At 38.5% G+C, this 72,089-nt stretch overlaps 2 protein-coding genes across 2 annotated transcripts; one reads left to right on the top strand and one right to left on the bottom strand.

Annotated features, from left to right (window-relative positions):
• The first annotated feature begins 23,228 nt into the window (after positions 1-23,228).
• On the top strand, positions 23,229-47,665 carry LOC140264560 (uncharacterized). Its single transcript, XM_072360415.1, has 3 exons — positions 23,229-24,016; positions 24,086-24,313; positions 47,405-47,665. Exons 1-3 carry the CDS (start codon positions 23,549-23,551, stop codon positions 47,663-47,665), a joined length of 957 nt encoding a protein of 318 aa, XP_072216516.1. The 5' UTR covers positions 23,229-23,548.
• Positions 47,666-48,496: 831 nt separating this feature from the next.
• LOC140263764 (PHD finger protein 7-like) lies at positions 48,497-51,448 on the bottom strand. Its single transcript, XM_072358926.1, has 10 exons — positions 51,397-51,448; positions 51,053-51,144; positions 50,864-50,965; positions 50,515-50,639; positions 50,171-50,333; positions 49,967-50,073; positions 49,652-49,765; positions 49,382-49,500; positions 49,179-49,242; positions 48,497-48,905 (listed from the first exon to the last, which is right to left on the bottom strand). The coding sequence occupies exons 1-10, from the start codon at positions 51,446-51,448 to the stop codon at positions 48,497-48,499; spliced, it is 1,347 nt and encodes a 448-aa protein (XP_072215027.1).
• Positions 51,449-72,089: the final 20,641 nt, after the last annotated feature.

The raw sequence follows: 72,089 nt of genomic DNA, 5'->3' as shown, positions 1-72,089 counted from the left end.
AACCAGCCAGATCAACCAGCCAAACATTCCAAAAGCAGTGGAAGACTTAAGGAAAGAAAAGAAAAGAACAAAGAAAAGAATGAAGAAAGAATGAACAGTGGTCTTTGTATAAGTGACAGCATGGCCAGGCTGGAAAAATTCAAAAATTTCAGACATATTCCAAGGTACAAAAGCAGTTCAGCAGACTTGAAGGTTCTAAATGCCAAACATTAATTGCCTGTAGTACTAATAGTTTTCTACTAGGACTGTTACAAGGTCACTTTTACTGTGTGTTTCTACAGTCACAAGCACTTTGATTGATTTTAATTTTTCTTGGTGAAATTCTTTTTGAGTATTATATAACAGTAAAAAGAAGGGATATACAGTAATTATAGGAATATAGTAACAGTCTGCTATACTAATACACAACAGCAGTAAAACAAACAAAAAAAAAATTGAAAGTGAAATATGGTAATCCATCAGTCTAATATATTTGCTGAATTACTGAGCAAATAACTTTCAGAAATAGTTTCTTTGCATCTTTTCCTTGTTTAGAAGAATGTATCCCCCACCTGTCTCCACATTTTTACATGGACAGAGCACATTAGAAATATTTTATTTTCTACATTTCCCCTTCTTCTCTCATGTTTTGGATCAAAACAGTTAAAATGTTGCTGTGTATCAACTGTGCATGTAATTTATTCATCAATAATAACAATAATAATAATAACTGTTCACTGGCCCTATATTTATACCTATAATTTTCTACTTGCTAAATTTACCAGTACAGACTTCATGCAGGGTGCTATGCAGTCTTATGTATCTACTTTTCAAAGCAGCTATATATAGACTGCTAAGCTAAAATTTAGCTGTTATCCATTTTTATAAATATAGAATCAGTGAAAAACAGCATCAGATTATATGAAGCTAGAGAACAATTCTATTAATTATAGCAATCAATAGGTCTTGCCATTATAGTTTGTTTCCAATTACAAAGGGATGACAAATTATAGTTTTCCATCCTGGAGCTTAAGTGATTTATTCATAGTACATTAACATTCCCAACACACTATCATTTTTCAGTACTTTTTGTTCTCAATATGAGCTTTATAAAATCTAAAACTACGTTGTATAGACATCAGACTTGAATTTTTCAGTAAGATATTGTCAGTGATTTATGGGTGGTTCGTTAGGAATGAAAGTGGAACTATGTAACATTTCCACCACAACATATTCTCTCAAAAAATGGATGCCTTTTTCCATATCAGACAATTTCTTTTTCTCTGGGACCAGATCATCTTTGAAGGGGTATCTTTCTTTTACTGCTAGCAGCATCTGCTTCCAGAGGGTGAAGGCCCTGTTCTGGCATATACTAATATCTCTGTCAATGGCAACAGGGAGAAGAGCCAAGGGAAAAAAAGGACATTGGTTTACTTTGCCAGGGGTTATATCTCCTCTCTGAACTCAATGCCCCCTGGGGTATGCAGTTCTTCTTCTCTTTTGGACAGATACCCAGAACTGGAGCATGAACAGTTTAATTCCCAGTGCACTACATGATGTTATGATGTGGAATATCAGTAACCAGAAATCATAAACCCATAACAGATAATAAATGAAATGACACTAACATCTCAAAGCAGAGGTGGTGATATCATTATAAATGCAGTGATTATTAATGCATCCAATAAAAAAAAATATATATATATTTCTATAGCTTTTATATATTCTACAGGAATATATATATATATATATTAAAATTCACCCAGTAAGAAAATCTCCCTCAGTTTCTAGAGAAGTAATTTCTAATGCCGTATTTGTTATCTTTTTAAATAGTATATTTGTTAAATTATTTAACGTCCAGATGTTTCTATTGTCTAGCACCCATCAAATCCCACTGACATACTCTGAATGGTAATTGTAAATAGAGCTCTGGATTGAGATTAGCTCAGAATACAAAACCTTTTTATAGTCTGGACTGGGGATCTGAACTAGAAATACTATCCATAAATTAGGTTACAACTTTTTTTCTTATGTCCATTCCTGTGTGTTGTATTACATAACTAGAATTGCAAATACTAATTAAAACAGAAAACATTATCAATATATATGAGTCACATTTTGTAATTAATTTCTCAAAAACAATACTTCTTGCTTGCAGATCCCTTCCTGATTTATGACAGTGTAAGTTTACATGTAGAACATATTACATTAATAAAATGTAAGATGTAAAAGAGATTAGTTAACAAAAAATAAAATTATATATATATAAGAAAATATGATGAGATAGCATAATGTTGTAAAATTTATTATTTTCAAGCACATGAGTGCTGTGTGACTTTTTTTTTTTTTAAAGAACCATAATGAAAGTCTGAAATTTATAAAAAGACATTAAGATCTATTTGAAAATTGATACGAAAGTCCTGCTTGCACTACATCCTAAAGATTTTTAAGCTGCCATTTGTAGCCTTTCATTGTCTGAAATGATTAGTAGCAACTTCTAGGAAATAGCAAATAACACACAAATTATTTCCAAACCACCTAGCCTTAAAGGATAAAGTCATGAACTTGTTTGAATCTTTGAAAAAAAAATAAAATCTTGTGATTAGGTCACTAAGCTGTTAAAATTTAGTTCTGTGCTGTTATGCAACTTAGTTGACATAGTCTTTCCACTTTTAGTGAGCTAGGAAGGAGACAACAGAACACAAACACTGAATTTCAAATATTAAATATGCAGTAGCACTCAAGATAGAAATAACTAAGTAGTCAGACTTTACTATTTATTCACTACAGATTAGGAATTTTTGTTTATTTGTATGCATCAGTTATGGGACAGAAACTGCCACAAGCATGCTCACATTCTTTCACTGATATATCAGTGCACTGGTTGCATTCTTTCAAGCAAGAGATAATTCACAAATTATAGTTAACCAAGCGGTGTAGAACAGAAGAGTTTGAAAGTCCTTATTCAATAGTATTTTTTCTATTGAGTCCCAATTTATTCTGATTTGGAAGACTTCAAAATACAGCATTCAAGATTTTAAGTTAGGAAGCTTTCCCTATTGAATTTATTTTGTAAAGTTGGCTATGGTGAGATTGCCTTATTCATTTATTTTATTTTGCCTTCACAAATTAAGTTGTCTAATGAACAAAAGCCTTAGAAGACAGCAAGAGATTTACTGTTCATTCAGCTCTGTCTGGCATCATTAAGAAACTAAACATTTGTGCATATATCAGAAATAAGAACATGAATTACTGTACTGTACTGCATCATGATGTTTGCATTTTTATTTGTCTTGTTTTGTGGCAACTTAGTGTAACTGTGTTACTAGCAGACTAAAGAAGCCCTTATCAATCTAGCTAGCTACCATCATCTATTTATTTATTCCAGTTCAGCCAAAGAAAATTGCCTCCAAAGTAAATTCATATTTAGGTAACCAGCATTTACTTACTAAAAATGCATAAAGTAACCTTGAACCCAGCTTGTCAGATTCCTAACAGACTGTGTAATGTAGCTTCTACTTGTTAACCTTAAGCCCCATGACTGCATATTTGACCATTTTTAATTGGACAAATTAGCATAGTAATGCCAATTCAGTCAATTTTTTAAGCTACTTTATTTTATTTATTTTTGCACTGCCAATTAACATTTAGCATCAAAGGAAGTGCTATTTCAGAAGTAGACTATTTTTTCATTAACATATATTTTCTTGTGGGTATTTTTTAGTAGTACCAATATGTCTCATACTTCTTGGCTGCTTTTGTAGCCACGAAGAAAAAATAATGTAACAATATAGAAGGAAGAAACCTTAACATAAGAATAGAATATACCCATCAGTAGCAAGTCAGATATGTCTTAAGGGCCTTTTGACATATTGAAAACATCCTAAAAAGCTCTGAGTAGAGATAATTAGCAAGTAAAGTAATAGGCAATATTAATTTTAGTTGTCTCAGCATATTTTTAAATAGTTATTCTAACAGAAGTGCATGTTTGAATTAAAATTGTCACTTCTCATTTATATAAACTCTTTACATTGCAGCTGAGAAAGGTGCGAAGTGATGCATGTGATGTAATATATGTAGACTGTGTAACCTGCAAAGCAAATAATAGTCCAGAATTTAACCTTTTGCAAGACTGACTTGATAAAAATGTTTCTGCTTTTCTTGTGTGCATAGTCACCACATTTCTGCTTACTGTTGGTGGTCTCCTTGTGACACCATACAGTTCAGTGTCTTCCAAGAGTCCACTAAGGCACAGCATCCTAAGTGCCATTCTTAATTTGCCTTTACAAAGATGTAATGGCTTTCATTTTTTTTCTTATTAATGCCTGAAGCAGACTACTTCCCTCACATCCACAGTAAGCTACATGAAGTGCTTTTGTTACAGCTATGCTTGTTAAGTTTTCTCTCTGCCACTGCTTCATGCCTGAGGTACGAAGATCTTCAGATACCATTTTGGTGCCTCTGGGTGCCATCTGCAGGAAGGCTCCCATTAGAGATGTCAGTGAATTAATGACGGGAACTGATCATAAGCAGCTTCTTCTTCAAGGTCAAGCTCTTTGTCAAACATACCTTGCTGCTCAGTGTTTTCTTAGACTCCTACTCGAGGCACAATGGCAACCAGATATTGGATTATTTCAAAGTAGTTGCATCTACATATAGATTTGCCTAAGGTAAAATAAAGAAAGAAGACTCAGCTCAATGCCCATACATATGTATATTTCTATCCTATGTGTCAAGATGCTGAAGAAATATTATTAATCTATAATATATAATTTCTTACAAAATCTTGTAGGGATCTATGTCAATTAATCTCCTAAGCATTCAGAACTTCACAGTACATTTCATGTGGTGTACTTTTCTCCATTTCACTCTCCGTCCCCACCACCTGCTGTATAATTTAAAAATGAAGAGAACAAAACTCTATGCTGATATTTAATCATCCATCCTAAATCATCCAGAAGTAATGTCTTATGGTAAAACGTTCTAAAAATTATTAAATTGACATAGTCTCTTTGGATACATAATTTCATCTGGGTAATTTTTTCTCCTCGGTTAATTTTTGAGTCAGTGAGATTGCAGCTCTGGCATATAAAAAGATTATTTGTTTTTCCCCAGACTGGCATGTCTCTTTAATTATTCTTATGTAAAATTGCTTACAAATTTTAAAAAAACCCAAACAACTAGAAGGAACAGAGAATGTTTGTGGCAGCAGTAGAAGCCAAGAAACTAGGAAGAATGCCTGCTTGTAAAGTAAAACGAATATAATACAGATGTGGAAAACCATAAGAAGTGTATGAGAAGTATGTAAAAACTGATACATTCATTCTTTTTCTTACTTTTTTTTTTTTTTTTTTTTTTTAAGTAAGAATAACACTGAAAGTTTTGGTACAGTTTCTGGAATAAATAAAATCAAAACTACACTGATGAGTAAAGATAGGAGGCTTGGTAGAGCAAAAATTCAGAGATATATGTTAGACAAAATAAACCATAAAGTATTTATACATAAAATGCATCATAACAATAAGAAAAACCTTCAGTTGTGTTTTCACATTAGACATTCAAATATACAAAATCTGATGGAGGATTAAACTAACCTAAATCTTTACATCGTCATAACAATTGCTCCTGCTTCTAATGGTGTTTATCCAACTGCATGGCTAAAAGTCATGATCCTTCCTATGGACAACTCTAGACTCATACAGTGAGCTTCTTATAACTTGCTTTTCAAACACAGAGATATTGATATTCATCTAACAAAGTTCCTCTTCCAGGAACTTATCCTCCAGCCCACTTTACTAAGAATGTGTCTCCCCGAGAATGTAGTACCTTGTTGGTGTGTTTTGGTGTAACTACCCAGCCTCACAGGCAGTAAAATCATTCTGAGAGAGTAAAGTATTTGCTATGCATTTTTATTGAATGATTAATTGACTGATTGATTGACTGTTTTGTGGCTTTCAGTTTCACTGAGAAGCTTTTCCAATGTGCTGATGCCCAGCCTTCTTGAACATTCACTGGAGAGTTCCATGATGAGTACAGTCAATGGAGCTCACTAGTGTGGCATCCTTGTTTCAGAATCTTTTGTAGAGTCTACACACTGGTAGCCATGATATTCTATGTGTGACAATGGCAGACGATCATCAAGATGCTGACTGATTTCTCTATAGGCAATTCCTCAAAAGACAGGGCTTGGGGGAGAAAGTGAAGTGCAGAGTGATGAAACTTAGCTCCAAAGGATGCAAAAAACATATTCTAAAGCCAGTCTAACAGGATCCTAGAAGACATGAGAAGGATTGAGCTGCTGGACAGAGATACACCTTAGTGCCCGTGAGCAGATAACATGACAGTCTGAGTGAAAATGGGTGAAAACAATTTCCTGTCAAAGCAAAAATCACCTTCCTCCTCTGCAAGATATCAAATGCGGTATGCTGCTGTTATATTATTTTCTACAAATAGGAAATGGAATGGTAACCTTTTATCCAGTTTAGCTCAATTTATCACCTAGCAGTCAGGAAAGTCACAGAAGATCACAGAATAGATACTCACATAGCTACGTGAGAGAAGAAGATATTATTATCACTGAACCCAGGCTGTTCCTACAGCAAGATATTTGGTGCAACCTACTAAGTAAATCTCAATAATGTCTAGATTATATTGAAACATAATAAAAGATAATAAAGGCATAGGGTGTTTTTGTTTGTTTGTTTCTGTGTTTTGTGTTTTGTTTTTGTGTTTTTGTGGATTTTGCAAACAAACTTGTATCTATTCATTTTTATTTATGTTCAGTTGCCCCTGGATTTCGATAAATAGAAACTGATACAAAAAGGTACAAAATGCACAAGAAGATGCAACAGTTTTTTGTGTAAGTACAATAGAATCATTTATTAGTTTTATTTATTTATTTATTTATGGAATTATTGAATTATTTATCTCTATATTGTTTGCAATATTGATAACAAAAAATTGTACGTTATTGTTTTTTGTAATATTCTGAGCAGTTTTCTATGTTCTCTCAATAAATCTTAATGTTAGACTGAACTAAAGGGTGAAACAATGATGTAGTTTTAGGCAAAGCACATTTCCCTTTCAAAGGTGCTTTTTACCACTGTCATTAAAACTTGAATTCATTCACACATAATTCACTGTTTCTCAGAGAAACTGTACAGTGAGGCCAATCTTTAAATTTGTTTCCCAGAAATAAAGTAAAAAAATATAGAGAAAAATGGAAAAAAGCAGCACAAACTAACTTGTTTTCCCTTCTGTTACCTCCTTTTCACTAACTGATACAAGATTGCTGCTTTGTGTTGTCCAAAAATCATTTATTGTGTTTACTTTTCAGTGTCACTTTTTCAAAGCTTATTGAAGCATGCTGTCAGTTCTCTAATGCAATTTTAAGGAATGAAACACATAGAATTCAGGTTTTATTCCTTTAGGATAGGCTTCCAGGATTTTAACTTTTGCTCAGGATATACTTTGTTAAAGAAAAATAATTCTCCACTGTTAGAACTCGAGCTAAGGGATTGAGGGTATATTTGAAAAACATCGTTTTGGTGAAGCAATTCTGCTTATTAAATAGGAAATAGGGTATAGATGGAAGAAAATCCATTCCACAATACAGATAGTGCTCATAACCAAGTTATGAACCCTTTCTTCTCTCTTACCACTATTAATTCATGGCCCACATGTAGCACTTTAAATTGAAAGATCTTATTTTTCTATTACCTTTCTGTGACAGCTGAAGTTTCTGGCAGAAAAGTGGTCATCTCCCTGACTCACAGTTCTGTAGGTTGTATTATTTGTATTCCCAAGCACACTACACAGCTTGAAAACCGCTGTTTCAGTATTCACCTAACAAAATTAAATGTTATGGAGCTGCATGTAATTGTATGAGGCAAAACATCCTAGCTGATACTGAATAGTGAAGAGGACTTTAAAAGGAAAGCTACATTGGATGTCTTGTATATATATACATATTTGCTTTATACTGAAGTTTCTGTTGCAGATTTGTTTAGTTTTTCTCCATGTTTCAGTATTCACTGAATCTTTTTTTACCTGTGAGGGCAGGTTCCAAGATGAAACCTGGCATCCAAGCAGTTCTGTATGGCATGAGATATAACCATGTCAGGGTGGAAGGTAGGAGGAGTTGTATTGCATGTGCAGTGTCAGTGCTTGACTAAGTCTGTGCCTTGCATAGCTTAGTTGTGCTCATTTGCACGTTTCTATAGTAGAACAGCGTAAATTAGTTCTGTGTTAATGCAAAGCTCTAATGTTCAGATATTGTCTGAACAGGTATCAGGTATCTACATACAAGACCATCCTTCATTTTGCTACTGTGAAATTGTGAAATATTTATAAACATGTAGTGCTCTGCTCTCATTTTATTGCAGGATTCTAAACCCTTATTTTGTCTCTATGACTGCAACACACTTCTTAAGAGAGAGAATAGATTTTACTGACGGAGAAATAGGAAAGTATTGATTTCAACTTGGTCTTACATATAATCTTATTTGCAAAAGAATAGTGTCAGAATTTTTCATTATATTGTTGCCAGTCCCAATTACTGCATTAAGTTTCTCAGTTCTTCCACAAGTTGGCATTTGAAATTTGGAGAAAATGAAGAGGAAGGCAGATCAAGTTTGGTAATGGACCACTACATTTAACAAGTTATTTACCAGAAGCAGTTCTGGACAATTTTACACATGGAGGTCAATTAAAATTAAGTTTGTGCAGTCTGTAGAGTAAGGGTAAATACGATGTATTCAAGTGTTACATCTTGTTGTTTCTTATTTTAGAGCAATACCTCCATGACGCATGCTCGTAATATACTAGTGATAATTTTGATGAGTGTATTCCTTCTTTTTCTGATCACTACATAAAAAAATAGAGAAGAATTCCTCTAGAATTCCTCATCTATGAGTCAGTTATACAACCTATTTAATTCTTCAATGTTCCTCATAGATTACTATAAAAATATAGTATTACAATTCATTTATTTCACTAGTTATTAATTTTAAGTGGTTTGGATTATATCAATGAAATACTTCCCTCCTTTCTAGTCTGATGCGTGTGAAATAACTTAATTATCTACAAAAAGTCTACTCCAATTATTGAGGCCATCTGAATTCCATTTTACAGGTTAAATTATTAGGAAAAAAAAATAAAAAGAAGAAAAAAAAATCATTATAATATAAGCCACTGTTATGCATGGTAAAGAAATCCATAGCTATCAAAAAATGTCTCACAAGCTTCTATTTTTAAATGAAATATCTTCTATAGATCTTTGTCACACTGTTGTTTGCAATTATTTTTTAATAACTTCAGAGAAAAAGAATATTAAGCAACACATTCAAAAAATTTATAAAAATCAATTTGCAGTCACCTCTATTTGCACTGCAAACTCGAATCTGAGATAACTGCTGGAAATAATGAAAGGCAAATACTCTCTGCAACCCATGTTGCTGACGTGAATAGCTTCACCTTGAGAGTGCATGGAAATGATGAGATGAACAGTGAAGAAAAATGAATATATTTGAATATGGCTCTCTACAGTTATCAAAAGAATTGCAATAGGAATAATTACAAAACCTAAAGCACTGATTTTACATTTGTAATATTTTTTTTTTCTTGTATCTTCTCTGACCTGAGTGGTATCTATCATCATTGGAATAGAGGGAAATTATGTGGTTTCCATGTTTTCCACTTCAATCCAAAATTCAGTCCTAGAAGAATTTACATTAGAGGATTTTTGCCATTATAGGAACAGAACAGTTACTATATTGAAATACCAGCACTTCCCCTTCCCTGGTTTCTGGCAAAGAACATGTCTGTATGGTACCTATCTTAAGATCTCACTGAGCCATCTTGCACAGTGGATGTGGAATATCCAAATTATTATTTTCTTCCAGATTAGTTAAACTTCATAAAAGATGAAATGTTTCTTATAAAAGATAAAACATTAGTTAAATAGAAAAAAATTCCATGTATCCACAAAATAATTACTGCAGGTTTAGTTTATAAAGACACATTTCCTTCACTTGTGTTTAAAAACTAGCAGTCCAATACTCCTTCTTATGTACAGAAAATTTCAAAAGAAATACGGATTGTGTCCAGATATTTTCTAAAAAGACTAACTTGTTTCTGTGGGAGGTAGATGTAACTGTGAGCAAGTCACCAAAGAGCTTATCAGATTATTTGGTAGACCTTATCACTGTGAAACCCTGGAAGCCCAGAGTATGAGACCAAGAGCAAGCAGTGTCTGCTTGCTTGTAAGGGTGGACAGGAGGTTCCATTGATATGCATTGTTAATCCTGTTATTCTTAAGAAACTGATCATCCTTTATCACTGTTGTTTGGGAGAAGCTGGGACCAATTAACTGATAAGAGGAACTGTTAGAAGAACAGGAATGTCATGCTTGTGAGTGAATGGTATATAAGATGTATGTTGAACACAATAAAGACACACCATTCTGATGCTACAAGAAACTAAGAGCTAATTCGACTGAGAACCGACAGTTTCTCTGTAGAATAATTCATAATGAAGTTCTTTGTGGCATTAGCTCCATGATTAAATAAAATTAAAAAATCAAAATCACCAAAGTTGAATGCAGTATATGTATGCAATACTTTTTAGTGATGTTTTATTCTGGTGACTATAAATAAAATAACCTGAAATGTTTAAAAAAAATTCCCAAAGAAAAGTTGTGTACAACTTCTGTCTTTATTTACATCTACAAAGATATGTGCACTGTGTTGAAAAAAAAATAGCCTTTCAAGGGAAGTAAAGCTGTATACAAAAATTAAACTGAACATACTGCTATGTTGAATGCCCTGAGATGAAATAACCAGGACTCTGAAACAATATTGTGTCTTGTGATTTAACTCTATTCATCTTAGCTGTTAGTAACCTTTTCTTGACAGAAAAATGAAAAGGATGAGAGAAGTTCCTTCTAGAGTTGGTGCTGATTTAATTATAAGAACTGCTCAGCTCCTTTGTAGCATCAAAAAACAAACAAACAAAAAAAACCAACAACCGAATGTTGTTCAGCACAGTGGAAGAACAACATTTTTATTGTTGTTCAGAGAACAAGTTTTTTTTTTTTTTTCATCCAGCATCCCACCTCAAAATCTTGTCTGCAGTCTGTGCAAACAGTGTTTCCAGTCTAATTTGGCTGCCATTGAATGGCATACTAACTCTTTTCTGAACAGCATGAAAAATGTCTGTGTGCAAAGCAAGATGCTTCAATACAACAGGTTTTTTCTTTTTTTCTTTTTTTCCTCGCAGTTTATCATTTCTTCAACTTGAAAAATGTAGTTTTATTTTTATAGTTTTTATTTCATGCAAAAATATATGAACTACGCATTACTATTACTGCGTATTACTATTACTACAAAGAAGTAGATTTAAATTTTAAATGATTAGTTATTACAGTACTCATGCGGTGCAAAGGAATACCATAGCATTTATACTCAGTAGAATTGCATGGCCAATCTGAATGTTCTCTAGCTGCTCATATATTTAAATAACACAAAGCTTCCTTTTGTTTATTTGCTGATGTTAAACTCTTGAGCTATTTGAACTTCACAGTATTAGTTAGTTTTGACTATGACAAAATGCAGTCCTATTTTTAAATATTACTATATTATTCTGATCCTCTTTCAGATTGATTTTTAAGCAACATAATTACATGGAACACAAGAGTGATGCAAGTTAGACGTGAGAATTTGAATAGCAAAGTGATATCTGTAATTAAATGTGTGCAAGAAACTGTCTTCCATACTATTGATATATAGGACAACAAAAGTATATTCTTATTATTTGCTGCAGGCATCAGAATATCTTCATACATTTCTGCTGCCAATTATGCGTATAAATTGCAGTGAGCTACATGTCACATGAAAGCATGCTAGTGATTTTGGTCATTCATTCAGTGGGGAGGATGGACAAAGGATCCATTTAGAAGATAAACTGTTCTGTGAGAGAAGAGAAGAAGAAGCACATGAAGCTTTCCTTACAGGATGGAGCTTATTTCATCTAGCCATAAGCAAGTATAATATTGGTGTGGATGACGACCTAGTCATCTGTCTTCTCCTTATAGTTAGAAGAGCCAGACAATTATTAAATGGAATATGGTGTAATGTAAATTCCTACATCACAGTAAGAATGCTTCTTCAGTATCAGTACAAGAATCTAGTTGGGTAGATTTTGACATCTGCATGATCCACATTTTATCAGGCTGAAGATCTGTATTATGTGATCTTATACTTGAATTTTATAAACATTTTATAAACATTTGAATTTTATTTTTTAATGGAATTTTATCCAGTTAGTTCTGCTTATTTTGTTTCTGGAAGAACTTCATCTGTAAATATTGATCAGTAGCACAAAATACAAACGTATTACAGGCAAAATTAGTGGAGTTTACATTTTATTTTTTCTTTGTTCTGATAAAATCTATAAATTTCAAACCTATTTTGAAGTTGTATGTGAGAAGGACACTGTGTGAGGAGGACTTTTGTGGACCGACACCAGCAGAAATGTTTTTGAAGTACAGACTGTCCTGCTGTTTTTCAAAGCTTTTTCATTTAGTTCAGCAAGTCAGGAACTAGTGATTTAGAAACATACCCATCAGCACTTAAAGCTGAGAAATAACATATAGTTACCTGAGTCTGAAAATGCCACAGATAGTTCATGAGAGTGGCCTGCTGAACTGGGAAAGTCTGTGAATTAACTAGAAAGAGTCCTGCTTTTCTAGAACTGTCCCTGTTGGTCTAAGTAGTTGTGTTTCTGTGAAATATGCCTGCTTTGCTTTGCTTTTGAGATGTTCTCTTCAGAAAGCACTTTCAGGATGCATTCAATGGAAACACTTTGCTGAGGAATCTGAAGTCCAAGCTGCCTTTACAAGAATGTGAGTGTTGAAATCATGTTTCTTCTCTTTCTACCTTCAGATTTTAGGTTTCTGTGGAATGGCTGGCAATTGCTCAGTTGGAGTTACTGAATACGAGCAAAAGATTATCAGTGAAGATACCGAGTAGCAGATGTTGATCAGGCTACTGCAAATGATCAGAAGGCTGGAGCACCCCTCCTATGAAGAAAGGTTGAGGGGCTTGTTTAGCTTAGAGAAGAAAAGGCTTTGTGAAGACTTCACTTCCAGTGCTTGAATGGAGTGTATACAGGAGGGGGAATGGCTGTTTACAAGAGTTGACAGTAATAGAACAAGGGGGTGTAGGTTAGATATTAGAAGGAAGTTTTCCACACAGAGGGTGGTGAAAGGTGGTGAAGGACTGGAACGAGTTGCCCAAGGAGGTTGTGGCATTCTGTGCTTGATGCACTGCACTTGTCAGGTGGAACACAGTCTCTGTGAAGAAGTGTGAATAGTACTAAGAGTACTAAGGGTATGCTGACTGCTGATTTTGGCTTCAGAACTTTTCAATTACTCCTGCCATTGTTGAGGTCCCATTTATGTGCCACTGCTTAACAGATTGGTGTAAAAAAACAGATTGGTCCTTCTAAATTTCTTCATTATTTATCCATATGGATAAATAAATAAAAGAAATAACAAAAAAGGTTGTAGAGATGGGGAGACATGACTCTGTGCCCTAGACCATTGTTTCTGCAGTCCCAGTTAACAATTCACAACACTAGTCACTTTGAAAGCTTTCTTGCAGAGGCATCTGGCCTGGCAGGTGCACCAAGATGACAGCCTGATTTCCAGGACTTATTTCCCCGTCTATCAGGGAAAGGCTGCACCAATTCACTCCCTATGCTTTTAAACTTGATGTAAACAAGGAAATAGAAGTGGACAAGTTACTGCATTCCAGATCAATGAAAAGCTGTAGCACAATGTTTACTTATTTTATAAAGTTCTGTTTGATCATATGAAATATTACTGTGGGAAGAGTCGCTGCCCCTTTCTGCATTCCAGCTGGCCTCTACTACATTGAGTAAGTGTCTGAGCTCAGTCCTACTTTACTTCTGGGATAGAGTGTCATTGTCTTCAAATGTACCAACCTTTGGGGCTGACTAAAGATATATCTGAGTATATCTGCTCATAATGCCTGCTGCATGTGGACCAGAAAGATTAGACTTTTTCTTTTTCTTTTTTTTTTTTCCTAAGAACAGCTGAAAAAATGTTATTATTTAAATGCTTTTGCATCTACTCTATAGAAAAAACATGTATGTTGATCTGCGTGAATTTACAGCAACTGTAACATTTGACTTACACCTGTCTCTGTTACCAGTCAGTTGGACCTTGTGATGCAACTCACTGAGTGATGACAAACGTCATAACAAGAACATCCACCAGAAGGAAAACTCTAATAGTTGCCAGAACAAAACAGATAACATAAGAGGTCCAATTTTGTAATATTTATCGATCTGATTTGGAATGACACACAAAAGGAATTCTGTTCTCTCACTTTTATTTGTTTGTTTGTTTGTTTATTACCACACCTTCCTCCAGTTTCTTTGTTCCTACCCTGCACTCCCAAGTGGAGAGGTCTGGGAAATCCTTTCATCCTTGCTGGCTCATTTCTGTTCTTGCAGAGACCAAGAGCTGCAATATCTTTCTCAGCCTTTTGAGTCATCCCAGGATAAATCACCTCCTGTCTCAGGCTGTGCCAGCACCAGCTGGTGGTTTCTCTGTGTTCAGGCTGTGATCACATCTGTCTCACACCAGCTGTTTTTAGACCCATGCTGAGCTGGCTGCCGCTGCACTGGCTGTGCCTGTACCTGTTTTGCCAAGGGCTCCAGCACTCCTATGCCAGTGGTGTACTTGATGGCACATTGCTGATAGAATATGTTTGAGACCAACCATGGGGGAGAAAATAAAATTTTTCAGAGACTCATCTAAGGAGAAGCAGGAGGGATAAAATGAAATCCAAAGCTGTGCTTTTCATATTTTGACTGCAGTAAAAAATAATTACTTTGAGTGCATTGGAGGCAAAGTAGATATGATGTCTATTATATAAATAAATTTTTATATAAAATTTAAGGGAGTTCATAATAAACATTTACACAAATACTAGAGAACTTGGTGTCTGTGGCTTTATGTTCTCTAAATATTGATAATTTTCTTTCGTGTACAGCAAAGAGCATATTTTGAATTTCAGAGTTAACAAGGAACTGATACGCCTCCGTGATTCAAGAAGGTTTCAGTCAGAAAGATTTCATGATATTTAATGTCTGCAATCTCATTCCATCCTACAGTACTGATTCTGATGAGTTAGCATAGTGGAATTAACTGCCTCTTGTTACAGTGCCTTTCACACAATTACAGATATATTTCGTCTAAAGTTGTTTAGTCATGCACAGAAGGCAGAAGCAGTCTTCCTTCTCCTCAGTAGCCTGATACTAGAGCACTCCAGCAAAGACATTTTGGATTTAAAGCAGGGAAGCACTATGCTGTTCTCATTTTCCTGATAAAGGACAAGCTACTATTTAAAGCCAACCAGAGAGACTGTACAATTCTCTCTCCAGTTAAACAATATTTTTCCTACACCGCGTGAATAGTGAAAGGAATGCACATCACCCTTTTGAAAGAAGGACCATTTTTTTCCCTTCAAGACGGAATTTAGATGTCCAACTGTATAGGAAAGCTCAAGGATGTTTATACCGTCTTGGGATTTATATTTACACCCATGAAATAGTCTCTAGTGTTTAAAAGCCACTTTTTTCCCCACTGTATATCCTTCACTGGTAAAGATTCGTACTTCTTCTGCGCACAACAACCAATTGTGGATCTTACAGTGAGCAGTTTCAATCACTTCATTTTATAAATGGTGTTTTCTCTTAGCGGGTGCCTTGTATCCTCTGAGTAGCACACATTTCTTTGATGTTTAAAGCCTTGCTTAAAAATCCTAAGAAGACTTACAACATGTTTCTGTGATGTTTCCCCTCAGAAATGGAAAAAGGCTTGTGAGATCCTTAAGCATGTTGCGTCTTGTATGGATAATTAGACAGTTGCTGTTCCAAAGAATGCAATTGAAGTAAGCAATAAAAAAGAGCTGTAGAAGCTTACATGGATAAGCAGAGATGACCTCACATTCGGTATTGTAGGGAAATTTCTATTAGGAAAAGATGTCTTCTGAATCACAGAGAGGATGTTCTTACTCAGTTCAATCCTTCCTACACCTTTATAAGATACCCTCTCTGTGATGGCCTTTATTTATTTATATCGTACATTTTCAAAAATCAGTTTGTTCCTAAAAGTGCTATCCAGATTGTCCCAGAATAAACATGAGGTGGTATTTCATTGGGAAAAAAAAAATAAAAAAAAATGGTTTTCTTGTACATATGTGAACTATGGCATTCTTTTTTCTTTACTATATAAGGCAAATCAAGGCATATATTTTCTCTACTGTCTGACTAGCAAGAGGTGAAAATAATCTTTCCTTAGTTCCTGAACCTCTATTATCTCCACATTGGCCCATGACGGGTAAATAGTAGAACATTTCAAAGTGATTTTTTCCCTCTTCCTTAAAAGAAGACAGGTATTCTACCAAAATGACAGATTCTGAGTCTAAGTTGGATATCAAATGATGAATTTCTTGTCAAAAATAGTACAAAAGAGAAGATGGAAAAATAAAATTCATTCATCCATAGCTACAGTGTGTGTGGTTGTTCATGACACAGTTCAGTAAGCACTCTAGTGGGAAAAGTGTTCATTCTGTTTGTGAACCTGGAATAAATTCTAGAAGATAAAGAACAGAAATGAACTAAGTTAGAAGCATGCTATGCTTTTTTTTTTTTTTTTTTTTGTGGCTCTGACAGAAATACTGCCAGGGAGGAATGTATATCTTTTCAATCACAGAATCACAGAATCATGGAGTTGTAGGAGCTGGAAGGGACCTTCAGATATCATTGAGCCCAACCCTATTGCAAAGCAGACCCCCTAAAGTAGGCTACACAGGCAGGCACACAGGCAGGTCTTGAATATCTCCAGAAAAGGAGAATCCACAACCATCATGGGCAGCCTGTTCTAGAGCTCCATTCCCTTCACTACGAAGGTCCTATTGGGGCTGAACTTCCTAGGCTCCAGTTTATAGCCATTTCCCCTTGTCCTGTCCTCACAGACCACTGAAAACAGGTTGACCATACCCCTTTGGCTCTCGTACTTAAGATAAGCATTTATAACCATTAATAAGATCTTCTCCGAGTCTTCTTTTTTCAAGGCTGAACAGGCTCAGTTCGTTCAGCCTTTGCTCATACTCCAGGCCCTTTATAATCTCTGTGGCCTCCTGCTGGACACTCTGCAGGAGACCCCTTTCTTTTTCATACCAGGGAGCCCAGAGCTGGATACAGAACTCCAGGTGAGGCCTGACCAGGGCAGAGTAGAGGGGGAGGATCACCACCCTTGACCTGCTGCCCACACTCCTTTTAATGCACCCCAGGATCCCATTGGCCTTCTTGGCCACCAGGGCACACTTCTGGCTCATCACCAACCTGCCATCTATCAGGACCCCCAGGTCCTTCTCCACAGAGCTCCACTGCAGTAGGTCATGTCCCAAACTGTGCTGATACATGCAGTTATTCCTTCCCAGGTGTAAGACTCTGTTCTTGCTTTTGTTAAACCTCACCTGGTTTATTGCTGCTGAGCTCACCAGTATATCCATGTCCTGCTGAATGGCAGCACAGCCTTCTGGTGTGTCAGCCACTCTTTCCAGCTCTGTGCCATTGATGTACTTACTGAGGGTGGACACTATCCCCTCTCTGATGAAGATACTGAAGACTGGCCCCAGTAAAGACCTCTGGAGTACTCTGCTAGTCAGAGGTCTCCAACCAGACTCTGTGCTGCCAATCACTACCCTCTGTGCTCAACCAGTCAGCCAGTTCCTAGCCCACTCTATATCCCACACTTTCTCAGCTTTATTATTAGGATGTAATGGGTGAAAGTATCAGAAGCCTTTCTGAAGTCACAGTAGGTGACATCTACTGCTCTCTGCCCATCTACCGAGCAGGTGATTCCATCATAGAAGGAATCAAAGTACAAGATTTAAGGGAATTGACACAGAAAAATGACACTCCTAAAGAATGTATCTATAAAGTTCTTTATATTTTTACAAGCTCAATAGAGTTTATTAGTCTTACTCCCCTTATGTTTTATTCCCGTGGCTTGGAATTATTAACAGTCTGTTCAGAAAGCCCAAATAAATAAGATTTTATATATCTAAATGTTTCTTCTTCTGTACAGCAGATTTCAGGCTGGTGGATGTTGTGATAATGTCCACGCTGGCCCAATTGTGGCTGTTGTCCTAAGCTGAAGCTTTCTTCCTCCCAGGATATATCCTGAGCACTAATAAAGCAGCTTATGAAATCCTGTTATCGTCCTTGATAAGAACACCCATCCCCTCGCACACCTATTATATACATGCGGTACTTCTGTAAGTCCAGAAAGCAGAGATCACTACTAAATATATGATGATGGAAATACACAAATGTGGGTGTTTTTTTTTGTTGTTTGTTTGTTTGTTTTTTTGTTGTTTGTTTGTTTTGTTTTGTTTTGTTTTGGTCAGTTATCTTTTCTTGAACAAAAGCTAAAAGGGAAACATTTTCTGAGGATGGTTCAGAAAGTATATGAAAGGCTTCAGGTGTATGGAAAATGCTATATACACTATGTCTGCTTTCAGCCACCTCTTGTCCAACAGGAGCCCTGTCAGCCATTACTAAGAGGTGGGGGAATCATCAAGCCAAAAGGAAAACAGCCAGAAAAAGATTGCTTCAATGTTACAGGGAATTCCCCAGTAAAACCAACAATTTCCTGGAGGTCGTTAAGGTGCTGAAAAATGTGAGCTATAATTAGTATAATGTTGCCATGAGGGAGCAGTAAATTCAGCATGGGGAGGTGATGGAGCAGCTACCTGGCAGGCACAGTCTGCCTCGGACACTCTCCTCTGACCCATGCACTCTGCAGGAGAGGTCAGCACAGCTTCTGAATGAGTGTCCATCATGTGTTCCCTCAGGCAAAAACAACTGCAGCAAAAAAGAGCCATTAGTGGCTTGCATGGCATAACAGCATGGAGATGGGTCTTGTAGGATTTGTGTTTCATAAAGTTACACAACCATTTTAATAGAGCTGTTTTATAAATGATAACTCTTCCACCCAGTCTGTCACTGCCTTCCTCTGTTCAGCTGGTTCAAAGCTCTGTCTCAGCTTCTCATCCCATTTTATTTTATGCATGTGTTTAGTTTTACTTTTCAGGAGGGGATAGTATGACATTCAAATAAGAAGTGTGTTACTCAATTTTATTTCCTTGTAATTTTTTACTGTCTATGTGAATACAACTGTTGGCTGCACCACTACATTTCATAGCCCAGAAGTCCTAAGGAAGCATTAATTAGTGTCAACTTCTATCTTTAATAAATTTTTGTATACATTTTACTGCTTTAGTTGGGGGCTGGGAGAGAGCAAGAGGCAGAGAGACAAAAAAGAGACACCCAAAAGTAATCTGTTAAGTCACAGTTACATCGCTGAAGCTGTATTATCCATTATGACAGGTGTTCCCTGGCCAACATTTTACATCATTATGATAATTTGTTCTGGGAAACAAGTGTGTGGGCATATACAGCATCCCATTATTTCTTTTGCTCTCTTGGAGATACAGCCTGTTGTCACAGGTGTATTTTCTGCTTGCCTGCTCCTTCTGTGTAAATGAACATTGTCATCAACTGACCCCCGGGAAAAGATCAACTTGTCTTCTTTGCAGATGATATGCAGTGCAAAGGACTTCCCTGAAACACATGACAATTTCACCTTTTTGTGTTCAGTCAGTTGTGTAAGCAGACTCAAGTTGCCTGTAATTGAATAAGCGCACTTTGTGCAATCATCTTGCAATTAACTGGAACGTAGTGTGCAGTTAGACCTCCTTTTGCCAGGTCTTCTCACATCAGAACCATAGTCATCAGCCAAAGTACAGGTGGATCAGCTACTTTTTGGGCTCCTCTGGCTTCTCACACCCTGCTCACATGTGATCACAGTAGTCAATAGGTAGTTCCTCTCATTGGTAACCTCTTCATCTGTACCATGGAATGAGAAATCATCAGCATGTATTCACTATGATATGCTTTGCAGGGGATGCTTGAAAGTTTTTCACATATTTACAATTTATTTCCAGTACGCCATCAGTCCTCACTAGGGAGTGCAATCTGCTTTGTAACTGTATGACAAACTCCTCTGCAGCAGTACATTTGAAAAACTGGTTGAAAAACTGTTGCAAACTGTAGGAGGCAGAACTAGTCCAATTTCCAGCACACTCTTTACTCTCTTTTGGCATAATCTCCTTTATGTTTTTTTTTTTTGTTTGTTTGTTTGTTTTGTTTTTTTTGTTTGTTTGTTTTGTTTTTTAATGACATGAAGGAAGGGAGCAAGTTTTCTTTTGGGAAAATGACTTGTAAAGTTACCCCTGGTATCAACAGTACTGCATGATAATGCTCTCACCACCCTCCCCAATCTTCTCCAGATTCACTGCTTGGCTAACAGCTCCACTGATGTTTTAGAGCACAATTGCAATTCTGTTCCCTATCTGCATTCAACACCTGCAGTTTTCTTAATAGAAGGCTTTGCAGTTTGATCAGAGCAATCAGCTGATTCCCAATATTGCATCAGATGGTGCCTATTTACTTGTCATACCAGTTATAAAAGTTAGAGCAAGAGCATTCTCCCAGCATGGAAGCAATTCACATGAAGAATACTACTGACAGTTTTCCAAGTTGAAGTACATTTCTGCATTGGAATATTGGGGAAGATTTTTACACTAGACTTCGCAAAATAAAGAAGATGATTACCTTGCTTAGAAAGCAAGAGTAAGTGTAGAGTCTGTAAATGTTGCCCAAAAACTGTTTCACAGTTCCTCCTTTGAGAAGGGTGACTCTACTAAAACTGCTCTGTGTTGACATATATATACTCCTACAGAGATCATTACATCAATAAGGATTTCTTGATGTCAGTCTGTGCTCCAGTACCATCCTTCCAGGCTGAAGTACAGTCTCCATCAAATAGACGGGATCCTGTACCTGAAGTGGATTAGATGCTTAAGATGGCTGAAAAAGTATCCATTAAAATGATTGATTGCTAGAAATAACTCCTAGATATTGCCATAAACTGTTATTTCTTCAGAAACTTATGTGACTTTTCAGAAGTAATTCTTTATCTAGTATGAAGGTGAGCAAGCCTGGAAATCATAAAAACAAAATGCAGATACTGCATAATGCAGCAAAAATTGGTTTTTAAATCTGACATTCTTTTGCAGGGGCTAATATATCTTCAACACTATTCAGAGAATAATACATGAAGTTACCAAATCTTTTGAGCAGTTGTTTGGGTGCTTGCATCTTCTGCCTGAGAAGGACAAGTGCTGATTTTTAAAGCATGGTGAAAATAGAAGCAAGTGAATATTCATTGTTGAATTTGCTAATCTCAAAATGATCTTCATTTAAAGACTATATGTAACATCACATCTTTGCAAATTATCTTCTCATCAGAAGTAATTTCTTATGACTTTTGAATCAGAAAAGGCTTAAAGATCAGTGGGTATGCATGAGGACTCTCTCACATCTGAAATCTAAATTTACAAGGTCCTCCAGGGAAAGTAGAGCAAAGAGTTTAGGAAGTGAAACACAGTACCAAAGCATTAAGAAACTCAAAATTATTTGTGCTGCTGGCATGTGCAGTGAGTGAGAAGAGCAGAGAGTGGGGGGAGGGATAGAGAGCACTATGTGGAGGAAAACGTAGCAAATAAAAGTGTAGATAGGTATTTTTGAACTCCAAGGAATGTAAATGATACTGGTGAATCATCCCTCAGTGTTTTAGGGGATCTTGGGCATATCTACCACTTCCAACACATGTTATGAGAAATGGTCTTCTGAAATACAAGCTTGCAGTTTTATATCTACACATTTTCATGCTTTCTTAGGCAGTGAACTGTCTCCTTTCTGCTATAATTAGTGTCTTCTCATATCAGTTAAGCAAGCAGATGGTCACACAGTTTGTACACACGGCTTTCCAAATGTTCCTAGTTTGACTCTCGTTGACGGTCACAGTCAACAACACCAAATAGGATCCTCTCCAAATTATGATAAAGCAAAATGACTGTTATGTTGGACCAAAGGCAGTTATTCATTTAGTTTTAGTTTAGGGTTCATTATAGCCACTGTAGTAATACAATTTATATTACATAAACAGGAACATTATGTTAATAGTCCAATTCTGCAGTAATTTATTCAAAGAAATAAGAAAAAATATCCAAGTGAGAAAACTTTCAACAAAACAGCCTGAAGTATATAAATATATACATATATATATATCTAATTTTGGAATAGATAATTCTAATGATTTCTCTAATACGCACATTTTATCTACATAGGTATTTGATTAGCAAGTCTGTGGCTTGTAGGCGAATTTATGTATATTGTAATCTTTAAATGTTGCTGTACGCATAAACTTTCCTAGGTACCGGAAAATAAATAAATAAATAAAAATCATGTATACAGGTTTTTGAATCCGCCTCCTAATGCTTCTACTCCTTGGAGGCAAAAGTGTACAAATGAGTCCAGTGTAAGAATATAAGAAATTCCCCACTTGGTAGACAGTTTCTTCTATAAACAGCTCATAGAAGTGCTAATATTAGATGCCATTTAGTGAGACCATACAGGTCTGCTCACTAACTTGTTTCATTTCTTAGTTTTAATGATTGCTGTAAAATGGACTGGTAAATTCAGTAGTCTTTTGAATGTTGTAGATTAGTAAGAAAATTCTTTAGAGTGAGAAGACAGAATAACTTCGTCTTTCCCCACCATTTCTTCACTTATTAAACATATAAAATCACAGAATCACAGAATCACAGAATCACAGAATTATAGGGGTTGGAAGGGACCTCTAGAGATCATCGAGTCCAACCCCCCTGCCAAAGCAGGCTCCCTACACCACGTCGCACAGGTAGGCGTCCAGGCGAGTCTTGAATATCTCCAGAGAAGGAGACTCCACCACCTCCCTGGGCAGCCTGTTCCAGTGCTCCGTCACCCTCACTGTAAAGAAGTTCTTGCGCACATTCGTGCGGAACTTCCTATGCTGGAGTTTCAGCCCATTGCCCCTAGTCCTGTCCCCACGCACTACTGAAAAGAGACCAGCCTCGCCACTATAGCTCCCACACCTCAGGTATTTATAAACCTGGATCAAGTCCCCTCTCAGCCTTCTTTTCTCAAGGCTAAACAGACCCAGTTCCCTAAGTCTCTCCTCGTAGGGGAGATGGTCCAGGCCCTTCACCATCTTTGTGGCCCTCCGCTGGACTCTTTCCAAGAGATCCCTGTCTTTTTTGTACTGGGGAGCCCAGAACTGGACACAGTATTCCAGATGAGGCCTCACCAGGGCAGAGTAGAGGGGGAGGATCACCTCCCTTGACCTGCTGGCTACGCTCTTTTTAATGCACCCCAGAATGCCATTGGCCTTTTTGGCTACAAGGGCACACTGCTGGCTCATGGCCAACCTGTCGTCCACCAGGACGCCCAGGTCCCTCTCAGCAGAGCTCCTCTCCAGCAGGTCTTCCCCCAACCTGTACTGGTGTATGCAATTATTTCTACCGAGATGCAAGACTCTACACTTGCTTATGTTAAACCTCATCCGGTTTCTTACTGCCCAGCTCTCCAGTCTGTCCAGGTCTCTCTGAATGGCCGCACAGCCTTCAGGCGTGTCAGCCAATCCTCCCAGCTTCGTGTCATCAGCAAACTTGCTGAGGGTGGCCACTATCCCCTCATCAAGGTCATTGATGAAGATGTTGAACAAAACTGGACCCAGCACAGACCCCTGGGGGACACCACTAGTCACAGGCCTCCAGCCAGACACCGCACCGCCAACGACAACCCTCTGCACTCTGCCAGTCAGCCAATTCTCGATCCACTTCACCGTCCACTCATCTATCCCATACTTCCTCAGCTTTGTTATAAGGATGTCATGGGGGACCGTATCAAAAGCCTTACTGAAATCAAGGTAGACTACATCTACCGCTCTCCCCCCGTCCACCCAGCTAGTGACATCTTCATAAAAGGCCACCAGGTTGGTCGAGCACGACCTCCCCTTGGTGAACCCATGCTGAGTACTCCTGATAACCTCCTTTTCTCCCAGTTGTCTGGAGATGGCATCCAGCACAAGCTGTTCCATCACCTTCCCTGGGACAGAGGTGAGGCTGACTGGCCTATAATTACCCGGGTCATCCTTCTTGCCCTTTTTGAAGACTGGGGTGACATTGGCCATCCTCCAGTCTTCAGGCACCTCCCCAGTTCTCCAAGACCTTTGAAAAATTACAGAGAGCGGCTTAGCAATAACCTCCGCCAGCTCTCTCAGCACCCGCGGGTGCACCCCATCAGGTCCCATGGATTTATGGACATTAATGTTTCCTAAGCACTCACGGACCACCTCTTCCCTGACTAAAGGGAAATCTCCCATTCCCCAGATTCTCTCAAATCAGTAAATAAATGTCTTCTCCATCAAAATGAATGGGTACATTTGAATGCCAAAATCATGAAGAGGACAAAAAATAGATGGCAAAACCATAAGAGAGAAAGTCCAACTGCATTCACTGAACATCCTGTGAAACAGACAGGAAAAATTCCATTTCCCAGCAGGAACTGGCAGTGAACCTGAAGTATTGTGAGCTCTACACACAACTGGGGTCACGGTGATTCTGAAAGGAAATAATGACAGAAAGACAGCAGGAAATGCAGTGAAAACTTCTGTCCTTGTTCCCAAAATGATTCTTATCTATTTCCCTTGTTAATGCACAGCCAGAGATTTACTTAGTCTGACCCACTCACCAGTCTGCAGAGCCCCTCTGAACACACACTGTAGGTACATACAAGTACTGTGGAGGCTACTATGTTAACACTGCTGATCCCTCTTACAATCTCTGAATTCTTATCTGAGAGTATGATGCTACTGTCCTTTTAAGTAATGGTTCACCTACTCTTCATATATCTCAAGTTAGCATCCCCCCCACCCAAGTCAAGAAGAACACCCCACTTCACAAAAGGTGAAGGACTCAAGCAGTGGTTTACTAGGATTTTTCCAGTGTTGATTGCGTTGCTTCACTTTGCCTTTGCTATTTAAGAGACGAGGTTAAGGGTATGCCAAAATGGAACATTTACCATCCTCTAAAGAACAGGAGAAGATTGCAACCCCTGTGTCTTGAAAGCAGAGCTCAAGGGCCACATAGAAGTGGGTGGTGTAGTTGTGATAACATCATAACTGAATACTGTAAACAGAAATCGGAACTATTTTATTTTATTTTTTTTTTTTCAGTTTTCCAAAGCTCACTTCACTTCTACTTGGTCCCCAGTACCTAATTCTGGAACAGATAGATATCGGTGAGGAATAGTTTCATTAGTATCTGACACTTGTACTAGAAAAGCTATTTTGCAGAAAGCTTCAGCCCACTGAGTGACAGCAAGCAAAGCCTTACTTTATTAGATTGACATCTGCCCCAAGAAAACCAGCTGGTATCCAGCTATAATAACCAGAGTGAACAGAAATGCTTCACAGTGCAATTTAGAGCAGAATATTCAAAATCACCTTTTGGAACACCTCATGTCTGCTACATCTGTAGGGAGAGCCAAACAAGCTTCCTAAATTAAATACTATGAATTTTTACTATAGTAACAATACTCTGGAAATACCCTTGAGACCATCTGGAAACTTTGGTAGCATCTTTGGCAAACTGCATAAGATAAATGGATTGATGAAACAGCAACAACAACAAAAAAAAAGATATTATACATCCAAAATGAACAGATGATATTCAGCTGATGAGTTGGTTTCCCTCCATGTTTTCTGAAACATTCTGTTTTTTGGCGACACCTTCATCTGTATGAGATGGTTGCTTAGTCAGCATCACGTAACACTTTTGATCAATCCCCATACAGATGAGAGTTCTTATCAATAATGGAAAAAATGTACTATTGAACAGTTTCAAAAGGCAAGTAGAGCAGAATAACTGTGTGGGAAAAAAAAACAACATATTTTTAAGTCTTTGATTTCATAATTTTATTTGGCAAAAAAATAAAAAAGAACTTATGGATTATATCAGACATTATGCATATTAAAGTTAAATATAAGTTAAAGATCTTGTGTTTAAAAAAGTGTGTACTGATAAGTTCTCAAAAGAGTCAGCTTTAATATTTTATAAGAATCAATTTTATTGTTTTCAAAATGAAATCAGGTACCTATGAAATCAAAAGGAAAAAATTGTGCCAGAACAAAGTTTGTTACATACATGCATTAACTATATTATATATATTATATGCAACCAAAGAAAATTGATCTTAACTCAATGAACCCAGGCAAGCTGAAGTGTTGGACGCCCATGCTACAGAGTAAGTCATTTCATGTGTGCACTAATTTCACCAGTAAACTCCTGCTGCATAAGTTTCAATTTATTATATATTATGCTTAAAACTTAGCTACTCCAGGCAACTGGGAAAAGAACTTCATGTTCATGTTGAATCACTTACTAATTCATTAATTTAATTTACTTACATGGACTTGTGTAAAAATTGACTCATTGTACTCAAGACCTTTGTACAGCTTTAACACTTGATCTCTGTCTATCTAATTCAATAAATATCTATCCTTCAGGATAAACATCTCATCATTGCATTGGCAATAGCAACATCTCTCTAAATTATATTCAAAACATAAGCGATATGTATTATTTTCATTAACTTTTCTCTTGACCAGACACTTTGAAATAAATTAATATTGGCCTATACTTGTGAAAGAACCTCACTTATTTTTCTGTGGTCAGTATGAATTAGATCTTCAGCTCTGCTGGAATCCCTATTGATTACTAGTATTTGAAATCTCAGTATTTTGTATCTTCCTTTGGCTCTAGAGTTCATAGGAAAGCAAACAATCTGATAAAGGCTAGTGAAGAAAAACTGAAATAATTTAATAAACTGAATTGTAAAATATACTCTCTAAATATATAGGGTTTGAGAAATCTCTTGAAGCACAATCATTGGCTGTGCTGTACAGTGCATTGTAAAAATATTTTTGTATATGATTGAATAATTAGGATTTTTCAACTAGCTTGCCTTAGAAAATCACTGAGTTGTTTTTGAGAACATTTTTATAATTCCAAACTTACATGTTGTCATTGATACATTCTCTCTTGTCCTTGTGGAAATGTGAGGTTTATTTTCCAATTATGGACAAATACATCTTGTCTTAATGTTCTCCTGTACTCTGTGATCTAAATCCTGATATCATTCTAGCAGGCTCTTCATCTCTTTTTGAGTTTGAACTTATTTTTCCTGAGCACTTAAACAGTGCTGTGCATGCACTGCTTTTTTTTTTTTTCCCCTCAGATTCTGTTTGTACGTCGCATTAGAGACCTGTTATTACCCTTAGAAGATGGTCACATCTCTCCAGTCCTCTACTGTCCTTTTGGCTTCTACGTTTGTACTGTGTACTCTTGTTGTTAGACCTATATTGTTTTTCATTTATAGATTTCAATTTTTTTTTTTTTCTGGTTCAGTTTTCAAAATCACACCGTACTTTCTATGTTGAATATATACAATGGGTTTTCTGCAGATTAGAATGGCTGTGCAAAATCCTGTAGGGAGTTATTGGTTTTGATGCCAAGAGTACTAACATAAATCAGGAGAAGGACATCAAGAATGAGAAATTCAGATGAAAATCTTAATGTTGAAATGAAACAAAATAGAAGTGCAAAATAAAATATGATACTTCATTTCTTGCTGTTTCCTGAAACAATTTTATTACAGGCTTCATTTTTATTACAGCAATCATGATTCCAGGATATAATAGATATGCAATTTTTGTGAGGGCTTATTTAAAGGCTTTTGCAAATCTTTTCTTCAGTAAGAGTCTCCAAAGTTTCTTGTCATTGACTTAGACATCTGTATAAACATGGATGAAAAATGATCATAGAGATTTAAACACACAAATTAACTCTCCCTGCACAGAAAAAAATGTTTATAAAATAATTCTTCAATTGACATGGCTCCCAGAAGTACTTCGCTGTTTTTATTTAATGATTGTTTTTAATATTTCTTTTACTTTGCATTTTCTTTATTTTTAACACTGGGGTGTTAAACATTTGTTGTACAAATTTATCTGGTAAAACAGCAATCCAGACTTGTTTTCACAGGACTACAGTCTTCATAATCTCACAGAGTCTAGCTACTTCTACCTGTACAGAAAATTAAAAACTTGTCTTCATCTTATTTGAGTGCATTAACTTATGAACAGCTTTCAAAGATATTAGTATTGGTCAAATATTTGTCATCCATACTTATGTAGCTTCAGTTTAGGTTTGTTCTTGTGATTTTTCTTAGGTTAACCATAGTATTGTATTAATAACTAAAATCTGGCAATATATCTGCAGCTTTCATTACCAAATCTGTGCATATTAGAGTGTTTCAAAGTTTACACGTCTTCTCCTAGAAAACCACAGTCAGTACTTTGGACAATTTTGACAGGGACTGTCATTCTTTGCCTACTATAATAGTTCCTTCAGTAGCAGGGGAAAACATGACAAGTTCTGAATTAGAAATTTTCTTTTCTGCATTTTAAAATCTTTGTAAGGCAGAGGAAAATTTATGATGTCAATATTATAAGATTTTTATTAATTTATTATTTTTAGCCACTAATGTATACTAGAGCTACTAGAAAGAGCTGTTGAAGAATCAAGTAGTGACTTTGGAGGTGAAATCTGTACGTCGCTTTGTCTTTTGAGAATTTTTTCCTGTATTTAATTTGCATCACTATGAAGAATGAAGGAAGCCCACTCATTATTTGTCTTGCAAGGTCATGAATGGCTGACTGCAATGAAGAACTGGAAGAACTAGGTCCTACTGCTTGATTTGTGCATGCCCATGCATTGTGGATAGGCTTAGATAGTAGCCTTCATGATAAAGTAAAAAATGTTCTACATGCATCTTTTCCTTGTTCTGCTTTTAACTAGTTTTATTTCAAGATATATGACCACTGCTGCCAAATGTAATGTTATGCAAATGTCACTGTTTTGTACCTTTATTGTATTTGCAGCTTTTTCTTTCATTCTCAGAAGTGAAGTTTCTTTTCCAATGAATCAACAGAATTGCAAAAACTGTTATGTTTCAGCTAAGAGCTCTATTAACATTAAATGACAGAGCATAAAATACAAGCATTTACAAACCTGTGCTACCATGAATTATTCTGTATTTTTAAATGGCATAGTAATTACAGGTTTTGGAGTACAGAGATAGTTCAAGAAGCATTAACTACTAGATCTAAAATACTTATCCAAAATTATTGCATATTTTCCTCTCATAATTGGACAGCAATTTGTTTGAGCATATTTGGTGCTGATTCAGAAAACAAACATCTGTTTATTCCCTGTAAGTTTCTGTTTTCTTTTTAGAGGGAGAGTCTCTAAGCTCCTGAACTTTTGTAGATCATATATGTGTGTCATTTACCTCTATTAAAATTGCTGATTGCCTGAAGTTATCTTGGGACACCACAGCCTACTAATGTGGGAATTGATAAGCCCAAGGTTTATAGAAGCTTTTACAGGTCCATACTTTGATTGAAGTTACTCCTTGTTTGCAAAACAGGGCTTAAGAAATCATTGAGAAGAGCTAGGAACATGGAAGCACTGCAAGATCACAAACTTATTGATTTCTGTTCATTTTAATTCTAATGTATTACGTTTAGATGTAAAATAATGGTAGTAACCTCTTGTTCACTGTTATTATTGATGTTACCAATTTTAGAATACATATTTAAACTTGTTCAGGAAATAATAACCTTAATTGTCCAAAAACTTCAAGAGATTTAGGGAAACTTCTTATTCTTCTAAGAAATATCTAATGCTTATATTTTGAAAATATCTTCCTATAAAGATATTTCATCAGCTTTATATTTCAGTATCAGAGAACAGTTATATTTGCTGAAAGGTTGGCTAACATAAGAACAGCTGACATTTTTTTACAGAATACTCTTTCTGTGCTATTTTATGATATATTTTCTGGTGGTAAGTTCGCACACTGCTTTTGAAAAGCTTGTAGCATTGACCTAAAATTGTTGTCATTCAAATTAAGTTACAGATGCCAACAGTAGCAGGGTTTGGTCAGCACTGAACTCAAAAAAATTCAATCTCAGTACACAGCTGAGTTATATAGAATTTCTGTTATCCTTCTTACATCCATACAAGTTCTAAAAGTAAGCAATGGCAACATTAAAGAACGCTTCTCATTGCTTCCCATTGCTGTAGTCATAATTCCTTATTGGTCATCCGATTTTAGTGTAATCCCCCCAACCTGCTGAATTCGATTGCCCTTCAGGCGCATACATAAGGATGCGTTAGGTGAATTAGATTTTAGAATATTACAGCTGTGTGGCATAAAGAAACATTTTCTGAAGCTTGATATATGCTACCCATTTAAACTTCTGTTTTTACAAATTTTCAATAATGCATATAGTTTTCTACAGCTATTTTATACTACAGTGAAAACTAACCTTAGGTATAAGAATTTTAATAGTTCTAAAGTCATTACTTTTCTGTAATCATCTTTCAGCATAAGTCTGTCAGTACTCAATATCTGTTAAAAAAAAAAACAGTATTAATTCTGTTATAAAGAACAAGATTATATGCATTGTTAAGCAAGGCTGCTAGAAAATGGGGTCAGAAGGAAACTCACAGTTCACCAACCAAGAAAAATCATAATGCAAATTTGTTGAGGATTAGGGGCTATTCTCAATAGCATACTACAATAATCTGGCAAAAAATATTTAATAATGTAGTTAATTGTGTTCACTGAAAGAACTCTCTAATTAAAAATTTATCTAACATGAATCACGCATAAGTAATAACAGCACGGAGTTTCATCACTTATTCTTCTAGGATAAACAAGATTAATTATAACAAGATTAATTCCAACATAGTTAACTTAATTTTTCAAGGGACATTTTTCATAGTGCTATTCCTTCTAGACTTGTAAATGAACTGGGAATATTCTGAATATTTGTCTCTAATACTATAGATGTATATCTAATACTATGCACACACACATATATGTGTTTTATATATATATATATATAAAACAATATGAAAAATATCAAATTTATAAAAAAAATTGCAATTGAGAAAGAAAAATTAGGTGTTTTACCAAATAATATTATAAAATTATGCATGCAAGACCATACAGTTTCAGCACAAATGATCCCTTTTGTATAGAGCTACACCCAACAGCTTGGTTTAGTTGTTGGGCAAATGATTAGGATATGACTCTCAAAAGCTCAGAAATAAGAATAAGAGCATTAGCTGTGCAATCTTAATTACTGTCATATATCTGATATTATGTGGGAAAAAACACTATGTAAAAAATTCTGCTGTTGAACTGCTTTGCATAAATTTTTCTCTAGTACGCACTATGGAAACACTGTGGAGACAGAAGCATATTTCTTTCTCCAAATGGAATATATCAATACATCAAAGCCAAACAACCAACCAACTTACAAACAGCTGATGGCAGTAGTTATTATTTGTTTTAGCACCATGCTGCAATGGATTTATGCTTTTCTCTGCTTATAAAAGTATCAGAGAATATACATAAACTAATTAATGGCTGACCTAAATCTCCATTTTTTTGATTTTGTCATGTGTGTGTGGTCTTCTCATCTGGCAGCTGAATTTCTCGATAAGAATCACAGAATCACAGAATTGTAGGGATTGGAAGGAACCTCTAGAGATCATCAAGTCCAACCCCCCTGCCAAAGCAGGCGCCCTACACCACATCACACAGGCCCTTCATAAAAGGCCACCAGGTTGGCTGAGCATGACCTCCCCTTGGTGAACCCATGCTGAGTACTCCTGATAACCTCCTTTTCTCCCAGTTGTCTGGAGATGGCATCCAGCACAAGCTGTTCCATCACCTTCCCTGGGACAGAGGTGAGGCTGACTGGCCTAAAATTACCTGGCTCCTCCTTCTTGCCCTTTTTGAAGACCGGAGTGACATTGGCCATCCTTCAGTCTTCAGGCACCTCCCCAGTTCTCCAAGACCTCTGAAAGATTACAGAGAGCGGCTCAGCAATGACCTCTGCCAGCTCTCTCAGCACCTGTGGATGCACCCTCTCAGGTCCCATGGATTTATGGACCTTAGTGTTTCCTAGGCACTCACAGACCACCTCTTCCCTGACTAAAGGGAAATCTCCCATTCCCCAGACTCTCTCATCAACCTCCAGGGTCTGGGATTCCTTAGGGAGAGTCCTTTCACTAAAGACAGAAGCAAAGAAGGCGTTCAGTATTTCCACCTTCTCAGCATCCCCTGTTACCAGAATGCCCCCCTCACTTAGTATGGGGCCCACATTCTCCCTAGCCTTCCTTTTGCTGTTAACGTACTTAAAAAAGCCTTTTTTATTATCCTTTATCTCCTTAGCTAGATTAAACTCCATGTGGGCTTTAGCCTTCCTCATTGCATCTCTGCAGGTCCTGACTACATCCTTATATTCTTCCCAAGTGGTCAGACCCTTTTTCCACATATCATGAACTTTCTTCTTTCCACAGAGTTTGCACATGAGCTCCTTGCTCATCCACGCAGGTCTCCTGGCACCTTTTCCCAATTTCTTAGTCACAGGGATGCACCAATCCTGAGCTTGGAAGAAGAGCCATTTAAATGCTAACCAGCTCTCACAGGCCCCCTTGCCTTCTAGCACCCTGGCCCACGGGATAGCCCCAAGTAGGTCCCAGAAGAGATCAAAGTTGTCTCTCCTAAAGTCCAGGGTAGCAATCCTACTTTTTGCTTTGCTTCCTCCACTCAGGATCTTGAACTCCACCATCTCATTATCTCTACAACCCAAGCTGCCCCCGACTTTTACTTCCTTAACAAGTCCTCCCTTGTTGGTGAGAATAAGGTCCAGCAACACCCCACCCCGTGTTGGTTCCTCAACCACCTGAATCAGAAAGTTATCTTCAATGCACTGCAAGAATTGTCCGGAATGTGCATGCCTGTCCATGTTGGTTGCCCAGCAAATATCCAGATAATTGAAGTCCCCCATAAGAGGTGGGTTATTAGGCCCAACTCAGTATTCTTCCCTGCCACTGAAGGTACAGATTCAATAAACACTTGCACATCTGTTCCTTCAACTACCCTCCCCAGTCCCCTGAAATCATCTTTGATAGCCTTCAGGCTTTTCTTACTAACTGCCAGCCTGAACTGTCAGCAAGGGATAGTAGTCAGAAGGGCAGATCAGTCTGGGAAGTCTCCCAGCAATGTCCCTGACCCATGCTCCAGGGAGGTAGCACATCTCCCTGCAGGTAGGTTCGGGCTGGCATACAGGGTCTTCCGTTCCTCGCAGAAGGGAGTCACCTATGATGACTACCCTTCTATCCTTCCATGTGGAGGAAGTCTTGAGGCACAGGTGTGACCGCTTCCCCTGAGGCACCCTCACAGGTGGGCCTCCCTCCACATCTGCACTCACCTCAGGCTCAGGTTCCAGGGCCTCAAACCTATTTTTTTTTCTTCCCAGAGTCACCTGGGAAGAGACAAGAAACTATAGGGGTGGTGATCTCATTGCTATGGTTCAATGGAGACATGATACAAATCTTTAAAATCCCTACTTGTTGCTACCTTTCATAAAATAGATATCTGTATCTGCCTTATAATGCACTTTTGGAAGGTAGAAGAAGAATAATAAAGAGGATGTAGGTACTTTAGGTAACTATTGTGCCATATATAGCGTCATATGTGCTGATGGATAAGAGCTGATGTTAACAGCAGATACAATAGAAGGAGGAAATAAATTACTGAAATGAGTATGTTTGAAAGGAGAGTACAGACAGTATCAATAATAAAAGTTTATTTGTCAGAATTATACCATTTCACTCTAAACACTTATGCCCAGAATTCACAGTAATTTTGAGGAAATTGCAGTGCTGTTCGAGTCTTCTGTGATAATGCTTCAAGAGAGTATGCAATTGAGTTGTATCTTGCTATATAATAAATACCTCTTCTGAGTCAAGACTGCAGTAGGGAAAGCATTAAAGAAGCACTTATTTTTAAAGTGTAATTAAATAAGGAATGGGCAGAACTTCTTAAAGGGAGGACAAATAGCACTGGTGCTACATATCATTTAATAAAAATATTTTTTCTCTGTAATTTTAACAATTCCCTCTCCTCCTCTCTCCTCTCCCTTTCTCCCCCCTCCTCTCCTCTCCTTCTCCCTCCTCCCCCCTCTTCCCCCCTGCTTCCTGTGTCCTCTCCTCTCCTCTCCTCTCCTCTCCTCTCCTCTCCTCTCCTCTCCTCTCCTCTCCTCTCCTCTCCTCTCCTCTCCTCTCCTCTCCTCTCCTCTCCTCTCCTCTCCTCTCCTCTCCTCTCCTCTCCTCTCCTCTCCTCTCCTCTCCTCTCCTCTCCTCTCCTCTCCTCTCCTCTCCTCTCCTCTCCTCTCCTCTCCTCTCCTCTCCTCTCCTCTCCCTTTTTCCTCCATAACTGTACATGGCTGTCTCTATCTGGGTAAAATCCTAGAGCCTGTAAAAGAACTGTTCATTATTCTCATCACATCTATCTGCTGACAGCAGTCTATGTTAGTGAGAAAGTTTGTTTTACTCAAAATGTGCTGCTGTTAACATAAATAAATTGTGCAGTAACCTAATTTACAGTGCTTAGTTAAATTTAGTATTACCAGGTATGCTTAGGAAGTGTGCATAGACAAGTTGTGCTGAGAACTGGCTGACTGGCAGAGCTCAGAGCACTGTGATCAGAGATTCACAGTCTAGAGCTACTGTTTTTTTGCAGGGGTCAGTACTAAATATGATCTTGCCTTCTTCAATCACTCTTATGAAGAGATAGAATGCTTGCTGATGATACAAAGCTGGAAGGAGTCACTGACACACCAGAGGGCTCTGCTGCCATTCAGCTGTTTGAAGAGGAATCTTAGGATGTAGAGTGCCCCTGTGGCCAATGGTATCCTTGGATGCATTAAGAAGAGAGTGGCCAGCAGGTCCAGAGAGCTGACTCTCCACCTCTACTCAGTTACAGTGAAGCCACTCCTGGAGCAGTGTGTCTAGCTACTCAGTTAAAAAATGACAGGGAACTTCTAGAAAGAGTCCAGACTAGGGCTACATTGATGGCTAGGGCCTGATGCATCAACTTTACAAAGAAAGACTGAGAGACCTAGCATTGCTCATCCTGGACAAGAGGAGACTGACTAGGGTCCTATCAACTCTTAAAATACCTAAAAAGCAAGTGTCAGTTGGATGGGGCTAATCTCAGGACTGCCCCAGTACATGGGGCAACAGTCCAAACACAGGAAGATCCGTGCGCCGTAAGAGCTCCCTGACTTTGCAGGTGGTAGACCCTGAGCAGGCCACCCAGAGAGGCAGTGGAGTCTCCTTTTCTGGAGATAATCCATGCCTGCCTCAATGATTTTCTGTACTACCTGCTGCATGGAACCTGCTTTAGTAGGGAGCTAGACTTCATGATCTCCAGTGAACCTTCCAACTCCTATGATTTGGTGATTCTGTGAAATAGAAGTTTTACAGAAGACATCTACTTCACACCACATAGCATTTTATTTTATTTTTTTAATTATAATTATTTTAAAATGCTATCTCAGAGATTAAGCTAATTTATAGTCAAATGAAAATTTCCACAGAGAAACAATATTTGATTGCTACTGATGGAAAGACATAGGCTCCCTTTTGTTAACTAGTATTGTCACAATCAAACAACCAAAGGAAGATACTACAATATTATTCTGTTCACTGTTGAAAGAGTGATATGTTTACTCTAAAGTCTCAGATTTAATATCAGTCAAGGAAAATAGAAATTTTATAAGTGGAATGAGCCTTAATTTGAAATCCTAGAAATCACAGATTTCTGGTGACCAGGAGTTCACAAGTAGGTTCATAATATGGAGAATAAACTTTAGATTATTAGTCATACTATGTCTTTAAATCTCTTTTATTATTTTTTTCTTTTAGAAATAAAATAAATAAATAAAAATAAATAAAATTAAAAAAAAAAAAAAAGAAGAAGAAAAGGAAAGAACCCTTTCTGCTCATGAAAGTGTATCTTAACAAAAATCTCCTTACTTGTCACCCACTGGTTTGAAGTTGTTCAGAATTAGAATATCTTACTACAGTAATTCTTTGCAAAATATTCATGAAAATCCCCAAACTCTCAACTTAGAAGTAGAGTAAATCTTCTGCAATTACTGACAGCTTCCTACATAAAAATTAATAATTTCCAAATAGCAGAAACTCTTTCCTTGAAAAATTAATTGTAATTACAGTTTGACAAAACTTAGCAGTAGTTTTCAGACATTCAATACACTGTGTTCTATGAAGAACAAATATTCACAAAATTGTAAACTTTCAAACACTCATTAAGACAGGTTTCAAGTTTGCAGCTCACACAGTGTTCTGTATAAATTTGCATGCAAGCTATATAATCAAGCCTATGAAAATTATCACCATTAAATAATTATATAACAAGAAACACCTTGAAACACATGAACATACAAGCCTCTTATTCTAGTTTAATTTCTTGATCAGTTAGTACAGGCAATATTGTATAAAACTGTCTATTAGATTGTAATATTTACCATTTACTTCACATTTTATTTGATTAGGGACTTAAATCCTTATTCACATAATAAAAATTGTAGTGCCTATTACTGTAACAATGAAAACTGAGAAAACTGAATATTCAAGAAGGAGATGTTTGATAATCATTATTTGCTAAAGTAAAACTCAAATAATGATGTTAGACTACTTGCATCTGCTTGTGAATACTTAACAATATGTGAAATACAGCTTTTATTCTTTTACTCTCCAGTGATGCTGGTTCTTAATTTGGATTCAGGTGACCACATCCTCTGGTTTTACTGACTCTTATACTGGGATTATTTACCTACATATCTCAGAGGAGGTTGTTGTCATCTAATTCTAGACAAGGCTGTCATTCATTAAAATAATCTTTAGCTATTGTTCACACCCATTTCATGATCTTATTGCTTCTACAATGCATGTAAGCAGAGGTTTTCCTGGGCTTCTCTCCAAAAGTGAATATAATTGCTTATTAAACAGGATTTTGTTAGTGCAGGAAATTATTCATAGCCAGGGAGCAGGTACAAGCTGCTACAGTGATAATAAGAGTGCCATTGTCACTCAGGACAAAGGCAGGTGTTGTGTTTTCTCACCTATCAGTGCTGTAATGTTAGAGCTAACATCCCCTTTGCTGTACACACGTTTGTATGCTCTTTCCTTTAATTCTACCACTAAAATTACTCTCACTCCCACTGATCTGCTTCTGTGCTGTGCACCCACTACTAGCATTTCAATCATATCCAGAATTTTCACTACAACTTGTCATTACTTTCATTAGCATGTTATTGTACATAGTTGTCCGTTAAATGTTTGGGAACTTCCAAATTTGTCTGATGTTAAGTAGAAATGTAAATATTTTAAACTTATAATACTGTGAACAGACAAAGAAAATTTGATCTATTTTAAGAACATTTTTTACCACTTAATTTTAAGGTTCCAATCTCCAGGTTTAATTCCTTTGTTTTGAATGTACAAACAAGGTGAGCTTTGAGATTTCAGCATACTGTGCTTAACAGTGATTGCCTGGCAATTATGGTTAGCCTTTTTTGAAAAACAAAAGAAAATGAAAACCATAATAAATCCCAAAGCATTATTTAGTGCAAGAGATCTTCCTTGTTTATTCATTGACATAGTAAGTGTATGTGGCATGCTAGAAATTTCATTTCCTACATTTACTTCTCGGAAAGGGTTATCAGGCACTGCCCCAGAAGGTGGTGGAGTCACTGACCATGGAGGTGTTCAAGAAACGTTTGGATGTTGTGTTGAGGGATATGATTTAGCTGGGAAGTATTGGTGATGGTTGGACTGGATGATCTTTTAGGTCTTTTCCAACCTTGATAATTCTGTGATTCTGTGATTTAAAAATGCATGTGTGTACACAAGGTAGATAAATCTAATGTCAGCATAATGTCCAGGAATAAATGAAATTCAAGATGCAGAAAAGATGATTACAAATAAGGAGAGACGCTTGTAGCTAGCAGATGACATAGGAGAGAGGGACCTGGACAGGCTGGAGAGGTAGGCCCATGTAAACCTAATGAGGTTTAGCAAGGCCTAGTCCAAAGTGTTGCACTTGGGCCAGGGCAACCTCGGGGGCCAGCAGGGAGAGGGAAGTGATTGTCCCCCTCTACTCAGCTCTTGTGAGGCCTCATCTGCAGTACTGCACCCAGGCCGGGGCACCTGTAACAAGAAAGATAAGGAGCTCTTGGAATGATCAAAGATGATGAGAGGGCTGGAGCACCTCTCCTATGAATAAAGGTCGAGGGAACTGGGCTTGTTTAGCTTGGAGAAGAGAAGGTTTCAGGGAGAACTCACTGTGGCCTTCCGCAGTGAGTATAAACAGGGGGCAGGAAAGACTGTTTACATAGGTTGATAGTGATAGGACAAGGGGGAATGGTTTTAAACTGAAACAGAAGTGGTGTAGCTTAGATATTAGCAGGACGTTTTCAACACAGAGGGTGGTGAAGCACTGGAACAGGTTGCCCAAGGAGGTTGTGGATGCCCCATCCCTGGATGTGTTCATGTCCAGGAAAGATGTGGGTCTGGGCAGCCTGGTCTTGTGGTTGGTGACCCTGCACATAGCAGGGAGGTTAACACTAGATGATCATCATGGCCCTTTTCAACCTAGGACATTCTATGAGTCAGTGATTCTGTGAGAGATTAAATGAGGTTAACAGCACTTGCACTATAACAAATATCTGACAAACACAGCTGCAGTCATGATGTACAGCTGCATTAGCATTGATATATCTTGGAAATTGAGGATATTTCCACGGTAAAGGAGAAGAAACTATTAGGAGCTGAAATGAGGAAGTCATTAGGTCAATGTAGGAGAGTAATTTTCTTTCAAAGGCCACAGAAAAATCCTGATTAAGATCAGTGAATTGTATTCTTGAGTGCAAAAATCTTTCTGGAATCATAAGGGGCTACTTCCTTGAGTTGTTTTTTTCTTTTTTGACTGGGCACACCAAAATTAGATAAGGAAATTTTGTCAAGATCAAATGAGATTTTTAAAGGATTTGTAAATCTGCAAGCTATTTATTTCATTATTTATCCTTGGATATATTACATCTACAGCATTAATACAAATTGTAAATAGATAAAGATAATAGAAGATATTTAGATGATAGTAGTACAGCCATTAACAACAACAATAATAAGTGAAAAGCTAAATAGAAGCATACTGTTAAATGCTGTGCATTTTTATAAAATTGGTTGATAGATAATTTAAATAAGTTTTCAGTAAGGTGTAAAGTGGAGAACTGACTGACAGAGAATATTGAAATGAGGAGAAATTTTGGACGAAGATCCATTTTTAATATTCCTTTGATAATAGACCAAAGACTGGAGATTATTTCAACAACAGAAGTACATCCAAAAGGCCAGTGTGTCCTGTGTGTACAAACTGGAGGGAAACAAACAAAAGCAACTGACAAAGCAGTGTTAGAAGGGACTGCATATAAAACAGAGATGAGTTTAGGGCATCTTGGTATTTCTCAAAGGTCATAATGCTTTATTTAGTTACAAACATAAAACTCTGTGCTGTGTGTTATTATGGAGGAAATAGCAAAAAGAATAACAACTGCAGAGTTGTTAGATTGTTGAGAGATCAGGGGATATTACTGAGGGATTATAAATGTCTTGTAATGTTGTCTGTAATTAGCATGGGGGTTTTAAAAAATAAAACAGTAAAAAATGCATAATATAGGAAAAGTAAATGCCATCTTCTGACTATTTTGTTTATAGAGAGATGACAAAAATAAATCAAAAGTTAAATGTATTAACCTAACAATACTTCTGTCAAAGATGTTTGCTCTCTGCTTATTTTCTATGCTTGTTTTGCTTGGCTCCACGTTTCTTTTAATTTAACTGTTTTTATTGATATTTTGAACAAATACTGAGGTTGTTAAATACAGGCATTATTGTCTTGCTGAAGAATACTCACATATGCAGCCTTGGGAAATGAATTGGAGTAAGAAGCCAAAAGTTCTGACTGAACATTTTTCTTCTGTCACATTTTTTTTGTAATTATTTTTCAGACTATTTTGCAGTTAACTAATGCCAGGTGTCACCTGAAACAATGTTTCATCTGCTCTTGTACCTTACATTTCTTCAAGTTGTCTCACATCACAACCAATAAAATTATCATGTATATTTCAACATAATTCAAATGGTGTCTTCAGCTGAACATTCAGAAACACTTGATATTCTTAAACCATTTGTAACCTCTGTGAGGGAGTTATTTCTGCTGAATGCAAAATGACTGCTTTCCTGGGATATGAAGATGAGTTCAAGACAGCTGCCAAAAAAAAAATGAAAAGTACTAACTATTGTTTCCTATTAAAATACTATACACTATAAAACTTTCCTGTTGAAATACTATACACCACAAAGCATTTAATATAACTGTTTTTATACATACATACATACATGCATACATACATACACTTCATTAATTTCATCTACATATACACATTAATTTTATCTTAATATTTGATATTTAAAAAGAGTGAATACATAGATTTTTTTTTTAATAAGGAAAAATAAATAATCTGTGAATATTGTGATTCTCTTTACAAGAAAAATGCAAACAGAATAGAAGAAATATAAACAGAAGTGGCCCATCAGCATAGAGACTGAAACAGTTGTGGATGAAATTACAGGTGGATGCACCAAAAGCTAATGCTTTCACTAAATGGTTCCAAAACACAAGACAGGACTGATGAAAAGTAAGATAAGGCTGTAATTGTTAACTGTTAATAACATTCATGTTAGGACATTTCATTCACAGGTGTACTTCTATAGTTTTGAGTCTTGATATGACTCATCATCTTTTGTGATTCTAGCTGCATGACATAGAATCATAGAAGCATAAAATGGCTTGATTTGGAAGGGACCTCAAAGATTATGCTGTTCCAGCCCCCTATATCAGGCACCAGGTCATATTGCCCAGGATCCCATTGGCAATGTTACAGCCACATGTGTAACAGTAGTTACAGTATAAATACTTGATTTCTAGATAATGAAATGTCTGTATGATACGCTGACACTAGAATTTAAAAAGAGATACTTTTTGTCATAATAAATGGAAAGCAGAAAAAAGAAATGAAGATACCTTCATTATGTAACAATCTTTACTAAAAATCAATTTATCTATTCTTAAAAGACAAAGAATAAGCATTAAAAGCTTTCTCACTGCCCATGTAAATAAAGGTCATTGTTATCTTTTACCCTTTTATGTCAATACTTTATTTTAAGCTTTATTGTTCTTTATTTTAATCTCATAGTGCTATTTTCAAATAGTTTTTAAAATTTTATCTATCCCTGACTTCTAAACATTCCAGCACTGATGTAAATATAGCCTTTTTGACTATGCAAAGTTTTGGAGAGAAAAAAAAAAGATAATTTGAAGATCGGTAGTTGAATTGAAACAAATAAGCCAGTGCTTTGCATTAATTCAACACTCGGACTAGCAAATTCAATACACAGGCACTGAGTGTCCTGGAAGTATATCAGAATAAAGAAAAATAATACTCAGAGAAAATAATTACTGAGAGGATTATCTTAATATATAACATAAACCATATGTTCAAAGAAGCTCTTGCCTAGTGTTAAAGATATCATTTTGTTTTCCTAAAGTATGTCAAATTTCATTGCAAGGAAATTCTTTTTCCATCGTTTGAGATAACTGGAACAAAAATAATACACCTGAATACAGCCTTGCATGATGTACACAAAGTAGTCTGACCTCTTTTTACTGAGGTTTCTTGCTCAAAAGCAAAAAATCCTGAAGAGGTAGTAAATTCTCAGGAGCACAGGAACCATTTGAAAACTAGGTCAGCTGAAGCATACATCTGCTCTTCTCTTAGTATATGTAGGAGCACCAGCCTATACAAGTAATAGGCATACAGCAGTGTTCCCTACCTGAGGGTTTGTGAGGGTTTGTGAGGCTGAGGGTTTGTGCTTGAATGCATCTTAAATTATTATTTTGTTTGTTTGTTTCTAGAAATGTTAAGCAATTAAATCAGTGACTAATTCTTTATCGTGATCTTTTTTAGATTTGGGCCTGCAGCTGCATAGCTAAGGGTCAGTGACAACCCAGGTAGAATCTTCTACTATGTAGAGACAGCTGTTTTAGATAAAATTTCCTGGACACTGTGGTGGACACAATTCTACAGGTCTGGTGAGTATGTCCAATATTAAAGAGATGATTATCAGGAAAGTTTAGAAGGTAACCTGTAGAAAGTTTTATGTTCTGTCTGCCAGCTCCTTAGCCCACTTCTTATGATATCATGTAGGAATAATCTAGAATACCAATGGCTGAGACTAAAATTTAACTCTTGGCAGAAAAGTACTTAATGAAAACTGTCTTGGAGTTAGAAAAGTTGTAATGGCTTTTCCAAAACAACAGACAACTTAAAAATCACAGTTTGCATGTATGTGCACTTGTCTATGTAATACGCAAATTCCTGCTTGGCATCTAATTTTGACAGTGTTCATAAGCTTAATGGAAATCTATTTTTGTGTTTGCACTTCTTTTGAACTTCTGGCAGAACATCTTTTGTGTTCTCTGTCATTCCTACAGGCATAACAAAATGAAAACTGGATGCTGCAACACTTGATTGTGTCATCCAGATTGCCCTGTCCACTTGATCAAATGTCATTTCTTTTTTCTTACATCTATCGTCAGTTCAGCACTGCAGAATTTTACTGAAAGTGAATGAATTCATCCATAAGACTTACAGTTAGTAATGTGCACAAGGATAACCTTGATAAATGCATATGGGTTGGACATGTGAATAAATTTCCCAGAAAATAATAAAAGTATTGATGATTAGTGCCTGTGTTAATTGAGTCAGTCTGTGTAACATGCTACTGACTCAACTTGTTATAAAGAGAGGAGTAAGAAATGGAAGAACCCTCTGATGTTCCTACTCCTACTCCTACTCCTATCCCTAACCTTCCCTAATCAAAGCTGGTCTAAATTTTATCAAGTTTCTTTAGACCTCATCCTGTCTAATTTTTGGCTATTTCTATGGATGAATATTTCACAACTTCTCTGGGCAAACTGTTGCAACACTTAACCACCTTTACAGTGAGAAAATATTTCTTTTCATCTGATTGTAATCTATGACTTTGCAACTAATCTTTTCTGTCTCTGTCTTGCCTAAATCTGCATTTGAAAGTAATATGGTGAATCTTGTGTTTGCTGAACTCATTATGAGTAGCCCAAATTCCCACTAGTTAATATTTTGTACATAATATTGATTTTGTGAATCTCAGGTGTTTTTAGAAATAAGAGTAGAAAAATGAGTGAAAGATTCAAGCCTCCTCCTTTCCATGATCAGGGAAAAATATGTAGAAGTAATCTAGTTGTTTGGGAGAAGGCAAAAGAGAGGTAAAAGTAACTGACCAAGAGAGGCAGAAAAGCAAAAGGAGGAAATTATACCAGCTGTTGCAGAAACTGTAGAAAATGAATTGAATAAACATGATGATTGCTATACAATTAAAATTTTGTCCCAGAAATATGCTCTAGTTCATTTGAGACTGCATGTCTGTGTGTGCATACACTCAAAAGCTAAAGATCTTAAAACGACATGTTTTTGATTGATGCCTCTCTGATTACCAGGTAACCAGCAGGCATCTGCTGCTTTCATCTCAGCATCTCTGATTGCCATTTTGAAGAGACTTATTTGCTGCTGTCAGATCATTATACCATATTTACAGTTACATTTGCATTATCACTGCCACTTGTAAAACTAGTTTAGAAAACATCTTGAGGCTTTGTGATGGCTTATATATGCATCATTGTTTACAGCCCCTGCATCAATGAGCTCATTGCCATCTCAAATGTCGAAAGCCGAACTCTGGTTTTATGTCTATTGTATAAAATCTCTTATTATGGCTTTCACATAAATAACTACAGCTCTATTGTGCTTAGCTGCAATGCATTGAATAATTTAATGACATGCAACTCTACAGGCTGAATTTTTACAGTCATTAAAGTATTATTATCTTCTGCCATCTGCTTGTCTCTTGTTGATTTTCCACTTGAACATTTTGGAAGATAAGGAAAATTTCAAATTTTCTTTGAGAAATCTATGCCAATGAAATTACTCACAGTACCAGAAGCAACAGTAAGGCATCCAGTATTGTTTGAATTGCAATGAAAATTACTGCAAATAAGAGAGGAAACTGGTGTTGTGAATTGGACTTTTAAAAAGCTTTATGCACAGGGTATTAAGATGCTTTTCTGTGATACTTCTCCAAGCATCATAACTTGGCGTTGTATTGGTTTGTAACAAAATTAAACAATCCCCTTCCAAATATTTCATGAGAAGATAACAATTTCCATTATTTTGCAGATGGTAAACTGCTGAGAGACTGGACTAAAACTGTGAATGAAAGTGAGAAAGCATGTTTCAGAGAACAGACATCAATTACTTCTCTTTTCATCTCTTCTTGAACAGAACTATTAACTAAGATCTATCTGATTGATACTTTTCTAAGAATTCTTACATCTGTGCCAGACAACATAAAATCCACCAAAAAAAAAAACAAAACAAAAACCCAACACCCAAAAAAACAAACAAAAAAAAAGAAACACACACACACAAAAAAAACCTGTTGCTAATGTATTTCATTTGAGTCTTGTCTGTGCCTTTATCATCACGATATTCCTCTTTGGAAACTCACAGTTTTTACTCTCACATGCTGGTTTACCTTCCTTTGTACAAACCTATATTCATCTTATGTCTCATAATGGTTTTTTGTTGTTGTTGTTGTTGTTGTTGTTCTTTTGTTTTTACATGCATCAATAGATTAAGATATGAGAAAATGTAGTAATGATCCTTATTTAGCTTTGATACTCCCGTATTTACTACTCATTTTCAGAAGAAAATGCTGAAGAAAAAACTTTTTTCATGCACTGAAGTTCTTCTGGTTTATTGTTAAATGGGTATTTTCCTAGATGTACCTTTTTATCTGTCTGCAGCCTTCAGTGAAATTTTCTGGACTCCAACTACAGCTGGGGCTACTGCTTAAATGGGTTCATACAGATTCTTGCAAGCCTTGGATTTATCTTGCATACTGCATGCTTCAAGACATAATTACTATATTTACTATTGTTATAGTTGCTACTTATTCTACTTAACAAAACTATGACTGTGACAGTAATGTAATGAATATTTACTTAATTACTATACTACTACCACTATGTTTACTGCCTAATTGTGTTTTGCAAGTTTTTGCCAGTTAATGGTGCTGGTAATCTTGCCTAGAGTTAGCTCCAGTTGCTGTCAGTGTGTTGATGCCTTTTATTCTGTGCGCATGAAAGACAGGTAGATTCACTTTCAAAATAGGGAAATTTGGCTACCTATTTTTTAAATACAGCGTTGTTATGGAAAATAACAAAAAGCTGCTGGTGTAAGAATTGTGATTATACTGAGAAGGCTCAGTTTTCCTACAATAAATCTATACTGTAAATGTGATAAGTATGTCAGCCTTAGTGCAGCTTGCTGCTGCCTAGAAACAAGAAGTAGGTAGGAGACATTCTCCAAAAGAGTCAGTTGAACAGTTCTGCCAGGTCTATGAGAATCTTTTCTTCAGACACTCTGATTACACAAACAAGTCAGCCAGCTGAACTAAGAAGATTTTGGTAAATGTTTGTCAGTTGTTGCCTTCTACTTGTATTAAAGACATTTGCCTGCTAATATGATACCTACACATAAAACAACATGGTAAAGTATTACTGAATGATTTATGGGAAAATAAATGAAATTCTATGTTGGTTATGGAGATGAGCTTTTTGTGCATATGGAGTGTACACAGAATATCAACAAACTTCATCTAAGAAGTCATGCAAGTATAGGGTATAGAATATTATCATTCAATATGCTACATTTTTCATGTTGGTTTAAACATTTATATCGTAATTGTCTATTGTAACAACTAGCCCTACTTCACATTTTATTATTAAGAACTTCTACTGTATTGCTCCAAACATCACATCTGACAGAGAGTTACAAGAAAATTCCAGTCTCTGTACACACTGTTCACAAAATCACAGAATTGTAGGGATTGAAAGGGACCTCTAGAGATCAATGAGTCCAACCCCCTTGACAAAGCAGGCTCCCTACACCACATCACATAGGTAGGTGTCCAGGCGGGTCTTGAATATCTCCAGAGAAGGAGACTCCACCACCTCCCTGGGCAGCCTGTTCCATCCGTCACCCTCACTGTAAAGAAGTTCTTGCGCACATTCGTGTGGAACTTCCTATGCTGAAGTTTCAGCCCATTTCCCCTAGTCCTGTCCCCACGCACTACTGGAAAGAGACCAGCCTCGCCACTATGGTTCCCACACTTCAGGTATTTATAAACCTGGATCAAGTCCCCTCTCAGCCTTCTTTTCTCAAGGCTAAACAGACCCAGTTCCCTAAGTCTCTCCTCACAGGGGAGATGCTCCAGGCCCTTCACCATCTTTGTGGCCCTCCGCTGGACTCTTTCCAAGAGATCCCTGTCTTTTTTGTACTGGGGAGCCCAGAACTGGACACAGTATTCCAGATGAGGCCTCACCAGGGCAGAGTAGAGGGGGAGGATCACCTCCCTCGACCTACTGGCCACGCTCTTTTTAATGCACCCCAGTATGCCATTGGCCTTTTTGGCTACAAGGGCACACTGCTGGCTCATGGCCAACCTGTCGTCCACCAGGACGCCCGGGTCCCTCTCAGCAGAGTTCCTCTCCAGCAGGTCCTCCCTCAGCTGGTGGTACTGTACTGGTGCATGCAATTATTTCTTCCTAGATGCAAGACTCTACACTTGCTTTTGTTAAACCTCATTTGGTTTCTTACTGCCCAGCTCTCCAGCCTGTCCAGGTCTCTCTGAATGGCCGCACAGCCTTCAGGCATGTCAGACAATCCTCCCAGCTTCATGTCATCAGCCAACTTGCTGAGGGTGGTCACTATCCCCTCATCAAGGTCGTTGATGAAGATGTTGAACAAGACCGGACCCAGTACAGACCCCTGGGGGATGCCGCTAGTCACAGGCCTCCAGCCAGACACCGCACCACCACCAACAACCCTCTGCACTCTGCCAGTCAGCCAATTCTCGATCCACTTCACTGTCCACTCATCTATCCCATACTTCCTCAGCTTTGTTATAAGGATGTCATGGGGGACAGTATCAAAAGCCTTACTGAAATCAAGGTAGACTACATCTACCGCTCTCCCCCCGTCCACCCAGCGAGTGACATCTTCATAAAAGGCCACCAGGTTGGTCGAGCACAACCTCCCCTTGGTGAACCCATGCTGAGCACTCCTGATAACCTCCTTTTCTCCCAGTCATCTTCTAGGAAGATGACATCCATCACCCTTCCCCCATCCACCAACTGCCATCCCTCCATCACAGAAGGCCACCAGAGTGGTCAGGCAAGATCTGCCGTTGGTGAAGCCACGCTGGCTGTTTCGCATCACCTCTTTTTCTCCCGGAAAAGGAACGGACTGAAACCCCGCTGCCTGTACCTTGCAATCAGTCGCTGCTGCTCTGGCCGGGGTGGCTCTGAAGCAGCAAACCTGGGCAGTCAAGGGTTACATCAAGTGTGACATTGTGTTATCTTGCATTCCGATATCATACTTAGGAAATTGACTTTCCTCCTCAGATTGCTGCCACCGTTTTGTTTTCAGGCCCGTCTCCCACCTCCCTACCCCTCCCTCCTTTTCCCCTCTCCCCTTCTCCAGGATGTGGGTCTGTGGGTCCCCTTTCCCCGTTGGTCACGGAAATGGCCTGAACTGGCCTGTAAACCATCGAGGCACCTCCGTCAACGCCCCTTTTTTCCCTTTTCACCCCCGTCATAGACACAGATGGACCTAAAGATAACTCCGTGGCAAACATCTGGGAAGGTGCTGGGGAGAAGACAGCCCCATGGTCTCGGCTCCTAACACTCCCCACCCCAGGACAAAGCAGAGAACAATGAAGCCAAGATGTGGGGAGTATATTAAGGGTTTATTTATTATTATTATTATTTATGGGGGAATCATAAAAATCGCAGGGGGATGGGACACGGTTGTTTTTGCGCTGTCTTTGGGGCTGGTTGTGGGGATGTCTTCTCTGGTGTTGGGCCCGGGGGCGGCTTTGTGCCCGGGCTGGTCCACGGAAGGATGAAGTTAACACACGTGGACTCTCTTCAAGGTTGATTTTCTTTGCCGCCTGGGACAGCAGCCATCACGTGGGGATGGGACACGGCTGCTTCGGTGCCACCTCTGGGTCTAGCTTTGGGGATGTCTTCTCCGGTGGTTTGCCCGGGAGCGGCTTTGTGCCCGGGCTGGTCCGCTGAAGAGCGAAGCTCCTCTGGGTGGTCTCTCTCCAAGGTTGATTTGCCGCTCGAGACCGCAGCCGTCATGTGGGGTTGGGACACGGCTGCTACTCCGCTGTCTTCAGCACCGTCTGCGGGGATGTCTTCTTCGCTGGTTTGCCCGGGAGCGGCTTCGTGTCCGGGCCGTTCTCCGCTGCCTGGACCGGCTCCCTCGGCCTCCTCGGGGCCGGCTGCGGGAAGCTGAAGCCCGACGCCCCACTGGGGATCGGCTTCGAGTGTTCGCCCGCCTTCGCTGCCTGGATTGTCTCCGGCGTGCAGGCAGCGGGGAAGCCCTCGAGGACCTGGACGGTGCTGGCGTGGCCGAGGTGCGGGTGCTGCTCCGAGCACCTCGGGCCGTCGTACGGCTCCCTCTGCGACGTCTCTGGGGCCGAGCCCGGGAGCCCGAGGCACGGCCTTGCAATGGGGAGCGGCTCCTCGTGCGGCCGGTCCCCCTCTGCCTGGGACGCTCTGTGGGCGCGGGTACCGACGATCTTCTGCAGGCCCGCGCTGGCCCCCGTCTGCTGGGGCTCTGGGAGCAGGTCTCGGCACCTGCAGCTGGTGCCCGTCTCCTGCCGCCGCGTCCTCGGCGCTGCTGAGAGGCGTCCCGCTCCTCAGATGGACGGGAGCGGGTGGCAGTCTGCTCAGTCGCCGGCGCTCTGGGCTGGACGCTGAGCTCAGGCGGCTGGGAGCTGCAGGGTGGGCTGGACGCTGCCCGCCTAGCAGGACCGGAGCTGATGGTTTCAGGTCCTGTAATGATGTGGCACTGAGGCACTGGTACCTCCCGGCTGGAAGTGCTGGAGCTGGCTATCTCAGAGTTGGTGCGGGAAGCTGTAAGGAGAGATGGGAAGCTCAGCAGGATGAACATGCAGCCCCAGGGCAGGACGGGCTGCCATCTCCCATGGGGCAGAGACTGTGGCAAGGCCACCGTGAGCACCCGTCCCGAGGCACGCGGCTCTTTGCCTCTTACCGGTGCCCGCAGCAGCGCAGATGTCGCACTCCCAGCTGTTGCCGCCGGTGGCCCCGAAGGTGCAGTACCGGTGCGTGCCTTCTGAGCCACAGGAGCTGCAGAGCAGCAGCTGCCAGGGCCTGCGGAAGCAAAGGGGTTGTGGCTGTGAGGACAAAGCAAGCCAAGGCGGGGAGCAGCCGGCACGGCTCTGGCACTCAATCCTTGCTCCCCCAGCCTGTGCTGAGGCTGAGATCCCACGCAGAGCCCCAGAGGACTGCGGAGGTCACTCACCCCGCTTCCTGTGCCCTCTCCCTGCCTAGAGGGAAGATGCACATCTTGGCATCACACCGCCTGTGCCTCTCTCTCAGTGACTGGTAGTCTTCATCGTCCCACCAGGATGGTCGTCTGCCAGAGAACAGAGGGAATGCGATGAGTCCCCAGTGCCCCAGGTGTAGGGCAGATCCAGGGCATCCACCTTGAGCTCATTCTCAGCTTCTTCATGAAGCCGAGACCAATGCTCTCAGGACGGCAAGGAACTGGGCCCTTCCCGGGCAGTCACAGCTCCTGTGCCCGAGTGTCTTCAGAGCTGGACGGAAGGACACCAACCTGACTGGAATCTGGATCCCCAGCGTGGTCATTTGGGACCTGAATTGCGCTCTTCCTCCACAGACGGGGCAGAAGAAGCGCATGGTGGCAGCGTGCAAGGCATGTTTCTGCAGGAGAAGCACAAGGAGTGTGAGCGTGAGCGTGAGCAGGGCTGGGTGCTGCTGAGCACCAGCTGTGCCCGCAAGACAAGGGGAGAGCTCCTACCCTGATGCAGCCCCGGTGGAACCAGGCCTGTTTGCACATCGGGCACACCATGGTGTGGTAGGACGTGCTGTCCCCCACAGACTCCAGGCAGATGACACAGGTGGTGTGCTGAGATGGAGCTGCCTCCGCTGCCTGTCGAGGGCGATGCTCCCAGCAGAAGGACCTGGGCAGGAGGACAGAAAGGGATGGGCACGGTGAGAAGTGCTGTGAGGAGGGCAATGGACCAGGAGAGAGCTCCAGGCCTGGACTCTGGCTCTGGCAGGATGCTGGGAGGTGTTGCTGCGGGTTCCTCCCCGGGAGGAACAGGGAGGGACGGCAGCTTGGCTGCTGCTGCCAGCCCTTACCGGTGCTGCCCAAAATATTGGGTGACACACTCTCCGTCCTCGGCGCAGGGAAGATGGAAGCTGCGCTCACAGCCTGTCTGCGCGCAGCTGATGGTAGCTCCCCTCTCGCCGCAGACAAAGCAGTGCTGGAAAGAGCAGACCAGTCCCCATCAGTGGAGGGCTCAGGGCCTCCATGGCTGACACGGCTTCTCCGGGCGGGGCACAGAGTCCCACCACAGAGGTTCGTCTGCTGTGGTGGGACTTTGTCCCAGAGCCGGTTGGAAAAGCCGCGATCACTTTGTTTGGGCCCAGGCAAAGCTGGTATGAGCCTCTGCCAACACCAAGCTCCCCGTTCAGTTCAGGTCCTCACCTTCTGGTCTGCCAGCTGGACTGCACGCCGGATGGCATGAAGGAAGAAGCCATAAATTCCTCCTATTGGGCTTCCCCATTCCAAGAGGCCATCGGCAAAGAACTGTAGGAGAGAAAAGAGTGTGATCTCGTGAGGCCAGAAAGGAAGGGAGCATCCCTGGCAGGAGCCCGAGGCCTTGAGCGAACTTACCAAGCAGAACTGGTGGGCACAGAGCCCACCGGTGGCAAACATCTGCCCGCAGGTGTCCGGGTTGACCCGTGCCCTGCGGCACAGCACGCACACTGCAGAGGAAGGAGAGAGCAACCGTGAGCAGTGGTGAGCACCTGGCAGGGCCGGCTGTCCCTGGGGCATTGCAGGCCTAGTGGTGCCAGTAGTCAGCCATAGCTTGGCTGGGCCCGAGCAGAGGGGCCCTGCCTGTCCGTGGCGCTGGGGAGCCCCTGCTCACCCCTTCCCCCCCTCCCAGCTACAGGCAGAGCCCCAGCAGCCCTCTGCCCAGCAGTGGGGAGCTGCGTGCAGGGATACAGTGCTCTCACCTGGCTCCCCAGAGTTGGGGGCCTCCTCGTTCCCTTGGAACACACTCGGCATCGTCGGCGAGAAACAAGAGAGTCAGTGCTCTCTCCACACCTCACCAGGCCGCACTGAGCTCGGCCCCAGCCCAGCAGCCTTAGCTCTGCTCCCGGCCCCGCGGGTCACAATGGCCGCTCCCTGCCACCACTGTGACATCACGGTCACCACCTCACGGGGCTGAGGGCGTGGCACACACGCAGGAGGGCGGTGGCTCCTGTGGGTAGTGCGGAGCCAGGGGCCCGGTGCTGACAGCATCCTTGGGGAGCAAGGATGGCCTCCCTCAGGCCTTCCGCACCGCACCCGTGCTGGGACGGCACAGCAGAGAGTCTAGGAAAGGCCTGTGGGTCAACAGTGCAGCCGGCATTTCTAGTGCGTGTGCTGACTGGCTTCCCGGGCTCTGATGGCGTCAGGACAAGGGGGAACGGCATCACTGGCAGGAAGACACTCAAGATATCTGAACATTGGAAGCACAGAAGCACACAGTGGCATTATTATCTTATGCCCAAATTAAAATAACTGCTGCTTGGACATCATAGTTGAAAACAACCTAGTCTGCCTCTATAGTTCTATTTTTTAACTTTTTGTATGCAATACATTGATCTGTAATGAACATTTAATACTGGGAATCAAAATCTTAAACTACACATTTAAAACTTGGTAATCTTCCTGGGGAATGCATGGATAACTTACATTCCTGAAGATTCCACCATATTTAACCTGGCCAATGTAGTTAGTAAGCATCCGATACATCAGCAACTGCTGTTCCCAGGCTACTTTTTTTATCTTGCAATTAAATTAATCTGATGTGGGTAACATACAGTTACTACACAGACCTGTGAATAGTTTTGACCTGAGAAAAGAGGAGGTCGGGTGAACTGCGAGAGGGAATTCCTCGCTCGGAGGGCGCTGAGGCCCTGGCACGGCTGCCCAGAGAAGCTGTGGGTACCCATTCCTGCAGGCAGTCCAGGCCAGGTTGGACAGGACCCTGTTCTAACCTGACCTGGTTGGCAGCGCTCCCATGGCAGGCACTTGAGGCTGCATGGGTTTTATGATCCTTTCCTATCCGAGTCTTCACACATCAAAGCTTCAGCCCTTATACAATTTCCAGAAGCAAAGCGGCACAGGCAGGGCACAATTCCCTTCAAGCCTGCATGTAGAACGAGTCAGGAGAATTTCTGAAGTGTGTGCTTTCTTTGACCTGCTGGCAAGGGTCACCGTGCCAGAGCAGGAGACGAGCCATCCCTCGTCCAGGGCTGCAGTCCTGGAGTCACACTGGAGCATCCCTGCACTTCCAGACTAACCCCTTTTCAAGTTTCTCCGTGAACATCAGGCCAATGCTGATGGGACATCCCCCATGTCTAGAGAGCCGCCCTCTGTGGGGATGTTCAGGGCCTCACTGGGTTGGGCTCCAGGCAGCCTCCTCTAGTGGGTGACAACCAACATACTGCAGGAGTTTGGAACTTGATAGACTTTACTGTCCCTTCCAACCCAAGCCAGTCCAGGATCCTGTGATTCAAAACATCTGTCAGATCCAGCATTAACCCAGATTACTAAGACACCTACCCAGCCAGTCATGACTTTTACAAAGGCTACCATGGTAGTCAAGCGTGATTTTTTTCCTAGTAAATCCAAGTTTACTACTCTGGATAGCCCTTCTACTACTTCTTTTTTTTTCCAACTGTTTTGAGATGCTATCCAGAATAAGTTGTTGCAACACTTTCCCAGGGATGGATTTGAGCCTGAGTGGCCTATAGTTTCCTGTGGCCTATAGTTTCCTGTGTCCTAATTCCTGACCTTTTCGAAGATTGGAATGACACTGGCTATCCTCCATTCTTCAGGTATCTCTCCTGTTCTCCACGACATTTGCAGATGATGAACAGCTGGGCTGTAAACAGACACTGCTGGCTCATGTCCAGCTTCTCCTCTATCAGGACCCGCAAGTGCTTCTCCGCAGGGCTGCTCTCAAGGCGATCCTCCTCGAGTCTGTATAAATAGCTGGGATTGCCCCGACCCAAGTGCAACAGCTTGCATTTGGCCATGTTGAACCTTATGAGGTTCACGTGAGTCCACTGCTCCAGCCTGTCCAGGTCTGTCTGGGTGGCTTCCCTTCCCTCCAGCGTACTGATGACACTGCTCAGCTTGGCGTGGTCTGCAGACTTGTTGAGGGTGTGCTTGATTCCATCATTTGTGTCATTGATAAAGATGGGGAAGGGCACTGGTCCTGAGAACAGCTCTTGGGGGACACCGCTTGTGACCGACTTCCACCCAGTTCACAACCCTGTGGTTGCGACCAGCCAACCAGTTCTTAATCTATTGAACAGACCATCTTTCAAAACCACACCTCTACAATTTAGAGAGAAGGATGTAGTGAGGGACCATGTCAAAAGCTTTGCAGAATTACAGAATCACAGAATTGTAGGGGTTGGAAGGGACCTCTAGAGATCATCCAGTCCAACCCCCCTGCCATAGCAGTCTCCCTACACCACGTCACATAGGTAGGCGTCCAGGTGGGTCTTGAATATCTCCAGAGAAGGAGACTCCACCACCTCCCTGGGCAGCCTGTTCCATCCGTCACCCTCACTGTAAAGAAGTTCTTGCGCACATTCGTGCAGAACTTCCTATGCTGAAGTTTCAGCCCATTTCCCCTAGTCCTGTCCCCACGCACTACTGAAAAGAGACCAGCCTCGCCACTATGGTTCCCACACTTCAGGTATTTATAAACATGGATCAAGTCCCCTCTCAGCCTTCTTTTCTCAAGGCTAAACAGACCCAGTTCCCTAAGTCTCTCCTCACAGGGAAGATGCTCCAGGCCCTTCACAATCATTGTGGCCCTCCGCTGGACTCTTTCCAAGAGATCCCTGTCTTTTTTGTACTGGGGAGCCCAGAACTGGACACAGTATTCCAGATGAGGCCTTACCAGGGCAGAGTAGAGGGGGAGGATAACCTACTGGCCACGCTCTTTTTAATGCACCCCAGAATGCCATTGGCCTTTTTGGCTACAAGGGCACACTGCTGGCTCATGGCCAACCTGTCGTCCACCAGGACGCCCAGGTCCCTCTCAGCAGAGCTCCTCTCCAGCAGGTCCTCCCTCAGCTGGTGGTACTGTACTGGTGCATGCAATTATTTCTACCTAGGTGCAAGACTCTACACTTGCTTTTGTTAAACCTCATTTGGTTTCTTACTGCCCAGCTCTCCAGCCTGTCCAGGTCTCTCTGAATGGCCGCACAGCCTTCAGGCATGTCAGACAATCCTCCCAGCTTCATGTCATCAGCCAACTTGCTGAGGGTGGTCACTATCCCATCATCAAGGTCGTTGATGAAGATGTTGAACAAGACCGGACACAGTACAGACCCCTGGGGGACGCCACTAGTCACAGGCCTCCAGACCAACCTCCGCACCGCCAACGACAACTCTGCACTCTGCCAGTCAGCCAATTCTTGATCCACTTCACTGTCCACTCATCTATCCCATACTTCCTCAGCTTTGTTATAAGGATGTCATGGGGGACAGTATCAAAACCCTTACTGAAATCAAGGTAGACTACATCTACCACTCTCCCCCTGTCCACCCAGCTAGTGACACTGTTGTATAAGGTTAAAGGATGAAGCCCAGCTCTGGCTGAGACAATAAATGGTGTATCATGAGTTATCTTCCTGTGGGCCATAAAGAATGACTGTGCTTAAAGTTTTTGCTGGGAGCTGTCAATGACAGGTAACCCCAGCTATTATAGCATTGCACTTGCGTTTGTCTTGAAGACTGAATTAGCTGACAAAGTGAAAAGCCATGCTAAAATGTGGACAGCCATGGAGTTCACACTAATTAAGTGCATGTAATGAAGCAGACCTGTCTTATTTGCACACTGCATTTTAAGTTCAAATTTTAATTTGCCACCATCCAAGTAAATTATTAGAAGGAAAAAAAAAAAAAAAAAAAAGAAAAAAAAAAAAGAAAAAAAAAGACAAAATGTTCCAACGAAAATGTGATTTGTGTCTTTTATTTGGCTATTTTGGCTATTTTAAAGTCCTCATCAATGGATATGATTAAGTTTGGAACTCTTCGGCACAACACCAGACCCAGAGGGTTCACAGAAGAAATGACATACAAAATGTTCCTCACTACCTGGAGGACACACTCCAGCTTCAGCTAGTGATCAGTCTGTGATGGATGTGATGGATTTGCTTCCTCCTTGGATATCTGGAAGTTGAATAGCCTGGTGCAGCAGCATATGAGAAGAGTAACTCTTTTGAAATTTAGAATATCAAAGCAAGAGGAGAAGGAGACCATATTGAACAGGAAATAAGACCACAAAGATGTTGTAATTTCATGTCTCTCTAAAGCATGGACAAAGTAAAATTCCTTTGTTATTTTAATCATGTCAGTTGCTTTAAAGTTTAAACATTTTTACATAATGGATGGGACACTGATGTTTCTTAAAACATGAAACACAGGAGGAGCCAATTGATGAAGAGTTTTAAATATGAAGAATCCTCTCTGTGGGATTCATTCTTGTTTCATGCTTCTTCATGCTTATTTAATTCACTATTATTGCAAGGTTTATTTTTATAAATCATTTTAGCCAGTACAACACACATTTGCATATTGCAATTTAATTTCACTTTACAAGTTTTACTTATATTTTTTTAAAATATTTGTTATCTTTAATTTTACTTTTGTTTACTTACTATCTTTGAAACAACATGGGTATCATAGTAATGTCATGAAAAAAAAACAAACCAACAACAAACCAACAAGAATAAACAAATCTCAGTTCATCAGGAGGTTTTGTGAACTGTGTTTCAGAGCATAGTAAAACTAGACAATATTTCAGAATCTTTCAAAGTTAATCTCTCATGGGAATATTTTTGCTTGTTTGTTATTTGGTTTTGTGTGTATGTATAAGTAAAATACATGTAGATGTGGAGTAGGAGATCAAGCAACATAGAGCAAAGTGTCAGGTACTGATATTTGTTTCTTTCCATGCTTTTTGGATGCCTGAATACAGGCATCCAGAATTTCTCTTCTTAGCAATACTAATAAAGTAAGCACCATACACAGGTTCTGAAATACAATTTCAGTATCTGGGACAGAGAATGCTTCTATTTGTGCTTCAGTTTGATGCAATCTTGGATTTACTGAAGTTCCTTATTTTCTGAGATGCTCAGCTTCTTCCTAAAGAACCACCAAACAAAATCTTACTAATTAATCTAACTAAACAAATAACAACAAAACAATCTTCTAAATTCCAGGAATAGGTCATGTGTATATGATATCTTCTATCTATATTTGTTTACTCAGTGAATTTTTAATTTCTTATCTCCTTCATGTTCTCAAAAATATGCCAGAGCTTCAGATAAATAAGTTTGCCATTTTTATTCAACATTACAGAATTACACTTTGCTTCACAGGCTGCAAGATGCTGTGAATAGAGATGATATAATTTTTATTCTCTTCAACCATTAAGATCAGTAGTACAATATATACTGCCCAAGTTCTTGGCAAAATCTGTGCAAACATCCAAAATTCTTACATAAAGCAACATAAAGTAAATTAATTAAATCCATTTTTAATTGGAACATATATTGAAGAACAAGAATCAGAATACTGACTGAATATTATATAAAAACAGTGCTAAATACCTGCTACAAATAATTACATAGCACTATACTGTACTTCAGAGAAATCCAAATGAAATAGACACCAATTTTTTTTTGTACAGTCTCTCAAAGTGCTTTCTCTATACATGTATGTGTACATATATATGTATATATATATATCTATATATATGTATATATATAGATATATATATATAAATCGGTTATATTTATTACCTAACCTAGTAACTTAATTAGCAGCAACTGATGAATACTGACTGAAAGACCTTATTTTCAGTGCAAATCATGCAATGTTTTGTTGTTTTTGTAGTTTACAAGAAGGTTATTTTTTAAACAATAAGTGTGCCTGTTCTCAAACTGGTCTTTATTAGTAACACCATTATATTAGAGCTTAATCTCTGTACAGAATAACCATTCCCTTTCCTTGTGCTCTCATTCACATACAGACAAAAATAAATAAATAAAATAGATGGTAGTACAACGTGTGGAAAGAGTTCAACTAAAATCTCATTTAAAGTTTAAACATCAGGTTTGTACATTTGAGAGCAAAAATCTGAGAGAAAGTTGCATTCTGGTCATTAACAGAAAACAGCGACATGTCATCAAAGATACAAGTTGCTGCAAATGACACTGGTAATTCTAAAAATAAGTGTTTTCCCTTCTCTTTAACATTTTACAACATAAATCTAAGTGAATAAATGGATTTTGCAAAAAAAGAAGTACAAGTAACTGACCCTAAATTGCACTTATACAGATGGTGATATGTTCAAATCCTATGGGTGAGGGTCAGGGTCTGCCCCGCTTCTGCAAATGGCAATCTGAATCCTTTATTCTTCAGTGACTAAACATGGAAACTTATTGCTGCCAATCTGCAGAATGAAAAATAAGTAGCTCTTTTTATTTAATCCCCAGTCAATCACTGAAATAAATGAGAGAAATATTTCCTTTAAGGTTAGTGCATTTCCTGTGCTTCTGAAACACACAAAGAGCTGTTGATAGTTAAAAGCTTTGTGTCTGTGTGCTGTTGCAGATGATGATGAGCACACAGTTTCTTGAGATTTACAAATATTTTTTGGTAGAATAAAAACCTTTTACCTTGAGATATCACTGCAGATCTTTTATTTCTGTATTTCTTCTATTATTACTCACATAGCATTCTTTATAAAATGTTCTCTTTTTGCCTCATGTTCTTTTCCACACCAATTTAACATGAATGAACATATAAGAATGCAAGAAAATGTCTTCATAGTAACAACAAACGGGAAATTGCGGGAACAACTTAAAATTACTAATGCCTGATTAAAAAGGGGAAAATGCATACTTCTCCATTTACAGCAATGAAAAAGCAGCAAAAATCCTTCAAACGTAGTGAAGAGAGATTATCTGAGTAACAGGTTTTTTTTTTTTTTTTTTTTTTTTTTTTTTTTTTTTTTTTTTTTTTTTAAATGTTCAATAATCCAGTCTTTTTTTACTAAATCTTTAGACTTCCCAAGGATTTTTTTATTACAGGTTGACAGAACTACAACTGTGTTCCAAAAAACAGAGTTGAGTTTTCTGATAACAAAAAGAAAGTAGGACAATTTCCATACCTAATGTGAAAATACTTGTTTTTTCAGTATTTATCGCTTGTACACCCTTTTCCTTCTCTACTTGCCTGCTCTCAATGTATTCATCATATAGTCTGCGCTGATACTGGTGATTGCTCTGACCCAGGTGTTGCACTTTGCACTCAGACTAATTGAAATTCAGGTTTGCATGGGTCCACTTCTCATAGATTCTTCAGATCCCTCATCCCTCATATGACATCCCTCCAATGTCTTAACCATCCAGCTCAGCTTGGTGTCATATTCCTAAAAGTTTTTGCCTGGAAAATACATGTTAGATATTTCATTTTAAAATTTCATTTTAAATTCAAACTCTTTTTTTTTTTTTTTTTTTTTTTTTCCCCTCTCATTGTTGCAAGTTACAGTAATAATCTTAACGGTAAATAGGTAAATGTAAAAGATTATTTCATTAATCTTGTCAATCAGACATCTCTGCTGATACCTGCAATACATTCTTGCATGCTGGTAAACCCTGCACTCTATAAACAGGTACATCAGCTGTGAAAACTGAAAATGACAGAACATGTTTTCATAGTGTGAACATAAGAAGTACAGTCACTGTTGTTAAACACATTTATTTATAATGTATTTGCCACATAGTGACAGAAGTTTTACTTGTCTTTTTCAAAGTCCTGTCTTCTATAGCTTAAAGTCCATGAAAATGGGCCACCAGTCTCCACACTGTTTTCCCATACAGATATGTTTCCCAGCCACGGGCAGGGTCATTGAGCTTATTTCCAGGCAAAGCTTATTTCACTGGACTGCAGTGCTTCATGGACTTCTCAGGATAAGGAAGGAAAAACAGACTATTAGTGTGCTTCCTATACACCCAGACCAGTTTGTGGTGTAGAGACTGATGCATCCTTGGTTGCAGGTTACTGTTTTAATGCTAGCTCTGTGTTAGAACTGTTTTTAGTTCTAATAGAACTATTATTTTTTTTCCCAGAAACATATGAAATATAGCCCTATTATTACCAAACTATCACTTGCAATTCTTAGTGAAAGGTACTGATAACTGTAAACTAGGGTGTAGACTCTCCATCTTGCAATTGCTCAATTAGGAACAGAAACACACATGAAAAACCTGCATGAATGCACTGTATTCTGCACAGTAGAGATGCACTTGCATGTATGCTTCCCACCTTGACAGCTGATGTCGTGTTTACCAGAGTGTAGATCTAGCTAGGTCTTTTCTTGTACTACACAGCTTTTACTATTTCCTGTTGATAAAGATTTGTCAAGTGACCCTCTTGGAAAGGACACCAAAGAAGTGAAAGCATACTCGAGATCCATTTGCAAGCATTAATTTTAGTGAGCAAGGGACAAAGAAGGACTTCTTGATTTCCTCCCAAACCCAGAGGACTGAGCCTCAATCTAAATGATGGCTTTATGTTACGTCACAGAAAATACTGTATTCCAAAATATAATTGAAAAGGCAATGGCCATGGGAGTGGATCTGCTTTGAAGGGATACTGTCCTCTTTTCTGTTTACAAAACCCAGCTTCTACAGAAAGTATAGCATTTGCCAATGTCTCAGTCTGGGTATTCCAAGACAATGATAAGTATCTTGTTACAAGCGTGGAACAAAGTGAATGAATGATTATACAGAATTATATGGTACAGAAATTAAATGCCATTTATTGTAGATTTGGACTGGGCAAGGGCAAAATGCTAACATGGTAGCTCTCCTCAAAATTTTAGCTCTCCTCTTACTGCTCTTACTGTCTTCACAAGCCCTGTGCATGCTGTATATCCAACTCATCCATGGAGATTGCGTAATTCCAGAAATCATGCCAAGAAAAGTCTTCAGTCCTCTCTGGAATGGTGATGCTTACAACCACAAATAACAAACTACATGTTAAATAGCACTGCCTGTCCCTATTCTGATTATTTCAGCAGCAGACCGCTTTCTCTAGAAAGCTTTATTAACAGTGCTCCATGTGGCAATGAGTAATTTCTTGATGGAGCGGTGTATGAGGTGAATCCTGGCATGGGATGTCAGTGCTCTGCTGCTGGAATTGTTAGTCACAGCTTCAGTGCAGAATATATGGCTTACATGGAAGACAGACTGCAGGATCAGGTATCTCTTTTGCATCTCAGTAGTAAAGAAAGGTAAATGCAATACAGCTGAGGGGAAACAGGCCAGCATCCAGAAATAGCGCACTGCAAAATGCACAGATGTGCAGTGTAATTAGTACACTTAAACTGCCTGCAACGGTGTTCACGAATAAAAAATACAAGATGGTCACTTGTCTCAATGACCTTGAGTCTGAATTTTAAAGCATGTTTTCACATCCAGTGCAGATGGAGCACTGTGCCATACCACAGAGACCCATACAGCATTTACTACTCTAAGTACATTTTACAATAGACTTCGGATCAGAGAGGATTATTTTTTTTCATTTCATTAGTATCAGAATGACTATTATAAGTACCTAATTATATTTCTACACATTATGTATGTTTCAGTCCCTGGCCTAACTTACAATTTCTCTTCCTAATGATAGCTCTTGAGTTTCTAGAGGATGTCTGGAAAGTCTCAATTTATTGTGGACTGATTGATGTTTCCTATAACATAAGTTCTTGTAATTATAATTTTTTTTTTCCATAATACATATAAGTATGCCACCATTGATTTCCCAATCCAGAATTAAGACTTGAGAGGCTAAGATTATTATATTTTACAGAATTTTGACTTAGTATTTATTGTATCAGACCATTAACTTGTCAGACAATCAGTGAACTGTAAGATATTATTTGCTTGCATTAGTACTCAGTCTCCATTCCCACTTAGCAGGTACATCAAACAAGTCATCCTTTGACATCGCATTTGTTCCAGTTTTTTACGACAAGACATTTATGTCTTTGCTAGTGAGTTCTATTATTACCTTATTTCAAGTCAGGTTAAACCTGTTGGTTAATTTGTATGAGTGAAGTCTTTCATGAAAAAGGTAATTACTTGTAGTCATGAGATTTGGAAGAAAAGAGAAAGCAGTTCTCCTCAGACTTCTGACAGTACCTGTCTTCAGGATGCTAAGAAGTTAATGAAATACAATAGAAGTACTCTAAAGTTATTAATGCTTATTCAGGCATTAGTATGGGTTAGGAGAAGAAAGTCAAGTTCTGAGATGCTCCTGCCTAGAAAAGTGTGCACTGCACAGCACATGTGCTAAAGTTGGAATGTCTTGGGGGTACTATTCTTGCACCATTTGGAAGCACTGAGATAATCCTTCCAAGTATTAACTAAAACCACCTCAACATTAATGATTGAGTTGGTCCCTTTTTTAAATTTATCTGAACACTATTAGTTTGGCATGGAAAAACACATGTAATAAAATCCTACAGTGTGGAAAGCATAGTTTTAAGCGCAATACATTCCTAGCTCGATCTGTGAAAACAAGAAACAAACAAATATAAAAATAAGAAAATATTCTAGCAGAGAACAAAGAAATAGTAGTGAACATTCAACAGCTTGTAACATTCAGTACTTATGTAAACTGGATAAAAAAAAAAAACTGGATTGATAATGTTTGTTTTTAGTGAGTTCCAATAATGACCTCAGTGTGCTAAACATGGTTTTAATAAAATGTAAAAGCACTTTAAGTAATTTTACAACATACATTACAGATACGTATAGCTATGATTGTGTATAAGCAGATCTGCCATAAATCATACAGTGTTCAGAAGCCAGAAAACATAAACACTAACAGAGCAGGGAAAATTGGATGTAGGTTATAATATTGTGTGTATTGTGGGTTTGTGGGTTTGTTTGATTGATTGATTGATTTTGTTTTCTTATCACTGGCTATTGATGGAAGGAAAAGCTGATTTATACTCTTACAGGTTTTGTTCTACTTGTCTTATTCTCTACTTCTGGGAAAATATTCCAAAGTATTACATCAAAAAGAAACTTAGCACTTGTCTCTAAAAGTTTTTTCTACCTGAAAAAGCTTTCTGTAGTTATTCCATTGTTGACAGTATGCATTTCACCACCCAAACATTTTCAACCTGTGTTCTGTTTTTTCTTGGAAGTGAAACCACTTCTCTTGCACAACATATTGATCCATGCCTCTAGCTTGCAGCACACAGCAACAGCAGCTTCCATTTTCATATTTTTCAGCTATCTTGCAGTACTGTATGTTCTTCTCAAAAACTGTCTCTAAAAAGAATCATTACCCTTTACTATTTGTATGTTGAAATTTGGAGAGATGTTTTTTCACCTTTCCAGACAAATCTGAATGGCAAAGCAGATTTTATTCAGAGTAGAAATCTGTTAAAATGTCAGAAGCATAACTTTTACTGCAAGTTTGAAAAGAACTTACTTTATGTGACATTCTTTGTTTTAAATCTGTTTCTCTCTGTGCTCCATCTGACCCTGCTGACACTGCACTAGTTTGCAAGATAATGACCCCTAAATATGCTTTAAAACCTACCTTAAAACTGGCTAACTAATGAACTTTAAAATTAGTAGCAACAATTACTTTGTTATTACTCTAGGAAGTTGTCTGACAAATAAATCCTCTGGGTGAACAGAAGCAAGAAAAAAAGATAATCTTTTCTAATATTAACCCAAAGTTATTTTTACATCAATTCTATTTGTACAGAGTTTGAGAAGATGAGTGGAATATTTATAGTAAGAAATGTATAACCCACCATAACGGCTTCATTTTCTTAAATTTATATTAAAATAATTATAGGTTTGCAGTTATGTGGTCTTGTATTCAATAAAAGAAGTTGCAGAGAAAATAATGGAGAAATGAGAATCATGTATTTACATTAAATGTTTTAATATTAAGATACAAGCCTCGCTACTTCCTTTTATTACAACAATTCAGTCCACTTTACCAACATTTACTCTGTGTTCTTATCGCTAGATTTCTTATAATTGTGTTTAATAAGAATTGATCATGTACTTATCATTTGCATATGTTTATTACTGTTTAATTGTGTAACTTCTTCTCAGCCTGCCTGGGAACTCCTCTTGGTTTTGTCTGCCAATAGAAGGAGCTCCTGCATTAGGCAGCAAACTGAACCTCCCAGGAGAACCTCTTCTCTCATCCAGACAGATGGTTTCTGGCTTTCATACAGTGCGATGTGTACAAAAATTTTGATTATGGTTTTGGTACAAACTAGCCAGTCCTATTGCAACAGACCCTTAGAGATTATTGCTGGCTAGGAACATGGCACTGCTTAGAGGAAGGCCCGTTTGGGAAAAAATAAAATAAAAATCAGTTATGTTTAGCTGCTTGCATCTTGACAAGCAGCAGTGGCCAGAAACACTGTGCTTTAGGGTGGTCAGTACTCCCCCAGCTCTGTATCATAAAGAACATGTCCCTACTACAAGCATTACCTAAAGGGCAGTGTTAAAGAAGGAATGAAAAACAGAAAAGGAAAATATAGAACAGTTTCTGAGAATTTTTAAGGTGTTAACATAACTGGGCTCTGCATGGCAAGAGGTGATGCTGCTGGAAGAAAATGAAACAGTCACAGACTTAGCAATATATATTCCACTTGCTTCAGAAGATTCTTATACTTAAGGTGACTAACGCATCAAAATGTTCCAAAGTACATGGAGAATTTGCACCTTTTTTTTTTTTTTTTTTTTTTTTTTTTCCAGGGAAAATAGAAAAAAGAGGTTTACAAAAGCAAACTATTCCATATTTAGTTTGCTTAAAATAAAGATCTTCATTTTAATAGGTAGACCTAGATTTTGTTATCATTCTCATACTTTCCTTTTTAAGAGGTATAAATAAGTTATACCCTTCTGCTTTTGCCTTCAATCTGTTGAACTTTCAATAAATGTTTCTCTTTCTCTCTTTCTTTTCATCCAGTGTCTCTCTGATAAGCAAATCCTCACCAGTACATAACATGGAGTATATTATGCTGCAAATAATAAAAAAATCTGGGATATCCTAAACACTGCAACCCAGACCATAACTACAAATCAAGTCACTGTATTATCCCCAGAGAACAGAGAATTTGTTTGTTTGTTTGTATGTTTTGGTACTCAGAGTGTAAGGCTGTGTAAGGATGCCTTTTTGCCCCTGTAGGTACAGTTCATGTCTTGGCCTTCTGATCTGTATTCTCCACAGAAATGGCAGAAACTTCTGATGAGACGATTGCCATGGAGCACTTGCAAATAAATAAACACAACCATACATACAACATCAATATAAAACTAGCACATGAAAAGCACTCTGTCACATATATACACCTCTTGAGTGTGCTACGTTCATATTAATGTTATTATTACTTTTATAATATTATTACTTTGTTATTAATGTTCATGTTATTGAAGGGAAATGCTTTTTGTTACTGATGAGGTTACTTCTACCAATAAATTTGCCACAAAAAGCAATGATGGGAAGTGTGCTACTTCACCAGATGATATCTATACCTCTAAAAGCTTCATATTTTCTTTCACCACCTATTCCATCGAACTTTTTTATTCCTACTGACCAACACAATCACTCTAAATATACATTAATGAAATCTGAACTGTACTGAAACATTTTTTGCTGTTCCTAAAAAATTCCTTCCTTTCTTCTCTCTTTCAAATATAATAATGCTTAATGAGTTTGTATGGAAGTGTTGCATGAATTGAATGCATTAGCTACCCAGCGAATATGGGTAATTAAAATCACTAATGAGTTGATGGCTGGGCAGAAGAGCTGAGACAGCAGTCTTTGTTCTCATGTTCTCCTGGTTCTTATCAAAAGTCACTGTCACTTCATTTTTTATTTTTCATTCATTGCTTTCTTACCCAGAGATTTTTTTCTCTTTTTTTTTTTTTTTTTTTTTTCTTTTTCTTTTTCAATACAGTGGTGCAGGAAAGAAAATAAAAGTCATAAAGCATGCTTTTCTTGACAAAGTGTAATAAAACAGAGGGCATTATGCTAGAATGATCCCTCCTGGCTTGCTTGAAATGGCATTTTGCCCATTTAAAAGTGAATGATCTATCCTACTGAAGCACCTGGAGTAATAATTGAATTGTTAAACAAAAATAAAATAAAATAAAATAAAAACAAAACAAAACAAAACTGTGATTCTTTCTTCCAGACATGTACAGACTGGAGTTCTTATTTGTACTTAGGCTGAGTAACAGAGACCTTAACATACATATACAGCTTTTATGGACAAATGAAAAACATCGAAAAGACAAAATGTAGAACATCACATCAGACTTGAGAGATGTCATGGGGGTTTGAGGATTGTACTTTCTGTTTCTATCAGCCTTGTAGAGGCAATAGAGTTGTGAAAATTCTCATCACAGTACATAACCCTAAAAATTCAATGCTGGATTCTCAGGTGAATTTATTTCTTTTATCCTCTATATCTTTCATGCAGCATAACAAACAAACAAGCAAACAAACAACAAAACAAAACAACAAAAACAAACAAACAAAGAAAACTGATAAATTGGCAGCATATGCTTAGTAGAGTATTCCCCAGGCACGTGCAGAAATTTTAGTGCATGGCTGATTCAGTCTGGATTTCTTTCTCTTCTTGCTAACTTCATGAAAGAGACACAAAGGGGCAATATGGCAGAACTGCGCTCCATCCTATGACAGACTTGAATTACTTTTTTTTCTCTTTTATTTATGTATTTATTTATTTATTTTCTTTTTAGTGTACTACCATTTGTGCCTTCATTGCAGGATGGGTTTCACTCCTATTCTCTTTCTTAATAAAAGGAGAATTAGAGTACATAGGTGATAATCTCCAGCACAACCCCATCTACCTTAGTGAACAAAAGGCACTTAAGGCACTCAGTTGGCTTTGTGGATCTGCACTGAAGTTTTATAGGAATCTAAGTTTGAACATTTCTAGCTAATGTGTATCCACAAATTCTTCTCAGCATCTCTTATGTTCATAGAAGTTTCCAACAAATCTCTAGAAAAAATCCACTTCAGTTAGTTATTTCTTTTAAATTCTGTCTAATCCAGAAGAATAAAAACTCCATCAGAGGAAAATGAAAACAAAAAATAAAAAAAAAAAACAAACCACATGCTGCTGAGTCAGATTGGTTCACATAGTTATAGTGACCCCAAAATGATTCACTTCTGTCGTGCCTCTAAACTTGGAAAGTTTTTTTATGATATTGTGTTGAAATTATACATCAAGAGATCAGAGTTCAAGTTAACGTCTTGCTAATAAACTTGCTGGCCTCATGGATGATCTGGGAAGTGGCAAAAAATCTGTCACTTGGATTTCATTTTTCATATAAATGTGTTCAAGTTCAGTGCTACTCTTACATTACAATCTAACAGCAGCATGGAGAGCCTACTAATCAAACAATTACAATAACAAGCTTACCCAAGAGCAGGCAGCAATTGCTTTCAAGCCTAGAATTTTCCCTCAGCCTGTAGCTTTCAATCTTTACACTTTTCCTGCAACACTCTGGGCTTAACTGTGCACAGCAATACCTTTCTGCATAGAGGAAAGACTTCATGGACACAGCTGGTAAATGGTAGATGTTTCTTCCTCTCATGATCTTCTTCTTTTAATTCTTTACTCTTTGTCCAGGTGTTTTAGAAGAGATATACTGCTGAACTAGCGAACTAGACATCCCAGTATAGTTTGTAATTTTGCTACAAGCACTCTGCTATGCAGTTATCTTCAGTCATACCCGGTTTTGAGTGAGAGAAAATGCAAATAAAATAATACCTTCTCAGCATCCAAAATGTACAACATGGTCACAAATGCTTTTAAATGATACAAAATAATACAAAAATTAAACAATTATTGTCCCCACCACACCCTCTCCCCACTCTCTTTTCTTTTTAAAAGAAAAAGTTTTCTTTTAACTTTTATATGAAAGTTAAATCAGAAAGGCCTCATCTACTTGACTTCCTCCTCTACCCAGAGTGAGCTGCAGTCTTTATACATACCTCTCCAAGAAAGATCCTACATGGGAGAATCTGTCAGGTAACTAATTTACAGTGGTAGTGTCTCCTGCAATGTCACCAGCAAAGAATACTTCTGGGAGCAAACTCCTACATAGATGTTCAGGTTTCTGATCCTACCATCTCATGACAGATTCCTATTGGTGGAACCAGAATCCAGACACTACCTTATGTCCACGTATTTTCATTATTCAGTGATCATTCCTCCCTATCTCAGCATGTAATTTTGCTTCCACAATAGGCAAATGTGTCTAATTAAAGTTTAATCTCTGCACTATACTGTTCAGGAAAAAATAAGTTTTTACACCAGTAAGAAATAACATGTTCCTCTTTGTTTCTGGTGCCTCTCTAAGATGTGTCTTTTGTTGAATATTTTCATGTACGTCACTTGCCAAAAATGTACTGCATAAATGTGTAAATATTACTAATATAAATAACTTGTTAAAAATTGATTGATATCAAATGTGACTGTAATTAATCACTTGAGGTGAAAATATACTCAGAGCTATTAATCCTCATGCTCTTTTTCAAATATTTTGAGATGAAAGGGTTTGTGTGTAGCAGAAAACAAACAGACAGACAAACAAACGTGGCTGTTGTCAGGAGAGTTAAATTAATAGTTTGTTTAGCATCTATGTGATAGGCTGACCTTGGCTGGCAGCCATGTTACCACTGCACTGGTTATTCTCTACTCCTCCTCATCAGCAGTGTTTCATCCCTTAACTCTGCTCTCCCAGAGCATACCCAGTATCACTCACAGCTCGGCTTTGGCAGCGGAAGATCCCTGGTGGAGCAGCTGGAGCTGCTCTGCTCTCACATGGGACACTGCTGGGCTCTGCTCACATAGAATATCCCCGCAGCCCCCCAGTACCAACACCTGATCAAATAAACTCAGTACAACAGAAATAATAATAATAATAAAAAAGACATATGTATTCTTCTATGGATTACGATGTTTTCTTCAGATAGAAATTCCTGTTTCTTTTCAGGAGGGATCCTTAGTCGTAGAATCATAGAATTACCCAGGTTAGAAAAAAAAAAAACCTCGAGGTCACACAGCTTTGAAATCTGACTTAGCCATTCCCTGCAACAACTCACTTTGCCAGGTACAACATATATAAAGTGTAGTATTTAACTAAATCCGTGGCATCCCAATGACTCCATGAAGGAACAGGGAAAGAGAACGAACTCCTAGAAGTAAGACTCAGAGAGTAGATCCTTTGATAATACTTACTAATACAGATGTGTTCATTCAGCCGACTGAGAGAGGAAAAAAAATCTTACATTTGACTCTTTTGGTCTGTTCCCTGAAGATATGAACATCTCCTGCTTTATTTTATCTGTACCTACTTGCATCCTTTTGAGATATTCATTCTCCTGATAACCAGTCAGCAATTTCATAGACTGTAAAATGTCTTTTTGTTTCATGGAACAGGATAGTAATGATGGATTAAGCTGTATTTTCTGTTATTCCAGTGCAGTTCAGGAAACTCTACACCCTGTTGGTTGACCAAAATCACATTACTGCATAGTTGGGTAAGCCTCATTTAAACCATGTTTAAATGATGACCTCTGTCAATCACACTGGGAATGTTACTCAGGGATCACTGCAGCAGAGATTTGTCTGACTTGAGTTTCTACAAGCAGCTTATTTTTGCAACAGTCCAAACATCTACTGCCTCTCAATAGAGTTTTGCACTGAACTTGGGTTTCTGATAATCTTTTCTATTATTTGTAGATGTTCTTATGTTGGGTGGAGTGAGGATGATTCTGTGTACACTTGTAGTGCCTATTCATATCAAGACATGCACCCACGGACTTTAGTCATACTAGTTAGCAAAAACTGAGCAAAAGAGCAAAAACACTAAGAAACAATAAACACTACAGTTCAAAGAAAAGCAATTATGAGCAACTACCAGAATAAAAATTCTGTTCAATTGTATGGCTCACTGATATATTCCAAGTTACTAAAGTAGTCTTGCTGATGATGCTTTATTTTTTGATAGGAACATTTCATATGTTGAAGCTGGATCAATGGCAATTTCACTGCAGTGTGCAACTCATCTTACAGCCGGTGACACAGAGATGATCTGAGTAAAGAAAAAGGGAAGATAATATAAAATTATAAGAAAATCATGGAAGAAGAAGATGTTTTATGCAGCTTCCAGATCAAGAACAATGAATGTGAAATTCTTCTTTTGAGCCCTGATCTGGAAAATGTTATCTAGGGGATCGAAGTACAAAGTGGGAGCAAGACAACAGAGGTCACAGTGAGCAGCATTTCATTACAGAATCAGCTCATGGAAGACAAGAGCTAATGTGAAGGATTGAGAATCAAGGACAGCAGAAGAACAGTGATCTTTTCAGGTAACTTTTTTGATTGATTCTCAAAATTTTGTTTTGTTTTTATTTTTTCATCTGGAAGGTTTACAGCTGTACTCAGGTATGCCACTGATGCATGGAATTAATTGCATGTCTCCAATAGGTAATATATCACTCCACTTTTGACAGGGTGCAAAACTTAAAAACAACAACAAAAACAACACCTAAAGGAAAAAAAAAAAAAAAAAAAAAAAAAAAAAGCCCACACAAAAAACAATTCCCCCTTAATTTATATATATATATATTTATGAAAATTTATATAATAAATAAATAAATTATATATGTATATATATATATATAAATTAAGGTTCTCAAAAGAATATAAATGCATAACCTTGCTACAAAGTGACTATCTGAATCGTATACAAGATCATTTATGAATGATGTGCTTAATCTTCACTTTCCTGTAGATTTGTATTTGCACATATTTCCTTCTCTGGGTCTATAGAATCAGTCTTTTTAAAGACATTTGAATAAAATCTATACGATAAAATCTATAGGGATATTCACTGGAATCTGGATACAAAAGTGTAGTTAGTGATTACTGCTTTCAAGACATTTTAAGATATTTGAATAATTTATTTTTGTGATAAGTACTTTTTCTTAAAAAGCCATCAATGAAAGACAATGAAAATGGCAACATCTGCAGCAAGTTTCCATAATTATGTACTTGAACTGAAATTATTATTCTTCAAGCACACAAAGCACATATACAGCAGCTATGTGTATTGTTCTGTCATCTGCGGTGCAAAATGAAGGTACACACACTTATTAAATCAGTGCATTAATTCTCTTTCATTGGGTGATTCCTGTACCGCATAAACTACTGGCTCTGAACTTCAAGTAAACACTTGTATCCAAAAACATCCATTAAGATTTCTGAAATATTTCCAAGGATTTTTCATTCTGACATAGAGTTTTATACTGATCAGAACCAAGCTTTCAGATATTGTCAGCATGAACACTAAATGTGTATGAATAAATAAAATGACACCGTAAAGTGTTATCAAGGCTGCAGTGACATGCAATGAACAATACAGCAGGTAGTTGTCTGTCTGTAAAAGTCCTTCACAAAATCTAGTGTACATATTTTTTTGAGAAGTATACTTTGGAATATAGTTAACCTCAAAATAGTTTGATTCACTCTTGGTACTGTTTCACAAGTTGTCACATTCAGACATGCATGTCCTCCCCTTCAAAATATAAGAAGACTAACACTTGGGCTTATAGTATTTGTTTTTAGTTTAATCAGTCGAAGTGAATGTATGGAATTTCCTCCCAAAATTTTCAGCTGAACAAAGAGTATTCATACTAGACTGTATTTACTCCTTACAACATCATGTATTCATTAAGTTCAGTCAGAGTACAAGAGGGTCACCATTTTTTACTTCAGATTTATTTATTTATTTATTTATTTTTAGTTTATATCAAACATGCAATCATGAAAAAAAGTATATAGTTCTATCTCTACTTTCATTATCCCCTTCTGCTTACCTACATTTATTTAGAGTGATGTTTGTAAGAAGATGACCTAATCAGAAAAATCTACTACTACAAACCATCCATGGAAAACAGCCTACTGAAAGTTTTATCATATCTTCCGACAGGGAAGCTGATCCTGCTCTTCATGAGACATAGCAGGAAAATAAATGTTAAATTAAGTTACTACCCTAGATTTACATTATAATTAATGAAGGGGCAGTCTACTGCTGAAAAAAAAGAAGCAGCAGTGGAAGGTTAATGCAAGTATCTTATCTTACTGGTAATCAAGCATTTTTTAAGGATTCAAAAGAGTTAGTGGAAAGAAAAATAAAAGGTGGCAATTAATCTGTAAAGCAACAAAACTGACATAGATTTTACAGAACATAATTTTCTTTCTGTAGAGGACAATAATCAAATCCATGTGTACTTTCATATTTGAGTTGATAGCTATTAATTTTTGCTTAAACTCTTGATAGAAATCCGTCTTAGCTCAACTCAATTATAAAGCATCAAGAAAGAGATTCAAAATGGTTTTAATTCATCAGTCTATGTAATGACTTTGTAATACTAAGTGGGGATATGATACTTTTGGGATAGAAGAATTTGCAACATCAGCCAGTCAAAGATTCTAACTCTGCAATTTCAATGTTGAATTTATCACTTTTGGCACTGA

This window comes from Excalfactoria chinensis, chromosome Z (assembly GCF_039878825.1).
Source record: "Excalfactoria chinensis isolate bCotChi1 chromosome Z, bCotChi1.hap2, whole genome shotgun sequence".
NCBI lineage: Eukaryota > Metazoa > Chordata > Aves > Galliformes > Phasianidae > Excalfactoria > Excalfactoria chinensis.
Note: the sequence above shows the minus strand (reverse complement) of the source record. Positions and strands in the feature narration are given on the sequence as shown.

Bases quoted from the DNA above. Each gene is read 5' to 3' on its own strand.
- LOC140263764 (XM_072358926.1), bottom strand. From the start codon at position 51,448: ATGCCGAGTGTGTTCCAAGGGAACGAGGAGGCCCCCAACTCTGGGGAG. The intron at 51,145-51,396 runs GTGAGAGCACTG...CTTCCTCTGCAG, and splicing joins CCCCAACTCTGGGGAGCCAG to TGTGCGTGCTGTGCCGCAGG. The intron at 48,906-49,178 runs GTGCCACATCAT...GGCCTGCAGAAG, and splicing joins CGGGAGGTACCAGTGCCTCA to ATCGTCGGTACCCGCGCCCA.
- LOC140264560 (XM_072360415.1), top strand. From the start codon at position 23,549: ATGCAAGACTCTACACTTGCTTATGTTAAACCTCATCCGGTTTCTTAC. The intron at 24,017-24,085 runs GTTGGTCGAGCA...CTTTTCTCCCAG, and splicing joins TCTTCATAAAAGGCCACCAG to TTGTCTGGAGATGGCATCCA. The intron at 24,314-47,404 runs GTGCACCCCATC...CTTTTCTCCCAG, and splicing joins AGCTCTCTCAGCACCCGCGG to TCATCTTCTAGGAAGATGAC.